A 70,509-nucleotide genomic window follows, 5' to 3' on the forward strand; every position below is an offset into this window, starting at 1 on the left:
GTGTCAGATGCACCCGGATTTGGGACAACTGAAGACATTTGCACCTTCGCCTCCTCCCTGCTGAAAGCCAAACATTTGCCTTTTTTCCTTCCTAATTTTATTTTATTTTACTTTTTAAAACATAATTTATGAATGAGAGAGAGAGTGGGGGGAGGAGCAGATTCTATACTGAGCAAGGAGCCTGATCCCCCGACACTGAAATCTTGATCTGAGCTGAAACCAAGAGTCAGACACAACCAAGACAACCAGACACCCCTTTACTTACTAATTTTAAGTACAAAAAATTGGGGTATGGGATGCCTCAGTCTGCCTTCGGCTCAGGTCATGATCCCAGGGTCCTGGAATCAAGCCCCATTTAGGGCTCCCTGCTCAGTAGGAAGCCTGCTTCTCCCTCTCCTTGTGCCTCTCCCCTGGCTCAGGCTCTCTCTCTCTCTTGCTCTCTCTCAAATAAGTAACCTTTAAAAAAAATTGGGTATCAGTTGGAGTTATTAGTTTTTTTCAATCATCAAATATTATCTGTAAAACTCATAAGAAAGAAAATATTGCTGTGTTTTTTGTTGTTTCTCCTTCCTTTGGTATTCTTCAAAATTCTTTGTTAGCATTTTCTGTTTGAATAAGTTCCTTTAGCCTTACTCTAAGAGTAAGACTGTTGGTAATAAGTTCTTTCAGTTCTCTTTCACCAAAGAATAATTTAGCTACAATATACAATTTGCAATTCATGCCACTTGTTTCTTCTATTATTTCATATTATAACCCACTGTCATTTGAGTTGATGATCCCTTATGATAATGTGTTGTATCTCTCCAGCTTTTACCAAGATTTAACCTTTATCTTTAGTTTTCAAAAGTTTAATTACACTATGCTTGATGTTGATTTCTCTGATCTATGGTATTTGTAATTCACTCAGCTCCTTGGATCTTTGTGGTCTTTGTCAAACTTGGGGAATTTTCAGCCATGCTTTCTTCAAATGATCTTTCAACCCATCTTTCTTTTTCATATTCTGATGATTTAAAAAAGTTGTCTTTTTGTTATTTCTGTCATGTACCTAAGATTTTTTTCACTTTTTTTCAGGATATTTTGTTTTTCTGAGTGAATTGTTTTTTGTTTCTTTTTTTTAAGATTTTATTTATTTGTTTGACAGAGAGACACAGCGAGAGAGGGAACACAAGCAGGGGGAGTGGAGAGGGAGAAGCAGGCTCCCCACTGAGCAGGAAGCCCGATGTGGGGCCAATCCCAGGACCCTGGGATCATGACCTGAGCCGAAGGCAGACACTTAACACCTGAGCCACCCAGACACCCCGTGAATTGTATTTTTTTCTTTGTTTCCAAGTTTACTAATGCTATCTTCAATCATTGTCCTCTACTAAGCTAAGTCCTTCATACACCTGTATTTTTTGGTTATTATATTTTTTGGTTTTATAACATCCATTTATTTTTTTACATCTTCTCTTTGTTGAGATTTTGTCTTTCACTTGTTTCATAAGAATTTGCAATTGATATTAAAATATTTTAATGATGCCTTCTTTAAAAATCTTGCCAAGTAATTTCCATCTCCGTGCTGGTATCAGTTGATTATCCCTTTTCATGCTAGGTGTGATTTTCTTTGATCTTGACATGGTGATTTTTAATTATATTCTGGATATTTTGATAATTATGTTAGGAGTCTTTGTGTCTTGTTTAATTTTTTTTTTTCATTTTAGCAGACAATGTCCATGTTTATGTTTAACACATAGGTGTTGGGCTATCTTGTCAGCTACAGTTCCAACGTCAGTTTGATATTCAGAGTCTTTGTTGTAATTGATTTATATAATGTATCTCAGGCTCCATTGGTCCCTAACACTGCTGCCTGAGGATATGCCTCAATGAAAGAGGTTGGTTCCTCCTAGATGCTCCGGTGTCTTTGACCAAGAAGGCAGCAGAAACAAAGATGTTCATCTACCTCTGTAAGATGCATTTATTTTGCCAGCTCTGCTCCAGGCCATACTGAAAAGAGTAGGAGAATGGATATGTGGTCATGAACCAAACCCTCAGTGAGACTAATCACAATAGGAGGAACACCAAAAGCACAGAGGAGAGACTCTGTATCTGGCACCACAGGCATGGAGGACCTGCAGTGGGAAGATGAGTCCCCATAATATTTTACTTTGAAAAAGAGTGTAGCTTAATTTCATGAGTTTTTACAATCACTAGGGCTTAACTCTGGGTATTTTAAAAATTAGTGGTGCTAGATCCTGAAGTTCTAGAGAGTGATAGGAAACTGAATTCCACCCTTAAAAAGACATCATTACAAATAACCCACCAAGATATAGCATAGAAGCAGAATTTGAAATGTGCCTGAGATAGACGTTAAGATTTATTTCCTAATCTTACACTGTGTGCTGGAGGGCGCAGGGACTTTAAGTGACTTCTTCAAGGATGAAAGCAGCTGGCAGCTATAATTTCTCTGTATCACCTCTGACCTAAATAGCAGGACACTTGCTAGAATCACTGTGAACCCGCCAAACTAGCTTGCTAACATCACATGTCCTATCAACTGTGTTCTCCTGAACATCCACACATTCAACCTGCCCCACTCCCAAGGCATCCCCCAAAGTGGCTCCTTCTGTGACACACCCTTCAAGCAACTCCAACAGTCAGTCATGCCCTAAATACAGGAAATATAGTCATACATACCAGTTCAACTGTAGCACCTTAGTCAAATATTACAGCTGGCAGTGCAGAGAAAGTGCCCTTCTGTTCAGTGCAATTGCAGCCCCAACAGACAGATTAAGAGCAGACATGTAATCTGTCAGCCCCACCCACCAACAAGAAACTCAAAAGGAAACACAGGGAGAGAATCCTGCATGTCAGTGCAACTCTAGCCTGGCAAATTGGCTGAAGGCAAGGATCTAGTCTTACTGCTTACAGCACCTTTTTTTAAATTCAAGTTTTATTTAAATTCAAGTTAGTTAACATATACAGTAAAATTGGTTTCAGGTGTAGAATTTAGTGAATCATCACTTACATATAATACCCAGTGTTAATCATAACAAGTGCCCTCCTTTTGTGGTGCATACAAATTTAAGGATTGTTTGTTCTAGCTCTATGAGAAATGCTGGTCAATCTCAATTTTGATAGAGATCAAATTAAAGCTGTACGTTACTTTGGGTAGTATAGGCATTTTAACAATACTTGTTCTTCCAATCCATGAGCATGTTTATAGCAGCATTATCAACAATAACAAAACTATGGAGAGAGCTCAAATGTCCATTGACTAATGAATGGATACAAAAGATGTAGTATGTATCTATAATGTAACATTACTCAGCCATCACCATCAAAAATGAACTCTTGCCATTTGCAATGACATGGATGGAGCTAGAGGGTATTATGCTAAGTGAAATAAGTCAGAGAGAGACAAATACCACATGATTTCACTCCTATGGCATTTATGAAAGAAAACAGGTGAACAAATGGGAACGGGGGTAGGGGGAGGGAAGGAGAGAGAGCAACAAACCATAAGAGACTCTTAACAAGTGTAGGTTGATGGAGGGAGGTGGGTAGGAGACAGGCTAGATGGGTGATGAGTATTAAAGAGGGCACTTGTGATGAGCACTGGGTGTTGTATGTAAGTCATTAATCACTGACTTTATTCCTGGAGTCAATACTTCACTATATGTTCACTAAGTGAAAACAAAACAAAAAACACACATCCTGCTTCTGCCTTGGCCTTTTAGACGTCTCATTCTGGGGAAAGAAAATTATGCTAAAGGAAATTGAAAAAACTTAAGGAAAGAGCTGGACATCTTGATTATAATTTCATGAAAGACTAGCTAAGCTCCTCTGAAACTCTTGAACTACAGAAACTATAAGAAGCAAAATGTTTATTTTTGTTTTAAGACAGTAACTTTGGGGTAATTTGTAATACAAAAACAGAATTAACACACAGCTTGGTATAGATTATCTAAAAATATGTAAGAGTAGCTTTGGAACAGACATTGGAAAGATGATGGAAAAGACTTGATGAGTGACAGTGAAAGCTTAAAGGAACTTAAAAAGGTTTTTAGAGACCTAATGATCTTTAAGGAGATTATGAAATCTTAAAGAGTGAGGACATGTTATTTTTTTATTTAAATTCAAATTAGTTAACATATAGTATATTATTAGTTTCAGGGGTAGAATTTAGTGATTCATCACTTGCATATAACACCCAGTGCTCATTACATTAAGTGCCTGCTTAATGGCATCACCCAATTACCCCATCCATCCACCCACCTTCCTTCCAGCAACACTGTTTCCTACAGTTAAGAGTCTCTTATTGGGACGCCTGGGTAGCTCAGTCAGTTAAGCGGCTGCCTTCGGCTCAGGTCATGATCCCAGGGTCCTGGGATCGAGCCCTGAGTCAGGCTCCCTGCTCAGCGGGGAGTCTGTTTCTCCCTCTTCCTCTCCCCCTGGCTTGTGCTCTCTAATAAATAAAATCTTTTTTAAAAAAAGAGAGTCTCGGGGCGCCTGGGTGGCTCAGTCGTTAAGCGACTGCCTTCAGCTCAGGTCATGATCCCAGGGTCTTGGGATCGAGCCCCGCATCAGGCTGTCTGCTCCGCGGGAGGTCTGCTTCTCCCTCTCCCACTCCCTCCTACTTGTGTTCCCTCTCTCGCTGTGTCTCTCTCTGTCAAATAAATAAAATCTTAAAAAAAAAAAAAGAGAGAGTCTCTTATGTTTTGCCTCCTTCTCTATTTTCATCTTAATTTTTTTTCCTTCCCTTCTCCAATGTTCATCTCTTTTGTTTCTTAAATTCCACATATGGGTGAAATCATATGGTATTGGACAACTTTGTCTGACTTATTTCACCTAGCATACATAAACTACTTCCATCCACATTGTTGCAAATGGCAAGATGTCATTCTTCTTGATGGCTGAGTAAAATTCCATTGTCCATGTATATTATAATATACACATACCACATCTTCTTTGCCCATTCATCTGTTGATGGACATTCGGGCTATTTCCATATTGTGGCTATTGTGGACATTGCTACATAAACATTGGGGTGCATATGCCCCTTCAAACCAGTATTTTTGTATCCTTTGGATAAATACCTGGTAGTACAATTGCTGGTTTGAGAGGTAGCTTTATTTTTAACTTTCTGAGGAACCTCTATACTGTTTTCTGGTGTGGCCACACCACTTCGCATTCCCACCAAAAGTGTAAGAGGACTCCTCTTTTTCCACCTCCTCACCAATATCTGTTGTTTCCTGAGTTGTTAATTTGAGCCATTCTGATTGGTGTGAGGTGGTATCTCATTGTGGTTTTGATTTGTATTTCCCTAATGCAGGAAATGGTATTCTAAAAAAAAAAAAAAAAGGGTAAATTTTTTGATATGATGCCTGAAAATTTATCATTACTCCCTGAAATATTGTGAAAAGTACAAAATGTGCTAAATAAATTGAATGATGTAAATAATTTCCATGCTGAATAGTGAAGATGCTGCATGAGTCTTTCACTGTTGCTTATACTACAAGTAAAAGGATAAAGGAGAGACATAACTAAAAGACTATACACAAAATGGAACCAGAACGTCCTGGCTTTAAAAATTCTCAGGCTTCTGGAGGGAGGAGGCAAGATGGCAGAAGAGTAGAGGACCCCCTTTCAACTAGTCCTGAGACTTTAGTTGGCTATCTATCAAACCATTTTGAACACCTACAAATTCAGCCTGAGCTATAAGAATACATATCTGGATCTCTACAAGCAAAAAAGCGACTGCTTTTTGCAAGTTAGGATGTGAAGAGTTGTGAATCTGCGGGGAGATACTGGTAGATAAAGAGAAGGGGGAGGGAGCCTCCATAGCTGGCTCCTGGATAGTGATATAACACTGGAGTGCAAAATGAGAACCCTGGAAATCTGCTCTACTGAGAGCCATCCCTCTTTGAAAGGGGCTCTGAAAATGAAAAAGCAGAATTCCAGGTAGAGCATTGTGGTCTCAGGTCACATGGGACCACAGAACAAAAGGAGATTCTTGAAATGGTAGAGGGCCTGAGCATTGGAGCCAGGAAGCAGGTTATGGTCAGCGAGCCCAGGAGGGGACTCTCAGCTCAGAACACCATAAACCATAAGCCAGGCGAGTGGACACCCACTCTTTCCTTGAACAGCCTGAAAAAAATCTGGAATCTCGATATGCTGTCTATAAGAGACTCATTTTAGACCTAAAGACGCCTCCAGACTGGAAGTTTTTAGGGGGTGGAGAACATTTTACCATGCTAATGGACCTAAAAAGATAGCTGGGGTAGCAATCCTCCTATCAAACAAATTAGATTTTAAACCAAAGACTGTAGTAAGAAATGTAGAGCGAGACTATATCATACATAAAGGGTCTATCCAACAAGATCTAACAATTGTAAATATCTATGCCCCCAACATGGGAGCAGCCAATTATATAAACCAATTAATTAACAAAATAAAGAGTCATATTGATAACAATACATTAATTGTAGGAGACCTCAATACTCCACTCTCAGCAATGGACAGCTCATCTAGGAGAAGATCAAAAAAGAAACAAGAACTTTGAATTACACACTGGACCAGATGGACCTCATAGATATTTACAGAACATTCCACCCTAAAACAACAGAATACTCATTCTTCTCAAATGCACATGGAACTTCTCCAGAATAGGCCACATACTGGGTCACAAATCAGGTCTCAACCGATACCAAAAGATTGAGATTATTCCCTGCATATCTTCAAACCACAATGCTTTGAAACTGGAACTCAATCACAAGAGGAAATTTGGAAGGAATTCAAACATCGGGAAGCTAAAGTGCATCCTGCTAGAGACTGATTGGGTCAGCCAGAAATTAGAGATGAATTTTAAAAATTCATGGAAATTAATGAGAATGAAAACACAACTGTTCAAACCTTTGGGATACAGCAAAGACAGTCCTAAGAGGGAAGTACATTGCAGTACAAGCCTCTCTCAAAAATTAGAAAAATCTCAAATACACAAGCAAACCTTACACCTAAAGGACTTGGAGAAAGAACAAATAAGGCCTAAACCAAGCAAGAGGAGAGAAATAATAAAGATGAGAGCAGAAAAAAATGAAATAGAAACTAGGAAACAGTAGAAACACCAGTGGAACTAGAAGCTGGTTTTTTGAAAAAATTAGTAAGATCGACAAACCTCTGGTCAGACTTATCCAGATGAAAAGGGAAAGGATCCAAATTAATAAAATCATGAATGAAAGGGGAGAGATCATGACTAACACCAAGGAAACAGAAAAAATTATTGGAAATTATTACCAGCAACTATATGCCAACAAATTAAGCAGTCTAGAAGAAATGAGTACATTCCTGGAAACTTATAAACTACCAAGACTGAAACACGAAGAAATAGACAATCTGAACAGACCAGTAACTGGTAAGGAAATTGATGCAGTAATCAAAAACCTCCCAAAAAACAAGAGTCCAGGGCCTGATGGATTCCCAGAGGAATTCTACCAAACATTTAAAGAAGAAGTAATACCTATTCTACTGAAGCTGTTTCAAAAAATAGACATGGAAGAAAACCTTCCAGACCCATTCTATGAACATTACCCTGATCCCAAAACCAGGCAAAGACCCCATCATAAAGGAGAATTACAGAACAATATCCCTGATAAACATGGATGCCAAAATACTCAACAAGATCCTAGCCAATAGGATCCAACAGTACACTGAAAGGATTACTCACCATGACCAGGTGGGATTTATTCCTGGTCTACAAGGGTGGTTCAACATTTGCAAATCAATCAGTGTGATACACCACATTATTAATAAAGGAAAAGACAAGAACCATATGATCCTTTCAATTGATGCAGAAAGGCATTTGACAAAATACAGCATCCTTTCCTGATTAAAACTCTTCAGAGTGTAAGGATAAGGGGCACATACCTCAATATCATAAAAGCCATCTATGAAAAGCCCACAGCCAATATCATTCTCAATGGGGAAAAATTGAGAGCTTTTCTCTTAAGGTCAGGAACACAACAGGGATGCCTACTCTCGCCACTATTGTTCAACATAGTACTAGAAGTCCTAGCAACAGCAATCAGACAACAAAAAGAAATAAAACATATTCAAATTGGCAAAGAAGTCAAACTCTCTCTCTTTGCAGACGACATGATACTTTATGTGGAAAACCCAAAAGACTCCACCCCCAAATTACTAGAACTCATCCAGCAATTCAGTCATGTGGCAGGATATAAAATCAATGCACAGAAATCAGTTGCCTTTCTAGACACTAACAATGTTAACTGAACAGAGAGAAATTAAGGAATTGATTACATTTACAATAGAACCCAAAACCATAAGATACCTCAGAATAAACCTACCCAATGAGGTAAAGAACCTATACTCTAGAAACTACAGAACACTCATGAAAGAAATGCAGGAAAACACAAAGAGATGGAAAAACATCCAGGCTCTTGGACTGTTAAGTACAGAATATGAAATCTGATTATTTTATATTACAAAGTCCTGCATATCAAAATGTGGAAATTTATAACATACTTTTAAACAACAAATGGATCAAAGAAGGACTCACAAGAAAACCAGAAAATACTTAGAAACAAATGAAAATGAAAACCCAACAGTCTATAGCAAAAGCAGTAAATGGGGGGAAATTTATTTATAGGGCTTACACTACAAAAAAAGAAAGGTTTCAAATCAACAACCTGATTTTATAATAAACTAGAAATTAAAAATATCCCAAAGCTAGAAAGAATAAAGATTAGAGCAGAAATAAATGAAATAGGGAAAAAAAAAAAAAAGTGAAAATCACTGAAATGAAGAGTTGGTTTTTCAAAAGATCAATAACACTGAATAACCTTTAGCTATATGGGCTAAAAAGAGGTAAGACTCAAATTCCTAAAATCAGAAATTAAAATGGGGAATACTACAGATTCTGCAAAAAGTATTATGAGAGTCTTATATATATTTGCATGTCAACAGCTTGGAGGAGCTCGATGAAGCAGGTTCATAGAAACACAAAACCTACCAAAAATGAATCACAAAAATAGAAAATCTAAAGAGACCTATAATTAGGGAGGTGATTGATTCAATAATCAAAAATCTTCCAAAGAAAATCCTTGTATTTGAATTTACCAAACATTAAAAGATGAGCTAATACCAATCCTTCTCAAACTTTTCCCCCAAAATGAATAGGAAATGTTTCCTAACCCATTCTGAGAGACCACCATTACCTTGCTACCAAACCCAGACAAAGGCAAAAGAAGAAAACTACACAACATTCATCCTCATGAACACTGGGGACAAAATCCTCAAGAACATAAAAGCAAAGCAAATTCAGTAGCATATTAAAAGGATTATAAACCATGAGCAAGGAATTTAGACATGGAATGCAAGGATGGTTCAACAGACAAAAAAAAAAAAAATCAATGAACTGCACATTAACAGAATGAAGGAAAAAAATCTATTACCTCTATGCAGAAAAAGCATGACAAAATTCATGCCCTTTCATGATAAAAACACACAACAAAGTAGGCATATAAGAACACTGACTCAACATAATAACAGCCATAATTAAAAGCCCACAGCAAACACACTCAATAGTGAAGAATCAAAAATCTTTCTTCTATGATCAGGAACATGGGAAGGATGCCTGCTTTCACCATTCCTGTTGAACACAGCACTGGAAGTTCTAGCCAGAGCAATTAAGGAACAAACAGAAATAAAAGGCATCCAAACTGAAAAGGAAGAAGAAAATTACCTCTGTCTTGTAGATGATGTGATATTTTATATAGAAAACCCTAAAGATTCTAATCACACACAAACATTACAGTAAGTGAATTCATCAAGATAGCAGGATACAAAGTCAACACATAGGAAGCAGCTGCATTTCTATACACAATGAACAATCTGAAAAGGAAATTACAAAAACAATTTTATTTGTAACAGCATCAAAAAAGAACAAGATACTAATTACCCTGATCAAGGAGAGAAGAGACCTGTACAGTAAAACTATAAAATATTCCTGGAAGAAATTACATAACACATAAAGAAATTAAAACACATTTACATTTGTGGATTGGAAGACAATATTTTTAAGTATGAGTTTTAATACTGAAAGTTATCTACAGATTCAAAAGCATCCCTATCAAAGTCCCAATAATTTTTGTTGTTGTTGCAGAAATAGAAAAACCCACCTTAAAATTTGTATGGAATCTCAAGGGATCCTAAATCCCTAGAACAATCTTGAAAAAAACAGAACTGGAGCACTCATACTTCCTGACTTCAAACTTACAATACAGCTAGTGTAATAAAAAACAGTGTGGTACTGGCATAAAGACACATACAGACCAATGCATTAGAGAGCACAGAATAAACCGTTACATATAAAGTCAAATGATTTCTGACAAAGGTACCAATGCCATTCAAAGCAGAAAGAACAGGCTTTTCAACATCTGTAATAACTACTACTCAACCAAACACAAACAGCCCAATTCAAAAATGGGTACAGGACCTGAACAGACATTTCTCCAAGATATAATAGTGGCAAATAAACATATGCAAAGACGCTTACCACAATAATTAGATAAATGCAAATCAAAATGAGATACCACTTCACATCCGGGATGGCTAATATATATTTAAAAACAAAACATAGCAAAAGTTGGAGAGGATGTGGAGAAACTGGAACACTTGTGCACTGTTGATGTGAATGTAAAATTGTGCGGCTGCTCTGGAAAAGTTATGGAGATTCCTCAAGAAAACAAACCAACCAACCAACAAAAAAAACTGTGGTATGATCCAGCAATTTGGATACTGAACATAGTCTCAAAGACCCCACCCATATATCAATGTTTATAGTAGCATTATTCACAATAGCTAAAATGTGGACACAATCCAAGTATCCTGACACATAAACGGATAAGAAAAATGTAGTATACACATTCAAGGGAGCATATACTCAGCCTGTAAACTGTGACATAAACTGCAAAATGGATTAACCTTGAGGACATTATGCTAAGTGAAATAAAGTAGGCACAAAGGACATATACTGTATATTCTATTTCTATGAGGTATTTAAAATAGTCAAAATCATAAGGATAGTATAACGATGGTTGACACCAGGACTATGGATGAGAATGGTGAATTATCGTTTAATGGGTAAAATATCAGTTTTACAAGATGAAAAGAGTTAGATGGGCATTGATAGTGGTAATGGTTGTTTGGCAATGTAACTCTATTTAATACCACTGAACTGTACATTTAAAAATGAGTATGATGGCATATTTTATGTTATGTATATTTAGTACATTTAAAAAAAGAGAAAAAACTTTTTTCATTTTGTTAGGTTAACCAAGACGAAAAGTCATTAAAATCTGTATAAAATACAGATAAAGGTATGAAGAATAAATATAAGTATTTCATTCAAAATATGTTTACCTATTTGTGAATACTGACAGCATGAACACTACTTACTCAAAACAGGTGGAATTATACCACCAATTACATTTTGTAAGTAATTATATTTTTAGCTTGATCTTAAGAAAACCAATGGTCATTCGTTAATAAAGTACAAAACTGTCCATCATAATGCATAGTTTACAGAATCCTTAAGAGAATTTTATAGTTTGGATGTTTAAAAAAAAAGTCAACAGTCAGCTGTCACCAGTCTTTCTACACAAACAATTACTAGCCACCCTAAACATACAACATATTTATACTCTAACTACAAGTGGAATAAACAGTGCATAAAATGCAACCCTACCAAAATCATTGTATATCCTCTTAGCAAAAGTTAATCAGTAAGTGCCACATCTCATGTTTTTCTTCTTGGCTTTCAGTATTTTGATTTCCTTTCCAGACACAGCTTATACCATGGTGTTGTGGAAATCAGAGAATGTAACAGATTTTCATTTCTTTTTGACTACTTTCATTCCTTATTTGAAATATAATCATATACCTACAAAATTACTACATGAAATTTATCAAAATAACTCTTCCATGCAAGGCTATACCTGACTACAACTTTAATACAACTAATAATTTAATTCTGATTTTGTATCTTCCAAGATGAAACATTTTGCTGGACTGTTCCTGACTAGCAAGGAAAAAATATGTTATCAGTATCTTAGTCTATTCAGGCTGTAACAAAATACTACAGACTGAGTGGCTTATAAACAACAGAAATTTATTTCTCACAGCTTTAAACTGGAAGTCCACGATGAGTGTGCCAGTATGGTTTGGGTTCTGTTGTAGGTACCTACCCCTTAAGTGTCTATTATAGCACTAACCCTAAAACTTCTAATACCATCATCATCATTAGAGGTTGGGGTTTCAACAAATGAATTTTAGGGAGGGCACAATCAGACCGTAACAACTAGCAAACACAAACTGGCAGTGTAATTGTACTTAAAGAAATTCTTTAGGTAAACTATATTTGATAGAGGAAGTATGCAGGGAAAAAGATGTTTTGAGTGGCTCTCTATCTAACATGAACTGTGTCATATACGGAACTTCTGACATTCTTGGCCAAATGTTGGGAGAATATGTAAACTCAATATACTTTTATTTACAAAAAGCTACATATTTTAACATATTTCAACAAGTTTTGATTACCTATGAGGACAATCCCTAAATCAATTCTTCAAAGCTAGTTTCTTAGATTATAAACTAGTCCTCAGTCTCAGACACATTCCACCTAGATAAATGTTCAGGAGCTTCACAGAATAAAAACCATGAACTACATTTATGCACTCATTTCTTATTTTGAGATTTAATTATGTATGTATTCTGGCATTGGAACTGGCTCAAGATGCAACACTTATGAAATAAAATTATGGCAAAGTGAGATGAAACCATGTGGAACCTCCTTTATATTTCTTGTTATTTATCATTTTGTAACTAGGTGAAAGTATATTTTCTTTTTTTTTTTTTAAAGATTTTATTTATTTATTTGAGAGAGAGAGAATGAGAGACAGAGAGCATGAGAGGGAAGAGGGCAGAGGGAGAAGCAGACCCCCTGCTGAGCAGGGAGCCCGATGTGGGACTCGATCCCGGGACTCCAGGATCATGACCTGAGCTGAAGGCAGTCGCTTAACCAACTGAGCCACCCAGGCGCCCGAAAGTATATTTTCTTTACATTAATTCTCACTGCTGAAAAATCCTCAGGAAAAGAGCTATGCTTTACAAACTACTTAATGAATCTTTTCCATTGAAGTTGTGTTAAAGTTTAACTGTAGGTACTAGCCCCACCCTTAATTTTACCTTATTGATAACTTTAAAATAAACAAAATGTCAAACAGAAGGGTTATAATCTAAATTCCTAGTAAAATATACACAAAAGTTGGTACATACAATAAAATACACCAATAACACAAAGTAAGGACAAAATATACTCAACAACATATTTTATTATATTTCTCAGTGGTGGTTCCTTTCTTCCCCTTTTATAAAACCCAGCTAAGGCTTTAAGAAAGGCTTAGTTTAACAGAACTTACTATACAATTAGTTTTTCATTTATACATTGTAATTTAATTGTTCATAAAGCCCAAAAATATGGGTTACAATGCATATTACTTTTGACAATAAATGACATATTTAACACAACCTATTCTGTATAATAAAAAATACTGTACTTATTTTACCATCAAAAGCTATCTTGAGAAATTTTCTATACACATTAAGTAAAATACTAAACTAATATGTCAATGCTTCCAGTGTAAAAATAACTGGGTTACCTAGCACTAATTTTTGCAACTACTAATCTTACATATTGAAAATTGCTTTTTAAACCCATGTTCTAAAAACTGCATTTTGGAAATGCCTTTTTTTTTTTTTATGATGGTGGCAACACATAATGATGAAAAGAATATTTAAGTTATCAAACAGTATAAAAATACATATGACTTCATAAATATGAAAACAGCCCCATTTCTTGACTTTAAGTGTAGACTTATACCTTTCTTAAATTACATCAAAAATCTTAGAAAACATTTAGTTAACTAGAATATACAGAAAGACTGTAAACAGACTAGCTGGAACAAGGCTTTATCAAAACCTATAATGATAAGGCCAATTTATTCAAAACACCTATTAACCAGAATAAAGTAGAGTGGGAATGACTTGTTTCTATTATTTAACAGCAGATATTGTAGTCTTTTATTCCTAAATTCCTAAATTCAATTACATCAAAAGTTATTAAAATTTCACTTAAAGTAATTCAGTTTCATCAGTTTTTAGAGAAATATAATACTTCAAAACAATGAAAATAAATCAGTGTGTCTTAACAAACTAAATTCATAAATGAAGTTTTACTCTTCTTAACAGGTGTTGGCCAAAACTGAAATTGTAGAATAATCCTCACAAACTCTGAGTTCAATTTAGATCTGTAAGTGAAAAAAAACATGAAATCCATGGAAAAAAATAATTCTTAAAATACAAAAAAAAGTCTATTACATAAATAACAACCCCTTTACACTATCTGGAAAATACTTATATTCTTCTGAATGAAAAATTCTGTATGCTATTTTTCTCAATTCCTGTCTGCTGCCAGTCTTTACGAACCCTTTGAGAATGTTATATGTTATATAAGCTGTTAATACAGTTTAGAATCACCTTCTTTCTTTTCACGCTAGTGATTACAGATCTTGAATTTTGAAAGTAGGAACAGACATGTGGCAGTATAAATTACCTTAAAAATGGAAACTGCAGTACTAAACCAAAATCTCCTCTTCATATTCACATATATACTGTAGTTCAGCTCCTACCTAGCCTTCAATCCCACTGCAGGTTTCAAAATATTCAAATGTCCTTAGTGTACAACACAACTGTTAAGTTTTGGCACAGAAAATAATCATTCTACTGTCAAAAAAAATTAATTTAGTCATAGGAATCCTCTGGCTCAGGGTCCCCAAAGGAGGTACATGAAGAAAATACCAGAACAATATTTTTTCCTCATCCTTTTTCATTTCCTACTTCTGGGTATGCTTTAAAATGTATGCAACATTTATAGAGTAGTACTTCATGTTTAAAAATGCATATAAATACATGGTAAAAAAAAAAGAAATCTGGTAAAAATCTACACTGGAGGTATGTAGTCAGTATTTCTTTAACTCATGGAGTAATCTAAATGATTTGAAAATATACTAAAAAATAATATGGATCTCTAAATGAATAAAAGGTCTGATGTGATAGATCAAGTATAGAAAAATGGAAATTGTCTAATTTTGGTGGTACGTAAGTGTTCATTGACTTTAGAAACTCTCAACTTCTGTGAATGTCTGAAAATGCTCTTAATAAAGGTGTTTGTTGGTGATTAAAAGATATGGAGATCCCTGCTGCAGATTAGTGGACTATCAATGTGGCATGAGCATCAACACTGCTTGTGGTGCTCAACTTTTAGACATCGTAAAGACTGGCTTTCTATTTTTGAACAACTTTGCTAATTCCACTTTGTCAGAAACAAATACGCTACATATTTTTAAATTCTAAGTATCAAATCAAACACTAACTTGTGGCTTCTGAACTACCTTTTTATTACAGAGGTATTAAAAAAAAAAAAAAAACCTAAACCTAATAAAATGTAGGACATACCACCATCCTAATTATTTCATATATACATTCCAAGAAAAATCAAGATGAATTTTATTTAAATACAGTTAACAGCAGAACAATGAGACATTTATTACTTTTGTTACACTTACTGCTTTATTACTAAGAAAGCAACCATTTCCCAGAAAATAAACAATGATATCTGACAAAATAATGTAATCCCAATATATAACTTGACAACAGACCTCCTGGAGTATATTGCAATTTCAATCCTTGAGCAAGCTGGTTCAAACAAGATTCTTCTTTTAACCTACTAATATTTCATTGAGGAGAAGGCACATTCTCAAAACTACTACATTTCTTAATAGCTGTCTCTACAGACACTCTCACTTAAGCAAGTTTTCATTATGGAGTAAACCACTGTTAGAGCTAATAATATTGCTCTTTTCAGAAAGAAATGTTTCAAAGGATTGTAAGGTTTCTCAAAGCATAAAACATCTAACTAGAGGGTCTCTGAATATTAATGAATATTCAAACTCATGCAGTGGTCTTAATATACTTAAAGTGTTCAGCATTCCTAGATTAAAGAAAGCTGGGGAAAAGACCTTGTTTCTTTGTAGATAATTCATAAGCAAAAGAAACAAAAAATACAAGGTTTTGTCTACTACTTACATCATCAATGTCTTCGTCATCATCTCCAATATCATCAAACTGGATTTCATCATCATCTCCAGGACCAAATGTATCTGTTTCATTGATTTTAGCTAAAGACATAATAAATATACTCATACATATATATTCAAGATATTATTAGATAAATTGACTACAAAAACAAGTCTGGTATAAAATACCTAACTATACAAAACACTCTTAGAAGTACCATTTCAATTTAACCAATGTTTCATTATAAGAAAAATGTTACTGGGGCACCTGCGTGGCTCAGTTGTTAAGCATCTGCCTTCGGCTCAGGTCATGATCCCAGGGTCCTGGGATCGAGCCCCGCATCCGGCTCCCTGCTCGGCGGGAAGCCTCCTGCTCCCTCTCCCACTCCCTCTGCTTGTGTTCCCTCTCTTGCTGTGTATCTCTCTCTCAAATAAATAAAATCTTTTAAAAAAAATGTAGTGTAAATAAAGCAGGCAGGTTCTAATTATACTAACTTAGTAGCTATACATTTCCCAAGTATGCTTCAAAGAGTTTAAAAATATGCTAACAACTTATCATCAGCCTACATAATGTTCTGAACAGAAGAAGAGCTAGCTTGCCAACTATTAGACTTACCAAATCAGTCAAAATGAGTTGGTCAAATCATGTTTATCCTCAACTAATAAAAGTAAAATATGAAGTACTGGTCTGACTCTCACATATTTTAACACTTCTTTAATTGTCAACAATTTCATAAGAAATTTCATGCTTATGTAAAAACCTTGTATTTTCATAATAAAATGCAATGCAATAAGATACATGTAAAATAAAGTAGCTACCAAGTGAAAAGTATGAGCCTTAGGATATAGCACACTTCTTTGATGTTACAAAGGACTTGTGTTAATATCCTCAAGTTTACTACAATGAAAATGCAATACTTTTGCCATTAGATAGAAATGTCAATTAAAATATACACAACTCTATAGGAGACTATTATGCTAAGAGAAACTGACCATCGTTTTCTACAAAAATCAGTACCAGTATCATAACTGTTTTCCTTGCTTAGCTGAAAACTAACAATTTCTTGAAAATCATTAAAAACACTGTAATAATGTATTCTTTTAACAGGTACTACATAGAAGGGATTATAAGGTGTTAAACTTTCCACCAAAAGAACATTTTTTAGGAATAGAATTCCAGTTTATTATTGAAGTATTAATACCATAAGGTATCATAAAATATTAATATTCAGTATGACAAGCATACTAAAAACTAATTTTATAAGTACATAAACAATACATAAACAAGAGTCTATCAAAATGGCTTCATCTAAACACCAACAAATAATATCGTAAGACAAGAAAATATAATAACTTTGATATTACCATGTTCTGGAAGCTCGCCATATGCCTTCAGACTTCTAGCTTCATCAGCATTGTACTTTAAAATTACATCAGCTTTGTTATCCTTAGAAATAAACAAATAACTTTCAAGCTGATAGGCCAAAATAACAGTTGTCCCACAAATTACTTTTGAATTAACATATTAAGAAAAAGCTCATTTACTGTTCTGTTACAAATTCTCCTGTTTTTCTTCACCTACTCTCTACTTTCTTAAAGAAAAGAATTCTTGGGTTTAAACAATTAGAAAGTTTACATGCATGACTAAATAAAGATTTAACCTAGAAAAATTACTTACACTATTCACTTTAATAAGATAAATAAAAGAAAAAATCAAGAAAAAAGTAAAAAAACAACAAACAAAAAAAAAGGTGTAATGGGATCCCGTTAAGGTTAAACACTGCAACTCAAAGCCAAAAATGGAATGATAACCCAAGAAAATTAACATACCTTTCTATATTCAGTGGTTCTTAGGACAGTTTACCTATCAGAATCACTTGCAGAGCTTTAAAAAGATACCTATGAGTCCTGTAGATTGACAGACCTGAGGTGATGTCCAAAATTCTGTATTTAAAAAGCTCTTTTATTAAAAAAAAAAAAGTTCTTTTGGTTGTTTCTGATGCAAATATCCCTGATAATTTTACTGCGTTTTTTTAATGTTCATACTTCACCACTTTAAAGAATCTGATTCATTTAGAGTTTGAAGACTTAAAATTAACCTAAAAAAGACCCTAAGAAAGGCAATTAAAAAAGATCACAGTGCTGCAACTGCAATGTGCTATAAACCAACACTCCACAAACTGCAAAGGGCATACAAAACACAGAAATTTTGTTAAAATTCCAATTTAGAGTCAGCAGATATGAGACCGGGCTAGTATTCCGCATTTCTAATATGCTGGCACATGGTGGTTATGTTGTTGTAATGGTTGGATGACAGCAAATAGTAACATTACAAAATCATTCACAAAACATTAAGATCAGAACAGCCAGTCACCCAAGACCTTGGCTATTACTTTCTCACTAGAGTATTAATCCTTTAAGAATTCTGGTTTCATTGTCCATAAAATATATTTTATTCTTTCACCACTTTTGAGGTTTATATGAAGTTAAAATAAGATAATGGGTACAAAAATGATTTTTTTAACAAGCGATCCGTTTTTATTAGAGAATATTTTTTAAAAAAGAAAAAATGTATGATCACATTCAGTGTATAGAAGTTGACACAAAAAATGAATTCAGTAGGTATCAGGATACAAACTCAAAATACAAAGATCACTGCGTCTCTACAAACTAGCAATAAACTATCTGATAAAGTATACAAGAAAACAATCCCATTTACAATAGTATCAAAAACAAAATACTTAAGAATAATTTTAAAGATTTTATTTGTAAGTAATCTCAACACCCAACATAAGGCTTAAGCTCACAAGGCTGAGACCAAGAGTCACATGCTCTACCAAGCAAGCCAACCAAGTGACCCCTAAGAATACATTTAGCCAAGGGTGCAACATAGTTCAATATTTGCAAATTAATCAATATGATACACCACATTAATACAAGAAAGAATAAGAGCCATATCATCATTTCAACAGATGAAGAAAAAGCATGTGGCAAAATACAGCATCCATTCTTGATAAAAACCCTCAACAAAGTAAATTTGGAGAGAACATACCTCAACATCACAAAAGCCACCCAAGAAAGACCCACAGCCAGTATCTTTCTCAATGGGGAAAAAACTGAAAGCTTTTCCTCTGTGGTCAGGAACAAGACAAGATGTCCACTCTCACCATTACTACTTAACACAGTACTGGAAGTCCTAGCCTCAGGAATCAGATAAAAAGAAATAAAAGGCATCCAAGTCAGCAAGAAAGAAGTCAAATTTTCACTATTTGCAGATGACATGGTACTCTATGTACAAAACCCAAAAGCCTCCACCAAAAACCTAGGCTAGAACTGACACACAAATTCAGTGAAGTCAGCGAATACAAAACCAATATAGAGAAGTCTGTTGCCTTTCTATACACCGATAATAATGCAGCAGAAAGAGAAATAAGGAATTGATCCCATTTACAACTGCACCAAAACTCAATATACCTAGCGATAAACCTAACCAAAGGGGTAAAAGATCTGTACTCTGAAACTATGAAACACTGATCAAAGAAAGTGATGTGGACACAAAGAAATAGAAAGACATTCCATGCTCATGGCTTGCAAGAACAAATATTGGTCAAATGTCTATCCTACCAAAAGGCATCTACACATATAACGCAATCTGTATAAAAATACCAACAGCACTTTTCACTGAGATAGAACAAATGATCCTAAAATTTGCATGGAACCATAAATGACTCCAAATACCCAAAGCAACCTTGAAACAGAAGAGCAAAGCTAAAGCGGGAAGCATCACAAATAGAGCTGGGCTTCAAGCTATATTACAAAGTGGTGATCATCAAGACAGAATGGTACTAACCCAAAAGACTCCACCCCAAAACTGCTAGAACTCATACAGGAATTCAGTAAAGTGGCAGGATATAAAATGAATGCACAAAAATCAGTGGCATTCCTATACACCAACAACAAGACAGAAGAATTAGAAAAATTAAGGAGTCAACCCCATTTACAATTGCACCCAAAACCATAAGATACCTAGGAATAAATCTAACCAAAGAGGCAAACGATCTGTACTCAGAAAACTACAGAACATTCATGAAAGAAATGGGGGAAGACACAAAGAAATGGAAAAACGTTCCATGCTCATGGACTGGAAGAACAAATATTGTGAAGATGTCAATGCTACCTAGAGTAATCTACACACTCAATGTAATCCCCATCAAAACACCGCCACTTTTTTCAAAGAAACGGAACAAATAATCCTAAAATTTGTATGGAACCAGAAAAGACCCCACATAGCCAGATGAATGTTGAAAAAGAAAAGCAAAGCTGGCAGCATCACAATTCCGGACTTCCAGCTCTATTACAAAGCTGTCATCATCAAGACAGTATGGTACTGGCACAGAAACAGACACATAGATCAATGGAACAGAATAGAGAGCCCAGAAATGGACCCTCAACTCTATGGTCAACTAATCTTTGACAAAGCAAGAAAGAATGTCCAAGGGAAAAAAGTCTCCTCAACAAATGGTGTTGGGAAAATTGGACAGCCACATGCAGAAGAATGAAACTGGACAATTTCCTTACATCCCACACAAAAATAGACTCAAGGACGCCTGGGTGGCTCAGATGATTAAGCGTCTGCCTAAGACTCAGGTCATGATCCCAGAGTCCTGGGATCAAGTCCCGCATCAGGCTCCCTGCTATGCGGGGAGCCTGCTTCTCCCTCTGCCTCTGCCTGTCTCTCTGACTCTCAAGAATAAATAAACAAAAAATTTAAAAAAAACAGACTCAAAATGGTTGAAAGACCTAAATGTGAGACAGAAGTCCATCAACATCCTAAAGGAGAACACAGGTAGCAACCTCTTCGACCTCAGCAGCAGCAACTTCCTCCTAGAAACATCGCCAAAGGCAAGGGAAGCAAGGGCAAAATTAACTATTGGGACTTCATCAAGATAAAAAGCTTTTGCACAGCAAAGGAAACAGTCAACAAACCCAAAAGACAACTGACAGAATGGGAGAAGATATTTGCAAATGACATCTCAGATAAAGGGCTAGTATCCAAAATCTAAAAAGAACTTAAACTCAACACCCAAAGAACAAATGATCCAATCAAGAAATGGGCAGAAGACATGAACAGACATTTTTCCAAAGAAGACATCCAAATGACCAACAGACACATGAAAAGGTGCTCAACACTGCTTGGCATCAGGGAAATCCAAATCGAAACCTCAGTGAGGTATCACCTCACACCAGTCAGAATGGCTAAAATTAACAAGTCAGGAAACAACAGATGTTGGTGGGGATTCGGAGAAAGGGGAACCCTCCTCCACTGTTGGTGGGAATGCAGGCTGGTGCAGCCACTCTGGAAAACAGTATGGAGGTTCCTCAAAAAGTTGAAAATAGAGCTACCCTACGATCCAGCAATTGCACTACCGGGTATTTACCCCAAAGATACAAATGTAGGGACCCGAAGGGGTATGTGCACCCTGATGTTTATAGCAGCAATGTCCACAATAGCCAAACTGTGGAAAGAGCCAAGATGTCCATCGACAGATGAATGGATAAAGAAGATGTGGTATATATACACAATGGAATATTATGCAGCCATCAAAAGGAATGAGATCTTGCCATTTGCAACGACGTGGATGGAACTGGAGGGTATTATGTTGAGCGAAATAAGTCAAACAGAGAAAGACATGTATCATATGATCTCACTGATATGAGGAATTCTTAATCGCAGGAAACAAACTGAGGGTTGCTGGAGTGGGGGGTGGGGTGGGAGGGATGGGGTGACTGGGTGATAGACACTGGGGAGGGTATGTGCTCTGGTAAGCGCTGTGAATTGTGCAAGACTGTTGAATCACAGATCTGTACCTCTGAAGCAAATAATACATTATATGTTAAAAAAAAAAAAGAAGAACTAGAAGACAGCAGGAGGGGAAGAATAAGGGGGGGAAGCAGAGGGGGAGACAAACCATGAGGGACTATGGACTCTGAAAAACAAACTGAGGGTTCTAGAGGGGAGGGGGGTGGGAGGTTGGGTTAGCCTGGTGATGGGTATTAAAGAGGGCACGTTCTGCCTGGAGCACTGGGTGTTATATGCAAACAATGAATCATGGACCACTACATCAAAAACTAATGATGTAATGTATGGTGATTAACATAACATAAAAAAAAAAAGAGTTCAATACTCCCCATAAAAAAAAAAAAAAAGACACTATGGTAATGGCACAAAAACAGACACATAGATCAATGAAACAGAATAGAGAGCCCAGAAATGGATCCTCAACTCTACTGTCAACTAATCGTCGACAAAGCAGGAAAGAATACCCAATGGAAAAGAACAGTCTCTTCAACAAATGGTGTTGGGAAAATTGGATAGCCACATGAAAAAGAATGAAACTGGACCACTTTCTTCCAACACACAGAAAAATACATTCAAATGGATTAATAACTTAAATATGAGACCTGAAGCCATAAATATCCTAGAAAATAGCATAGCCAGTAATGTCTTTGACATCAGCCACAGGAACTTCTTACTAGCTATGTCTCTTGATTCAAGGGAAACAAAAAGCAAAAATAAACTACCAGGACTACAGAAAAATAAAAAGCTTCTGCACAGCACAGGAAATAATCAACAAAACTAAAAGGTGACCTTGGTAATGGGAAAAAGCATCTGTAAAGAACATTTTTGATAAAAGGTTATATCCAGAATATATAAAGAACTTATAAATTAGGGGGGAAAGATGGCAGAGGAGTAGGGGACCCTATTTCAACTGGTCCCTGGAATTGAGCTGGATAACTACCAAACCACTCTGAGCACCCACGAAACCAGCCTGAGATGTAAGAAGATCTGGAACTCTACAAACAGAATATCGCAGGCGGTTGGTTTTGGGGTACGAAGCGGAGAGCCATGATTCTGCGGGCAGATATCGGAGGATAAACAGCAGTGGGAGGGTGCCTGGACGTGGGGATCCTACACCACCGGTGAGTGACAGCCTCACGCGCTGCGGACGGGGCACAGACTCACAGACCAGTAGCATCGGGAAAGGACTTTAGGGCAGCCCAGGGTGGAGGACCACACCGGCGGGGTCGTGCGCACGCGAACCGCAGCTGCCCAGACAGAAACCCGGAGCAATGGTCGCGTGCACGCGAATTGCAGCCTCTGAGAGGGAAACCCAGTGCGCCGGGGTCAGGCCAGTGAACTGCAACCCTCAGGGTGGAAATCTCCAGCAGCGGAGTCATGCACGTGCGCGCGCGCTAAGTGGGAGCAGCTGGCAGTTTTAGAAGCACAAAGGGCAGAGATGTGCCCAACCTGGAGGCAGGACTGGGAGCGCTGAGGAGGGGCACACAACCCAGGAGGCTGCAATTTATAGCAGCACGAACAGAATGGGAGACAGTGTGGTCTGGAGAGCTCACTGAAGAACAGACTGAGGTCCCTCTGCTCTGAGGCAGAGGTTGGAAACGGTCTCTTCTGCTCTGATTCACGGAAGAGACGCAGCAAGCTGCCAGGGAAAGGCACCAGAGAACAAAAGCCCCAAAGACTGATTCCCACTGAGCCCATCCCCCACCACAAGGGCGCAGGGCAACTCTGCCCAAACAGGGTTGCCTGAGTAACAGCGCAGCAGGCCCCTCCCACAGAAGACAGGCTGGGAAAACAAGAGGCCAGCAACCCTAAGGTCCCAAGAAAACAGGTGCATCTTGCTTGGGTTCTGGTCAATAATTTGGACTCTATACATTCCCTCAAACACCCATCAACAGAATGACTAGGAGGAGGAGCCCCCCAAACAGAAAAGACTCAGAGATTATGACTTACGTTGCAGATTTACAAATGGAGGCAGATATAACCAAGATGTCAGAGATGGAATTCAGGCTAGCAATTGTGAAGACAATGGCTAGAATGGAGAAATCAATAAATGGCAACATAGAGTCTCTAAGGGCAGAAATAAAAGGTGAATTGGGAGAACTTAAAAATGCTATCAATGAGATCCAATCCATCTGGATAATCTAACAGCTAGAGTAACTGAGACAGAAGAGCAAATAAGTGACCTGGAAGACAATATAATAGATAAAAAGGGAAAAGAGAAGGCCAGGGAAAAACAACTCAGAATCCATGAAAATAGAATCAGAGAAATAAGTGACACCATGAGGCGTTCCAATGTCAGAATAATTGGAATCCTGGAGGGAGTGGAGAGACAGAGAGGACTTGAAGATGTATTCGAGCAAATCGTAGGTGAGAACTTCCCTAATCTGGGGAATGAAACAAACGTTCGAGTCCTAGAGGCAGAGAGGACCCCTCCTAAGATCAAGGAAAACAGGCCAATACCCCGGCATGTAATAGTAAAACTTACAAATCTTAGAACCAAGGAAACCATCTTGAGGGCAGTTAGGGGGAAGAGATTCCTTACATACAGAGGGAGGAACATCAGAATAACATCAGACCTATCCACAGAGACCTGGCAAGCCAGAAAGGCCTGGCAAGACATATTCAGGGTACTAAACATGAAGAACATGCAGCCAAGAATACTTGATGCAGCAAGGCTTTCATTTAGAATGGATGGAGAGATGCAGAGCTTCCCCGACTTGAAGAAACTGAAAGAATATGTGACCACTAAGCCGGCCCTGAAGAAATATTAAGCGGGGGGTGCTATAAAAGGAGAAAGACCCCAAGAGTGATATACAACAGAAATTTACAGGGACAATCTATAAAAACAACGTCTTCACAGGTAACATGATGACAATTAATTCATATCTTTCAATAATCACTCTCAACGTGAATGGCCTAAACGCTCCCATAAAACGGCACAGGGTTGCAGATTGGATAAAAAGACAGGACCCATCCATATGCTGTCTACAAGACACTCATTTTGAACCTAAAGATACATCCACACTGAAAGTGAAGGGATGGAGATCTATCTTCCATGCCAGGGGACCTCAAAAGAAAGCTGGGGTAGCAATTCTTAGACAAATTAGATTTTAAACTAAAGTCTGTAATAAGAGACACAGAAGGACACTATAACATTCTGAAAGAGTCTATCCAACAAGAAAATCTAACAAGTGTAAATATCTATGCCCCAACATGGGAGCAGCCATCTACATAAGCCAACTGTTAACCAAAATAAAGAGTCATATTGATAACAATACGTTAATTGTAGGAGACCTCAATACCCCACTCTCAGCAATGGACAGATCATCTAAGCAGAAAATCAACAAGGAAACAAGAGCTTTGAATGATACATTGGACCAGATGGACCTCATAGGTATTTACAGACATTCCATCCTAAAACAACAGAATACTCATTCTTCTTGAGTGCACATGTAACTTTCTCCAGAATAGACCATATACTGGGACAAATCAGTCTCAAACGATACCAAAAGACTGAGATTATTCCCTGCATATTCTCAGACCACAATGCTCTAAAACTGGAACTCAATCACAAGAAAGAATCTGGCAGAAATTCAAACACTTGGAAGCTAAAGACCACTCTCCTCAAGAATGTTTGGGTCAACCTGGAAATCAAAGAAGAACTGAATCAATTCATGGAAATCAATGAGAACAAAGACACATTGGTCCAAAACCTATGGGATACTGCAAAGGTGTTCCTAAGGGGTAATACATAGCCATCCAAGCCTCACTCAAAAAAATAGAAAAATCCGAATTCAACAACTCTACACCTTAAAGAACTAGAGAAAAAGCAACAAACGACGCCTAAGCCACGCATTAGAAGAAAAATAATTAAAATTAGAGCAGAGATCAATGAATTAGAAACCAGAAACACAGTAGATCAGATCAATGAAACTAGAAGTTGGTCCTTTGAAAGAATTAATAAAATTGATAAACCACTGGCCAGACTTATCCAAAAGGAGAAAGGACCCAAATTAATAAAATTATGAATGAAAGGGGAGAGATCACTACTAACACCAAGGAAATAGAAACAATTATTAGAAATTATTATCAACAACTATATGCCAATAAACTGAGCAATCTGGATAAAATGGAGGCCTTCCTGGAAACCTATAAGCTGCCAAGACTGAAACAGGAAGAAACTGACAACCTGAATAGGCCAATAACCAGTAACGAGATTGAAGCAGTGATCAAAAACCTCCCAAAAAACAAGAGTCCAGGGCCTGATGGATTCCCTGGGGAATTCTACCAAACATTCAAAGAAGAAATAATACCTCTTCTACTGAAGGTGTTCCAAAAAATAAAAACAGAAGGAAAACTTCCAAACTCATTCTATGAGGCCAGCATTACCTTAGTCCCCAAACCAGGCAAAGACCCCATCATAAAGGAGAATTTCAGATGGATATCCCTGATGAATATGGATTCCAAAATCCTCAACAAAACCCTAACTAATAGGAGCCAACAATACAATAAAAGGATCATCCACCACGACCAAGTGGGATTTAGCCCCAGGATGCAAGGGTGGTTCAACATTCGCAAATCAATCAATGTGACAGAACACATTAATAAGAGGAGGGAGAAGAACCATATAGTCCTCTCAATTGATGCAGAAAAAGCATTTGACAAAATACAACATCCTTTCCTGATTAAAACTCTCCAGAGTAGAGGGATAGAGGGAACACTCCTCAAGCTCATAAAATCCATCTATGACAAACCCACAGCGACTATCATCCTCAATGGGGAAAAGCTGAGAGCCTTTCCCTTAAGATCGGGAACACGTCAAGGGTGCCCACTCTCACCACTGTTGTTCAACATAGTACTAGAAGTCCTAGCAACAGCAATCAGACAACAAAAAGAAATAAAAGGTATTCAAATTGGCAAAGAAGAAGTCAACTCTCTCTTTTCGCAGATGACATGATACTTTACGTGGAAAACCCAAAAGACTCCACCCCCAAATTACTAGAACTCATCCAGCAATTCAGTCATGTGGCAAGATACAAAATCAATGCACAGAAATCAGTTGCTTTCTTACACACTAACAACGCAACTGCAGAAAGAGAAATTAAAGAAACAATTCCATTTACAATAGCACCAAAAACCATAAGATACCTCGGAATGAACCTAACCAAAGAGGTAAAGGATCTATCGTCTAGGAACTACAACACACTCATGAAAGAAATTGAAGAAAACACAAAAAGATGGAAAAATATTCCATGTTCATGGATCGGAAGAATAAACATTGTTAAAATGTCTATGCTAGCCAGAGCAATCTATACCTTCAATGCCATCCCGATCAAAATTCCCATGACATTTTTCAAAGTGCTGGAACAAACAATCCTAAAATTTGTATGGAATCAGAAAAGACCCCGATTGCCAAGGAAATGTTGAAAAAGAGAAACAAAGCTGGGGTCATCACGTTGCCCGATTTCAAGCTATATTACAAAGCAGTGACCACCAAGACAGCATGGTACTGGCACAAAAACAGACATACAGACCAATGGAACAGAATAGAGAGCCCAGATATGGACCCTCAACTCTATGCTCAAATAATCTTTGACAACGCAGGAAAAAACATGCAATGGAAAAAAGACAGCCTCTTCAATAAATGGTGCTGGGAAAATTGGACAGCCACATGCAGAAGAATGAAACTCAACCATTCTCTAACACCATTCACCAAGATAAACTCAAAGTGGATGAAAGACCTCAATGTGAGACAGGAATGCATCAAAATCCTAGAGGAGAACATAGGCAGTAACCTCTTTGACATAGCCCACAGCAACTTCTTTCAAGACTCATCTCCAAAAGCTAGTGAAACAAAAGGAAAAATGAACTTTTCAGACTTCATCAAGATAAAAAGCTTCTGCACAGCAAAGGAAATAGTCAACAAAACAAAGAGGCAACCCACAGCATGGGAGAAGATATTTGCAAATGACACTACAGATAAAGGGCTGGTATCCAAAATCTATAAAGAAGTTCTCAAACTCAACACCCAAAAAACAAATAATCAAGTCAAAAAGTGGGCAGAAGAGATGAACAGACACTTCTCTGAAGAAGACATACAAATGGCTAACAGACACATGAAAAAAATGTTCATCATCATTAGCCATCAGGGAAATCCAAATCAAAACCACACTGAGATACCACCTTACACCACTCAGAATGGCAAAAATGGACAGGGAAAGAAACAACAAATGTTGGAGAGGTTGTGGAGAAAGGGGAACCCTCTTACAGTGTTGGTGGGAATGCAAGTTGGTACAGCCACTTTGGAAAAGTGTGGAAGTTCCTCAAAAATTTAAAAATAGAGCTACCCTATGACCCAGCAATTGCACTCCTGGGTGTTTATCCCAAAGACACAGATGTAGTGAAAAGAAGGGCCATATGCACCCCAATGTTCATAGCAGCAATGTCCGCAATAGCCAAGCTGTTGAAGGAGCTGAGATGCCCTTCAACAGATGAATGGATAAAGAAGATGTGGTCCATATATACAATGGAATATTACTCAGCCATCAGAAAGGATGAATACCCAACTTTTACATCAACATGGATGGGATGGAGGAGATTATGCTAAGTGAAATTAGTCAAGCAGAGAACGTCAATTGTCATATGGTTTCACTTATTTGTGGAACATAAGGAATAGCATGGAGGACATTAGGAGAAAGAAGGGAAAAATGGGCGGGGGAACTGGAGGGAGAGATGAACCATGAGAGACTATGGACCTGAGAAACAAACAGGGTTTTGGGGGGGGGTGAAGGGGGATTGGTTAGACCGGTGATGGGTATTAAGGAGGGCACGTGCTGCATGGAGCACTGGGTGTTATACGAAAACAATGGATCGTGGATCACTACACTAAAAACTAATGATGTATTGTATGGTGACTAACATAACAATTTACAAAAAATAAAATAACAGCAAAAAACAGCAATACTTTTGCTCACAATTTGGTTAAATATATAGTTATGACTTCCAATAGGTAGAAAGCTCATGGATTACAGAGTTAGTGTATAATCTGAAGGATGACATTATAGAGACTAAATATTATTTTCTTTTATAAGTGCTTATATCAAATTTATACCGCATATATAGAAGTTTGCACTGTAACTACTGAGTTCATGTCTTATCGCTCCACCATGTTACTGTAAACCTTTTGGAGAATGAAGGTTTAACTTATTCAGCTGCTTTCCCCAAAATAGGGTTTCTTAGACATGGATTTCAAAACCTTAAGCTTAAAAATAAAAAACAGTAATTGATGATGAGACCCCAACATAACATTATTAAATTTTTTGTTTTGATAAGAACCCTAATAAAAATCACTATCTTACAGACTACCACTCTCATTTCAGAAAAAGTAATTTTAAAAATATTTTTAAAAAAGAAAATTAAAAAACTTACAATTAGCTTCATAAGAAAAACCATTCAACACCTGCATATTGTCTCATTTCACCACAGAAGAGTGAAGATGTCAGTCCACATCAATATTTCACAGACTGAGGGGGCGCCTGGATATCTCAGTTGGTTAAGTGTCTGCCTTTGGCTCAGATCATGATCCCAGGGTCCTGGGATTGAACCCTGAGTTGGCCTCCCTGCTCAGTGGGGAGGCTGCTTCTCCTCTCCCTGCTTCATGCTCTCTCTTGCTCTCTCTCAAATAAATAAACAAAATCTTTAAGAAAAATGTATTTCACAGACTGGCATTTAGGAACCATAATCCTTGGAATAATGCCCAGAATATAACTGGTCTTAAACGAATGAAAACACACTAATCCTTGGTATTTTTCCAACCTTATAAGAGTATATACTGCATATTATATTTAAAAGAAAAATTATACATAAAGAACAATATTGAATCAGCCAGTCTTCTCATAACATACATGTATCATTAACCTCTGTGGGAATGATTCTGAATTATGAAAATACTATAGTCTTGAACAAAACTGGGCCTTAATATATTTTGAAAATAGAATGGTGAGAAGGCATAAATGCCTCGAACCTATCAAACATGTCTATATTGTATCTTCTAAGCATTAATGACTTATTAAATACAAGGACACAATGTAATTTTAAGTATATTTATTACCTGGTAGTCTCGAAGACCAACCAATATAATGTCGGAGGTATTTATCCAAACCTATAAAAGAAAATTTACTGCATACTGTATTTAATCAAAAAACAAGTAAAAAAAAAAAGAATGTTAAACCATTCTTCCCACAAAAAAATTCACCCAGTGTGGAAAAAAGTTTCTATGAATTAGGGAAAAGTAACGACATATATATACTAACTTCATGTATGTATGTATACATAAACATATACAATAGAAGTAAAATTAGTCCAGTTATATGTAGTTCTAGCATACTAGGAAAAAAACTATACTACATAGTTGAGTTAGTTTCAAATTTTCTAATTTAGGATGTTAAAATAGTAGTAATTTTAAAAATCACAAAAGAAGGATCATTTGTGTCATGGACATTAGAGGTTTTTAATCACAATCCACTCAAATGATATTCAATTATTCAAAATATATGAAAATCAGCCACCTACATTAACAGCCACTCTGTTACCAGTCTACAAAAATATAGGCTCTAAACCCACCATTTATTTGGAAAACATACGAACAGAAGAAAAAAATTTTTTAAGATGAACCATGAGAGACGATGGACTCTGAGAAACAAACTGAGGGTTCTAGAGGGGAGGGGCGTGGAGGGATGGGTTAGCCCGGTGATGGGTATTAAGGAGGGCACGTATTGCATGGAGCACTGGGTGTTATACACAGTGAATCATGGAACACTACATCAAAAACTAATGATGTATGGTGATTAACATAACATAATAATAATAAAAAAAAGAAGAAAAAAATTTTTTAATTATAAAATCAGAAATGAAGAAACTTTTAACCAACATGAGTAATAAATCTGTCTGAACTACTCTAATGAGAAATTAAATAATATTACTTAACATAATCCAATTTCAAATTTCCCTAACACACTTTTCACAAACCAAAATCTTGTCAAGGAACATGCACTATAATTAGCAGTCTCTTTAGTCTTATTTAATGTTAATTCTCTAGCTTTTTTCTTTCTTTCCTGACATTAACACATTTTTAAAAGTACAGGCCATTTGTTTTGTAGACTGGATTTGTCTATTTCCTCAATATTATAAACAGAGTAAACATTTGTGGCAGAAATATAATATTGATGAAACAGGTAATTCTTTGTAAATATAACATTCTATTATATAAATTATCAAAGATTTTCTTAATTACAATGTCATCTAAAAAACTATTCTTTGAAATCTTGGGGAACTTACAAAAATAAGTTCTTTGGCCCTTATGTACCTAAAGTAGAGCGATTTTTTTAAAAAAGCAAATTTTGTATGAAAGTGAGACAAATCTCAACACCTACCTTTTTTCTCAATTTTCCTCTGATATGACATAATCTCTTTACACCATCAAAACACATAGCTTCTAATCGTCCATTTCCCAACATTTTAATTACCTGAGCATACTCTGAGGGGTTGAGGGGGAAGAATATGAAATACTGTTCAATATTTGTTAAAAGGTAACAACGAAATTAGCCTACAATTAATAGCCTCATTCTTACTGCCAAATTTAGATCAAACCATAATTTTTTTAAAAAGGGATAAGGCTTCATCAACAAAAAAGCTTAAATATTCTACCGAGAAAGCGTTTTCAAGGTGATATCCTAATATATTGAAAATATATTACTCTAAAATATCTGATATATTCTCATTATACCCAAACAAACTAGAGCACTCATTTGTCAAACAATTTCTATAGACTCTTCCAGCTATACTTATTTACTTTACCACCTATTTTTAGAGTAAGTAAAAGCCTACAGAAGAATTTGTCTAAGGTCACAAATGCCATTTCCATGACATGCTATCTCTGTTAATTCAAACATTTTAATTATCTACCCATTTTGAGTAAATCAGTTTACTTTTATCTTCATGACTGATGCTCTACCTTTAGACACCAAATTTGCTCACTCTAAAATGTAAACTGTAATCTTGGCTTAACAATTTCTCACATTTGGCTAGAAGCCCAATCTTGGCTCTTCTTTCCTTCAGAAACTTTAGTAGTAAAAAAGAGTAATTATTAATAAACTTTTATTTACTTTAGAATAACTTGGTGATTATTCTAAAGTTCTTTAACAAGAATAATGTTCCAAGACAAAATGCCAAATGTTTAAAATATTTCCAAAAGCAAGCTTCTTCTGGAAGCCACCTTATTCTACTGCCACTAGAAAATATTGGTAAGATACGAGCATTAGTCACATGGAGCAGTCTCTTCTAGACTTAAAACAACAGAAGCAGAAGTGAGAGTGAGGAGAAAGAAACAATTACTACAAAATCTTCACATTACTAAAGTTTATACTAAGAACTAACCCCAAGGAGAGCCTGCACTAATTTATAATTATACAGAAAGATAAACTGGAATACACTGTTGGGGTTTACCCATTGAGCTTCCACTTCTTCCACATGGGAAAAATAAGATAGCAAAGAAGAAAACATGAAAAAAAATTATAAAACTGGCTTGAAAATAAACTTCTAATGGAAGTGAGAAAGACAAAGGTTAAGTAACTGTCTTTACACAGAAAACATGTTTTATATATACAATAAAAATGCTGACTTTCTAGTGGCTTGCATGTATACCATGACTACAAGGTTTCATTACAAGGTGCTGGAAATTACTGACAACTGAAGAAAGGTGAATATATATTATAACAGTAAATCAGAACCATCCAACAGAACTTTTCTCTGTTGATGGTAACATATATATAAACTGCATAATATGGTAATTCAAAATTTGAATTTCACTTCATTTAAATAGCCACATATAGTCAGTGGCTAATATAGTGGACAGCACCACACAGTACGAGGTAAGACATAATTTTTTTTGTTTTGTTTCTATTGATTATAACCCTGTTGTACTTTTCATTTTAATGACTTATTTTATAAGTGGAAGTTTGTTTTATAATGGCATGTTAAATTTCTTGTAATAATTCTGTCATTATGAAAGAAAAAGCCCTTGTTCTTAGGAGATAATGTTGAGGTATTATCTCCAACTGAAGTCTCTAAATATGGAATCAGATGTCTGTAAAAAAGTTTAAAACTTTAGGAAAAAGATGTAAACACATATGGAAATTATAAAAAGAAAATGTTAAAAACTAGAGAATGTAGGTAAAGAATAGATGGGAGTCTTTATACCCATATCCAATTTTTCTGAAGAGTTTAAATTTTTTTTTTAATGGGGAAAATAACTTCCAGTCTTTTTTTTAAACTCATTTTCTGTATATTTGGCCCTCCTTAATCCAATAGGGTTAATCAGTAATTCATTTTTATTACATTTTATGATTATGTGTTAGCATCACTGGAGAACGGAGGGCCCAAAACTTAGCATATATTCCTCAAAAATATCCATGATTTACTGAATAAAGTATGGTATTTTTAATGATGCTATTCTGGGCTCAGTTTGCTCTAAACCATAGAATTCTCTCAGTTGTAACTTGCTCTTCTTCACAAAACAATTAAAACTATACTTACAAAAATGCCAGCAATTAATCCTCTTTCCAGAGCTAGTATAGAATTGGTTATTTAATAGATAAATTCTGGAAAAGTGGGGTAAGGGATTATAAATGAGGAATGGCAAAATGCTCAGCATTATGACTAAGATCCTTTTTCAGGTTAAACAATGAAATTCACATTAGTTAAAAAAAGATGTTAGTAAGTTAAAAAATTTTACCTTGTCCATCCTCTTTAAACACCAATTCTCTTTTTTCAGATTCATTTTCATTCTTACCCCTACGCCTGTTTTTACCTCCTTTACCTAGGTGATTTAAGAAGTAAATAAAAAATTAAGTGTAATGGTCTATATTTTATACAGTAAATTATGAAACAAGATAAAATAAGGCTTATAAATTTTATAAAATCAGAGAAAAATATTATCATTTAAATAGCACCACAACACTAACAGAATTCTAAGATTTTTAAAAATTTATATAATTTGGTTATCTACTTGGTTACACTTACAATTTTTCAATGGTTCACTTCTAGTCATTTACTAGGTTAGCATATTATAAACCCGCACCCTTCTTTGACATTTGTTTTTGGATTTTTCCTGACATGAAAGTACATAGAACAAAAATTTCATTACTAGAGATGACTATTAGTATTTTATTGTCTTTGCTTTCCAAATAAAAATAGCATTGCAAACATTCTCTTCTATAACCTATTTTAATCACAGTTCAATAAATTATCCCTTTCATATCAATAATCACAAACTTAGAGAACATTTTAATGTATGATTATTTCCTTAATTTGATAATTTCTGTATCAATTATTAAATTATGTTAAATTGAAGATTATCCTACTAATTCCACAGGATAAATGTATGCATTTCCTTAGTCTGCTTATGAACTGCACTAATCTATATTTGCATTAGCAAACAGGAGTATTATGTAGTTCCTTTCCACAACCATACCATGTTAAAAATTTAAAACCACAGTTAACTTAAATTTTTCAATTTTTGCTTTTAGGTGGAATGTATTTGAACACAGTATTAACTTTCTTTCAGGCTTCCTATTAAATAATGAAGGTGTACATCATAGCGTTTTATTCCCTTTCCATAACCTAAACAGCAAGAGCAGTCATTTCCAATAGTATGGAGAAAGGCTGTAAGTAGTAGTAATAAAGGACCCATGGGAATAGTGTGAAACAAAAATTCACTTTCCAAATTTAAAAATGTTTACTTAACCACTGTGCAAATATGAATCTTTTTCAGCGCACCCTGCCCTCTTAGGGCAATCTGCCATTGTTCTGTTATAGTAAAAGGTAGGTGGTCCTGAACAATTTCTTAATTCATGTGGCTTTACTATGTTACGCATTCTTTACGGCATTAAAAGCAATTTCCTAGAAAAGGAAAGATGTTGTATGCCTCAAATGTTGTGGTTAGTACTCCCACTTGGCAGTTCAAGGTATACTTATTAAATCTGATAATTTGTGAACTGTTTGTCTCAGAATACGGGAGATAGAAACCTTTACTTCCAGTATATGTTATAGGAAACGAAGTCTGAAAACTTTGGTAAATATGTAAAACGTCTTCCGGAAAAGAATGTTAAACTGTGAAGGGCTGGATAAAGTCAACCAACAACACACGAAGTCATATCGGTATCAAGGTTTCATCTACTGTTTACAAGGAAGAGACAGTATCTTCAATAATAATGAACTGCCGGGCACCTGGGTGGCTCAGTCCTTAAGCGTCTGCCTTCGGCTCAGGTCATGATCTCAGGGTCCTGGGATGGAGCCCGTGTTGGACTCCCTGCTCTGCGGGAAGGCTGCTTCTCCCTCTACCATTGCCCTTGCTTGTGTTCCCTCTCTCTCTGTCAAATAAATAAAATCTTTAAAAACAAAACAAAACAAAGGGCGCCTGGGTGGTTCAGTCCTTAAGCGTCTGCCTTCAGCTCAGGTCATGATCCCAGGGTCCTAGGATCAAGTCCCGCGTCGGGCTCCCTGCTCCGCGGGAAGCCTGCTTCTCCCTCTCCCACTCCCCTGCTTGTGTCCCCTCTCTCACTGTGTCTCTCTCTGTCAAATATATAAACCTTAAAAAAAAATAAAATAAAATAATGAACTGTCCTTAGAGAAAGATTACATCTGATTGTCCTAAAAGCAGGAAACACCCTTTAAAGTTAAGAACCGCTCAAGAACAGTGCGAGGATATACAGAAGTGCCACACTTAGGAAACTCTGACCGCCTCAAGATCTCCCCTACAGTTCCATAAAGCGCCCCGGTCAGTCTGGCGCGAATCCGGAGCAAAAGCCCACATTCTCCCGCAGGACCCTACAAAAATGGCGTCGGCTCCACCACAATGTGGCCAAACTGGAAGACGGGAGTAACGTCCCAGCTCTTCTCCCGAGCGCGGTCTCGTGGGAAGAAAGAATAATCACTGGGGCCTGGTCTCAGGTCTGAGCCGAAGGCTGGGCGGGGGAGAACCATGGGTTGGCTAGCCGCTCATTACCTTTATTCTTAGGCATGGTGATGACTGCTATCTCCCGGCACTTTCGACTTCTTTCCCGTGGAGGCGGCGCAATTGCAGCCTGAGTATGACTGACGGTTAATTTGAACCAACCTCCACAAAGTCGCCCAGGAAGTGCGGCTGCGCAGAAAGGAAACGGCGTTCGGGCCGCTGACGTCGCTTTCCCGTGCCAGACTAGATCTACGCCCCCGCCGTACTGCTTCTACTGCGCATGTGCAGTCTGCTAACGGATGATTCTTGGAACGAGAGAGAAGCGCTGACAGTTCAAAACAAAGGGTAAAAATCCTGCGAAGGCAGGGACAGTGAGCTGAAAAGAAGCGGAATCAAGGATGGAGAACCATAAGTGCTGGTTAAAGATGCTTTAAAGGAAGCCCCCCCCACTGCTAGCTGAATCCAGAAGTCTGCTGCCTTGTCATGTTTTCCAGTTTCACAAGTTATTGACACATTAACTTTTTTTTTTAAAGGTTTTATTTATTTATTTATTTGACACAGAAAGAGCGCGCGCGGCAGAGAGACAAGTGGGGGAAACAGCAGAGGAGGATGGAGAAACAGACCCCTGCTGAGCAAGGAGCCTGATGCGGGGCTTGATCCCAGGACCCTGAGATCATGACCTAAGCCAAAGGCACGTGCTTAAGCGACTGAGCCACCCAGGTGCCCCTTGACACATTAACACTTACCTCTTCCCTAAATTTTAACAGGTCATATTCCCATGCTCAGCCACTTCGTAGTACTTGCTTGGGAAAGGCAAGACACCATATTTACAATATTCTTGTTACTACTTGTTCTCTTTTATCATTTAAAATTGAAATATAATTGTACAGTAACATTGTGTAAGTTTAACATTGTGTAATGTGTTAGATATTTATGTATTGAAATATGATTACCACCACAACTTTACCTAACTCTTTCTATTACTTCACATAATTATCATAGCTGGCTAGAACACTTAATATCTAGACCCTTAGTAACTTGAACTATGTAATACAGTACTTTTGACATAAACACTATGCTGTGCATTAAAGAACTTTTTTTTTTTGATGTAGTGTTCCACGATTCATTATTTTTGTATAACACCCAGTGCTCTATGCAATACATGTCTCCTTAATACCCATCATCGGGCTAACCCATCCTTTCACCCCCTTCCCTCTAAAACTTTTTCAAAATTTGTCTTCCTTACCTCACTGTAAACCTTAATAGGACAGACACTTTAGCTATTCCTCACCTTTACCAACACTCAGCAGAATATCTAAGAGGTACTAAAATTAGGTAAAATAGGAAAGAAGAAAGGGAGATTAAACAGAGGAAAACTTAAACCCAGCTTTTGAATTTTACGATAAATATGCGTTTAACCAAGTGCCTAAGATATCTATGCCACAAATTATCCTAGGAGAAATTCCACTTGATTATAATACATAATCATTTAATATTTTGCTGCTATTTTGTTAGAATATCTGTATCTGTGTTAATAACAGATATTACACTAAATTTTTTGTAATGTCTTATCTGGCTTTGGAATCAGGAAAATGCTGACTTCATTGAATGATGTCATGTTTCCTCTTCCACTTTTTCATAAGTTCTTTTTTCAGTGACTGATAGAATTCACCAATCAGCAAAGCTAGATTCACCAATTTTGTGGAAGTTTTTCATTATTGATTCAGTTTTACATTATACATTTGGTTAGATTTTCTATTCTTGACACATTTTTGGTCATTTATATTTTTCAGGAATTCATTTATTTTACATATGTTTTGAATTTGTGGGTATACAGTTATTCAGGTATTCTTTCATAATCCTTTTTATTTTATTTTAAAATAGAAATAAAATAATTCTACTTAATTTATGAAGGACAATAGTAATACCCCAGCTTTTGTTGCTGATTATAATTTTAGTCTTCTGTCTTGTTTTTCTCTCAATCTAGTGTTAGGAAATTGCAATTCAAAACAAAATCTTATCCTAACCCAGAAATCCTCTCCACTGTGAAAATAAAGGGAAACCCCAGTAATATGGATTTGGGAGGCCAGAAAGGAAGCTCCTATGCTCTATGATTCACCATCAACTGCAATAAGCACCCAACACAGACCTTGCAAGTAAATACTACTTTAGTTACCAAAACAAACAAACAGATGATACTGAAGCACAGCCAAAGGGCCATTGATAACTTTATACAGAAAATAACCCTAGCCTAATCCATCCTACTGTAAGGTTTCCCATTGTCAATTTTCTCTGGGATTGTCAAGCACCAGTGATCATTGTTACTTTTTATCCTAATCCTATCTATATGGGTAACGTAGATTGCATATCATCACTCCAGTAACCCAATTAAAATAAATAAATAAAGTGAGTCTTTAAAAGAACTTTCTTTCTTCATACAAGCTATGAGTTATTGTCCACTGTCTTGTCTTTTCACCTGCTAGGATTCCCTTAAACAGTCTCCACAGGGCAGGTTAGTGCTAAAAAAGTCCTTCAGCTTTTGTTTAGATGGGAGTGTTAATATCTTTTTCACTTTTATTTTGCTAATATAGAGGGGTTGTTTAACATCTTTTTCAGTTAGTTAGTTAATTATTTATTTATTTATATTTATTTAGTAGCATTTTGAATTTATCAGTGCCCTGGCTTCTGGCTTTTGAAGTTTCTGATGAAAAATCTGCTGATAATCTTATTGAGGATCACTTGTATGTGATGAGTCACTTCTAAGTGGTTTCAAGATTTTCTCTTTCTCTTTTGCTTCAAAAGTTTGATTTTAAAATTTTAATATTGATCTCTGAGTTAATTTCATTTGGAGTTAATTGAGCTCCTTTTCTGTTTACATATGTGTTTTATCAAATTTGGAAGTTTTCAAACATTATATCTTCATATACTGTATTTGCCTTCTTTTTGTCTTCCTTCTGGAACTCCCTCAATGCCTATGTCAATCTAGTTGATGGTCCTTTAAGTTTGGTTCACTTTTCTTCAATCTTTTTTTTTTCCTTTTATTTCTCAGATTCAATAATTTCCATTGTCATCAAGTTTGCTGATTCTTTCTTCTTCCTCCTCTTTCTTCTTCCTTCCTTCCTAAAGTTTTTGAATCCTTCCAAAGTTTTGGCTTAAGAGCACTTTGAATGCTGGGGTTTTTTTGTTTTTTTTTGTTTTTTGAATCTTTCTTTCTATCCTTTTTATTGTTGTCATGACTCTATTGCAAGGATTAGCCTGAAGTATAAACTTAAGGAATTATGAGGTCTTTTCTGACACTGCACCTTTTCCTGCATCCATGGTTACTTTCTAATTTTTCCTGTATATGCAGTTGTTTTTGTCCAGTCAATGTCTGGTTTCTAAATGAAACAAAAAAAAGGAGAATATGAAAGACAGAAAGAAAATAAAGGCCACCAACTCTTGAAATCCCCTGAAAGTCACTTCAGGGAAAGACTTTAGGGCTACAACAAAGAGGAGAGGTACAACAAAAATGGCTGCCTGACTCCTTGTCTGCACCTCTGTGATCATTAACAACAATCAGTAAGCAGAGCATGTTATTTGGAGGCCAGGATCCTTTTGCCTGCCCTAGCCCCTGTAAGCTGTATATAAATTGTACCAGTAATGCATGCACAGCTGCTTACTAAGGAATGCATGGATAGCTGCTAGTTTGCTAAAGCTGAAATTGACCAAAATTAACCACAAATTGTCATCCAAGCCTTCTCCTAGAAGTTGTAAGCTTTCAACAGATTCCAGAGTTCCAGCATGGTTACATCAAACAATTTCTGTTTAGTTGGGGAGACAGATTCTTGGTGACTCCTATTTTGGGCATCTTTCTATAATCCTTTCTCCTTCATATTTGAAAGATAGTTTTATCATATATGGAGTTTTATATTAACAATTTTTTCTCTTTCATCACTGTGACATGTCATCCCATGCTTTATGGCCTCCATGCTTCTGAAATTTTATGCCTCTGACCATTTCCAACTTGAAGTTCATTGAGCTTATTAGATGTGCTGATATCTGTAATTAAGTTCTATAGTATTTTTTAATTTAATTTTATTTCATTTTCCATTTTTACTTTTCAAATCCACCATTTCTATTGGCTCTTTTAAAAAATATACATAATTTAATTTCCTCCTGGGTATTCTCTGTGGTGGTGAAGTATTTTTCTTCTGATTTCTATTAATTTGTTGTTTATGGTGTCTTTTTATCTTTGTGCATATTTGACAGTTGATTTAAAGCCTTAGTCTAAATAAAAATAATATATTATGCCAAAACTTATACAGTGCAGGAAAAGCATACTAAAAGCACACTAAAAGGGAATTTTGTAGTGATAAACACCTACAATAAAAAAAGGGAGAGCCACCTGGGTGGCTCAGTTGTTAAGTGTCTGCCTTCGGCTCAGGTCATGATCCCAGGGTCCTGGGATCGAGTCCCGCATCGGACTCCATGCTCAGTGGAGAGGCTGCTTCTCCCTTTCCATCTCCCCTGTGCTTGTGTCCCCTCTCTTGCTCTCTCTCTCTGTTGAATAAATAAATAAAATCTTTTAAAAAAAAAAGAAAGAGAGACTACATTAAAAAAAATAAACAACTTTATACTTCTCATAACTAAGAAAAGGGGAAAAAACTAAGCCCAAATAGCAGAAGGAAATAAACAATAGACTCTAGACCACAAATAAATGAGATACAGAATCAGAAAAACAATAAAACAGATAATTTATTGAAAAGATAAACAAAATTGACAAACCCATAACTAAACTACATAAGAAAGCAAGAAAGAAGACAAAGCCAAATACTACAAGATCGCATTTATATGTAGAATGTAAAACAGTAAAACTTAGAAACAGAATGTGGAATGGTGATTGTCAGGGGCTTGGGGCAGAGGAAAGTGGGATGATGATGGTCAAAAGGTACAAAGTTCCAATTATGCAATGGTGACTACAGTTAACGGTATTATATTATATAGTTGAAATTTGCTAAGTGGGAAGATGTTAACCTGTTCTCACCAAACACACTCATAGAAAATAGTAACCATGAGCAGTGATAGATATGTGGATTTTGATTGTGATGATCATTGCATAACAAGACCAAGTTGTACATCTAAATATATACAATATTTATTTGTGTCGTTTATATATTTATTTAAATAAATTTATATAAATAAGTTATTTTAAATTCATTATTAGTAAAACTCAAAAATAGCAAAGTATTTATGTAATTAGTCCAATATTTAGTTTCCTTAGGGACAGTCTGCTAATTTCTTCTTTTTCAGTAAATTTGTTTCTTTGCAGACCTCATTTTTTTGTTAATAAATGGATATGTTGAGATTATAATCTAGTAACACTTGAAGTAAGTCTTTTCCTCTCAGAAATTTTTGTTGCTTGATATAGATTAGAGTGTTTCATTTAATGACTTTTTTTTTTACAGACTATTTTCCTTGCCATATGTAGTCAAGGAAATTTTTTGTTCTTATAGTTTAGTAGTTTGACAGTGATTTCCTTAAAACACCTGGGTTAAAAAAAACAAAACAAAACATACTCTTCCAGTCTGCAGAACTGTATCTGTGCAGGTGGGATACTCTTTCAACATGGAGCAAGCCTTTTATCTTATTTATTTATTTTTAAATATTTTATTTATTGGGCGCCTGGGTGGCTCAGTTGGTTAAGCCACTGCCTTCAGCTCAGGTCATGATCCTGGAGTCCCGGGATTGAGTCCCACATCAGGCTCCCTGCTCAGCGGGGTGTCTGCTTCTCCCTCTGACCCTCTTCCCTCTCGTGCTGTCTCTCATTCTCTCTCTCAAATAAATAAATAAAATCTTAAAAATAAATAAATAAATAAATAAAATATTTATTTTAGACAGAGAGAGAGAAGGAGAAGGAGGATCCTAGCGGAGCAGGGAGCCCAATGTGGGGCCCAATGTGGGGCTCAATCCCAAGACCCTGGGATCATGACCTGAGCCGAAGGCAGACACTTAACTGACTGAGCCACCCAGGCATCCTAGAGCAAGCCTTTTAAACTCTGCCTCAGGCTTCATTTTATTTGTGCTGAGTTTAAAGGTCAGTCAGAGGTCAAATCTGTGTCTTCAAAGGTCTTTTTTTTTTTTTAAGCATGCTTCCTGCCTCAGCTATATGCATGGTTTTGTAGGGTCTTTGAAATATACAGACTTTTTGAAAGCTCTTACTCATCACTATTTTTCCTCCCACATTTCAGCATGTCTATTGCTTCCCTTAACTTTTTCTCTATTTTTTTAGATCAAGCAATAGAAGTCTCTTCCCTATCAATTCAATATTTTGAAGGAAGAAACTCTGTGTAATAACTTCCCTGTCCTGATATAATTCAAGTTCGGTGGAATAAGGGAAAGCCTCATATAGCTGTTCTTTGCTCTGTCTTTTCCAGAACCTAGTACCTATACTGGGGATGCATACTGCTATATTGAAGACTATTGCTAAATAGGAGAAGGGAATGGAAGACGTCAGATTAAACTGCCGCAAGAATTTTCTTATGTTTGTCCTCATAAGATACCCAATTGGTTGCATGTTTCTCCTGGCTAAAACTTTTGGTTGCCTTAACTCTTTTAGAGTTGAGTTAAAGTTGATTCTGACAAATTTTTCCGCTTTTAAGTGTTTTAAGTTTTCAAACATTTAAGACGTGTATACAGTGAGAACAATAATGTCCTGATGCAAAAAAGTTGAGGCATAATCGCTAGAGTGAATTACTTAAGTAGATAAAATGGAATTGATCTTGTACTTGAGCTGAAGTGTTGACCTAGAATACAGCGAGTAGATTTTAACTTTGTAAAAATGAAGAAGTTAGAATAGATGATGATAGATGCTAGGAGTAGACAGATATGGTGAAAATAGATGGCAAATTCTCTGGTTAGTACTTTCTTTGTACAATAAAATGGAAAGCAAGATTATCACCTGGGTATTAGAAGGAGCAGAAAATGTTGGCAGTTGGGGAAAATAAAACGAAATACAAAATATCCTTCTAAAATTTTGAAAGGAAGAGACTACAGAAAAGGAAAAAGAAGAGAGTGCTTGTGAATATGGAAAAAATATTGAATATTTTTATAAGTCAAGAGGGAAAAAAACTCATATCCCAGAATAAAATTACATAGGTGCCAAGATCCACAAATAGATGGTAGAGGAAGAAACCAAACGTTGTTTATGAAATAATGAAATAAGAATAATACCATCATTTTTAGGATCTCATTAATATTACCCTAAGTAAATAATAAAGAAACACATTTTTAAAAATAAATAAACCCAGGGGAGGATATAACAGACAGTGGAAGTAAGAGAGAAGTTAAAAACAAATGAGTTTATTGAAAGTTTCTCTACAAAACAGCACAGGTGACTCTCTCTATATTCCCTCTCATAGTTGCCTTGGGAGGGGAAAACAAAATCTGCTGTGGTTAATGTTAATTAACATGGATTTTTAAAAAGATATTTATAGGTAGTTCACAGAATTGATTAAGTCAGAAAAAAGAGACAAGCAGTACTGGAGTCTCGGAAACAGGAAATGGAGTTACTATCTTATAGTAAGAACAAGAGATTGAGGAGACTGCAGTAAGAATAAATGCAATCCAGCCATTGATTTTGTGTTTCTATCCCTCTCTCAATATTGAAAGTTCTAGAAGAGAATACCTGATTACCTGAGGTACTTCACAGGAAACCCTATCATCTCAAACTGTACATGGCAGAAAGAAAAAAGATCAAAATTACCAGTTTCCAATTTAGGAAGAATGCACTTAGATTTGCATCCTGCCCTAATTCCCAAATTTTGACATATAAGCCAGTACCTTGCATGTAATTCCTTAAGTACACCTAATTGAGTGGAGTTCATTTTGGTCTGAAAACCAGTCAACTAAAGGGACAAGCTATCTGCCACTCCAAAACCCCAAGATATTATAATAGGACTCATACATGATAACCTCTGTAGATGTTTGTTCAAAAATGTCAATATGGGAATTATGTGAATATGATAGTAATCTTGAGCTCATTTAATGCCATAAACACACTGACATACAAGCTATCTATACACAACTAATTCTGAAAATGATCTGAAGACTGGCAGAATAGACCTTCCCAAATAATAATAGAGAGGAAACCATATTGACATGGGTAGGAGCAGCAGAGATGCACTTGGGAATCAAATTTCCAGCAAGACTAACTACAAACAGGGGCAACACCATAAGAACAGAAAAGTGATCAAACCATATATCAGGAGTTACCACCACATGGGGCCTGGACTAGGAAGGACAGTTCCTATAGTATCTAGCTTTGAAAACCAGAAGGACTTAACTTCAGGATCCCTAAATTTTTACTCCCTTTTGCATGTTATATATATACATATGACATATATATACATGACATATATATTTAAATATATAATATTTATATATTTGTATAATTTCCTATATAAGACTTTATATTTTAAAATGTTTTTATTTTGTGTGTCCCCCAATATAACTGATTTTATTACTTTTATTTTTTAACTTCCATACTGGCTTTATATGTGATTAATCTACTACCTTTACTCTATGTTCATTTTTACTTATGGAATTATTTACTTTCATAATTTTCTTATTCATGAGTAAGAAAACCTTTTTTTTCCACTTAAAGAATTCCATTTTTAATGTTTCTTGTAAGGCTAGTTTAGTGATGACAAACTCTATAAGTTTTGTTTGTCTAGGAAACTCTTTCTCTCTCCTTCTATTCTGAATAATAGCCTTGCTGGATAGAGTATTCTTGGCTGCAGATATTTTACTTTCAGCACTTTGAATAAGCATGACACTCCCTTCTGGCTTGCAAAGTTTCCACTGAACAATCAGCTGATAGCCTTATGGGGTTTCTCTTGTTTCCCATTTTCTTTTCTCTTGCTGCTTTAAAAATTCTCTCATTATCAATACCTTTTGCATTTTGATTATTACATGTCTTAGTATGGAACTCCTTGAATTAATCTTTTTATGGTCTTTCTCTTCTTCCTGGACCTGGATATTCACAGATTAGGGAAATTTTTAGGTATTATTCATCCAATAAATTTTCTATACCCTTTTCTCTCTAACTTCTGAGATCCCTATAATATGAATTATTATGCTTGATGATGTCTCTGGAGTTTCCTTAACCTATTCTCATTTATTATTATTATTGTTATTATTATTATTATTTGCTGTGTTGAAGGCCATATATGAAAAACTCACAGCTAACTACATTCAGTGGGGAAAAACTGAGGACTTTTCCTCTAAGATCAAAAACAAAACAAGTGGTTTAAAAACATTAAAACCACACCAAAAAAAAAAAAAACTATTAGAAGTGATGAATGAATTTAATAAACTTGCAGGATACAAAAGGAACATACACAAACTTGTTGCATTTTTATCCTAATAATGAAATAGCAGAAAGAGCAATTAAGAAAACAAATCCCAGGATGCCTGGGTGGCTCAGTCATTAAGCATCTGCCTTCAGCTCCAGTCATGATCCCAGGGTCCTGGGATCAAGCCCCTTATCAGGCTCCTGCTCAGCGGGAAGCCTGCTTCTCCCTCTCCCACTCCCCCTGCTTGGTTCCTGCTCTCACTATCTCTCTGTCAAATAAATAAATGAAATCTTAAAAAAGAGAGAAGGAAAGAAAACAAATCCCATCTACAACTGTACATCCACTTATTTAAAAAAAAAAAAACACCTGCAAATAAATGTATCCAAAGAGGTGAAAAAACTATATCTGAAAACTATAAGGCATTGATGAAAAATTAAAGACAACACAAATAAATGGAAATGTATACCAGGCTTATGGACTTGAAGAATTATTGTTGATAAATGTCCATATGACCCAAAGAAATCTACAGATTCAATATAATTCCTGTCAAAATACCAGTAGCTTTTTCCAAAACTAGAATAGTCCTAAAACTTTCATGAATCCAAAAAAACAAAAAAACAAAAAAAACCCCTCAATTAGCTAAAGCTATCTTAAGAGAAAAGAACAAAACTAGAGGTATCACAGGCCCAGATTTCAAGAAATACTACAAACTGCAGTAACCAAAGCAGTATCGTACTGCAAAAATACATGCATAGATCAATCAATAGAGAGCCCAGAAATAAACCCATACGTATCTGATCAAATAAGCTACAACAAAGGAGGCAAGAATATGCAAGGGGGGGAAATACAGACTTTTCAATAAATGGTGTTGGGAAAAGTAGACAGCAACATGCAAAAGGATGTAACTAGACCAATTCCTCACACCATGCACAAAAATAAACTCAAAATGGACTTAAAACCTAAATGTGACATCTGAAACCATAAAAATCCTATGAGAAAACAGTTAATAATGTCTTTGACATTGGCTGTCATTTTTCTAGGTAAGTCTCCTCAGTCAAGGGAAACAAAAACAAAAGTAAACTGTTGGGACTACAGCAAAATAAAAAGCTTTTACACAGCAAAGGAAACCATTAGAAAAAAGCCTATGAATGGAAGAAGATATTTGCAAATGATACATCTGATAAAATGTTTATGTCCAAAATATATAAAGAACTTATACAATTCAAACCAGAAGAAAAAATCCAGTGAAAAAAATTAACCAAGGAACTGAAGAGACACTTTCCTGAAGAAGACATATAGATGACCAAAGAATAGACATTTTTCTGAAGAAGGTATATAGATGGCCAAAGATACAAAATGATGACCAACATCACACATCAAAACCACAGTGAACTCTCACCTCACACCAGTCAGAAATTCTAGTATCAAAAGAAAAGGAATAAGTGTTGGTGAGCATGTGGAGAAAAGCCAATCATCATGCACCACTGGTAGAAAGGTAAATTTTCACAAGTATTGTGTAAAAAATTATGAAGTTTCTCCAAAAAATTAAAAATACAAATACCATATAAACAAATTATTCCACTTCTGAGTATTTACACAAAGAAAACAAAAAAATTAATTTGAAAAGATACAATGTAGTTCTATGTTTATTGTAGCATTATTTACAATAATGAAGATAAGGAAGCAATAAAGCAATAAAGGGTTTTTTTACTAGGGAATAGATAAAGACAATATAGCATATTGAAAATAGAATTGCTCTAAAATCCAGTAATCCAGTAAAAAAAGACCAGATATTTATTCCCAATATACAAAAACATTAATTCATACACCCCTATAGACATACACCCCTATGTCTATAGCAGCATTATTTATAATAGCCAAATATGGAAGCAGCCATTGTGTCCATAGATAGAGGAATAGATAAGAAGATGTGGTATACCGGGGAGGGTATGTGCTATGGTGAGTGCTGTGAATTGTGCGGGACTGTTGAGTCGCAGATCTGTACCTCTGAAACAAATAATTCAATATATGTTAAAAAGAAGAAGAAGAAAAGAAGGAGAAGAAGGAGAAGAAGAAGGAGAAGGAGGAGGAGGAGAGAGGAGAAGAAGAAAGAAGAAAGAAAAAAGAAGAAAGAAGAAGGAGGTAGCAGGAGGGGAAGAATGAAGGGAGAAATTGGAGGGAGAGATGAACCATTAATAAGTCACAAAGATAAAAAGAGCAGCATCTGGTATACAGAATATTATAATAAGGTTGTATGGTGACAGACGATAACTACATTAATTGTGTTGAACATTGAGTAATGTATGTAATGTAATTGTCCAGTAAATGTCTTGTACATCTAAACCTATTTAACATTGTGTTAATTAAACTTCAGTTATAAAATGAAATAAAAAATAACAAAAGGAAGTTATATAAGTTCTTTATATATTTTGGATATTAACCCCTTATTGGATATGTCATTTGCAAATGTCTTCTCTCACTCACTAAGTTACCTTGTAGTTTTGTTGTTTCCTTCTCTGTGCAAACATTTTTTACCTCGGTATAGTCCTAATAGTTGAATTTTGTGCTTGTGTCCCTTGCCAAAACTGACATACTTTGAAACCTTTTTCTAAGGCCAAGGTTAATCAAATTACCATCTATACTTTCTTGTAGGAATAGTGTGGTTTCAGGTTCCACATTTATGTCTTTGATCCATTTTGAGGTTTTATGTGTGTATGGTGTAAGAAACTGGTCCAGTTTCATTCTTTTGCATGTTGCCCTCCAGTTTTCCTAACACCATTTGTCAAACAGATTGTCTTTTCCAATTGTATATTCTTGCCTCCTTCATCATAATATTACTTGACCATATGTGGAATTTAAGAAACAAAACAAATGAACAAACAAAAAATATACAAAAAAAAACTGACAAGAAGGTAGATGGGCGCGAGATGGATGAAATAGATAAAGAATTAGGAGTATAATTATCTTGATGAGCACTGAGAAATGTATAGAATTGTTGAATTACTATATTGTACATCTAAAACTAATATAACACTGTATGTTAACTTGGTTTGAATAGAAAATAACAAAAAGAAGAAAATGGGGGGTATACAAGAATTTCTGGCACATAGTAATTCTGAAATCAAGCCAGGTACATTTTGGCAGTGCCATGATTAGTACTCAAGGCCTGGGAATATTGTGCATGATTTTTTTTTATCCTTTCTATGAGTTCTTGTTTCCATTTTCCAATTCTCCTTACTAGCCTGTGTTTGAAGCAAGTAGCTTTCTTTTGCTGCTTCCCAACTATAGAAATTTGAGGCTTCTTAGGCTTCTTTTCATTTGAATGACTCACTCACCTTTTGTCCAAAATGACAATGTTTCCACTAATATAATTCTCTGAAAATTTATTTCTTTTCTATAAGTTATTTGGAGATCTACTATTTGAGGCATCAGGCAAAATCACCTATCTCTTTGGGCAAGACATTTTATACTTTGGGTGTTGCCAAGGCTGCTGCTGAGCGGCAACATTGACTTATTATAAGTTCTACTATTGATTTGAAAGGTACTTTGATGTGTTCTTTAAGATTTCTCTGAATTCTTTCTTTTATAATTTTTTGTTATGTTATGTTAGTCGCCATACAGTTAGTTTTTTATTTTATTTTATTTTATTTTATTTTATTATTTTATGTTAATCACCATACAATACATAATTAGTTGTTGATGTAGTGATCCATGATTGATTGTTTTCATATAACACCCAATGCTCCATGCAGTACATGCCCTCCTTAATACCCATCACTGGGCTAACACATCCCCTCACCCCCATCCCCTCTAAAGCCCTCACTTTGTTTCTCTGAGTCCATAGTCTCTCATGATTCATCTCCCTCTCTGATTCCTGCCCCCCCTTCATTTTTCCCATCCTTCTCCTAATGTCCTCCATGCTGTTCTTTATGTTCCACAAATAAGTGAAACCATATGATAATTTACTTTCTCAGCTTGACTTCTTTCACTTAGCATAATCTCCTCCAGTCCCATCCATGTTGATGTAAAAGTTGGGTATTCATCATTTCTGATGGCTGAGTCATATTCCATTGTATACATGGGCCACATCTCCTTTATTCATTCATCTGTTGAAGGGCACCTCAGCTCTTTCCACAGTTTGGCTATTGCGGACATTGCTGCTATGAACATTGGGGTGCATATGGCCCTTCTTTTCACTACATCTGTCTTTGGGGTAAATACCCAGGAGTGCAATTGCTGGGTAATAGGGTAGCTCTATTTTTGAGGCACCTCCACACTGTTTTCCAAAGTGGCTGTACCAACTTGCATTCCCACCAACAGTGTAAGAGCGTTCCCCTTTCTCCACGACCTCTCCAACATTTGTTGGTTTTTACCTTGTCAATTTTTGCCATTCTAACTGGTGTAAGGTAGTATTTCAATATGGTTTTGATTTGAATTTCCCTGATGGCTAATGATGATGAACAATTTATTCATGTGTCTGTTAGCCATTTGTATGTCTGCTTTTAAGAAGTGTCTGTTCATGTCTTCTGCCCACTTTTTGACTTGATTATTTGTTTGTTGGGTCTTGAGTTTGAGAAGTTCTTTATAGATCTTGGATATCAGCTCCTTGTCTGTAGTGTCATTTGCGAATATATTCTCCCATTCTGTGGGTTGCCTCTTTGTTTTGTTGATTGTTTCCTTTGCTGTGCAGAAGATTTTTATCTTGATGAAGTCCCAAAAGTACATTTTTGCTTTGTTTCAATTGCCTTTGGAGATGTATCTTGAAAGAACTTCCTGTGGCCGATGTCAAAGAGTTTATTGCCCCTGTTCTCCTCTACGATTTTGTTGGATTCCTGTCTCACATTGAGGTCTTTAATCCATTTTGAGTTTATCTTTGTGCATGATGTAAGAGAATGGTCCAGTTTCATTCTTCTGTATATACCTGTCCAGATTTCCCAGCACCATTTATTGAAGAGACTGCCATTTTTCCATTACACATTTTTTCCTGCTTTGTTGAAGATTATTTGACCACAGAGTTGAGGGTCCATATCTGGGCTCTCTATTCTGTTCCATCTGTCTATGTCTGGTTTTGTGCCAGTACCATTCTGTCTTGGTGATCACTGCTTTGTAACATAGCTTGAAATCAAGCAACGTGATGTCCCCAGCTCTGTTTTTCTTTTTCAACATTTCCTTGGCAATTGGGGGTCTTTTCTGATTCCATACAAATTTTAGGATTGTTTTTTCCAGCACTTTGAAAAACGTCATTGGAATTTTGATCAGAATGGCGTTGAAGGTACAGATTGCTCTGGGTAAGCATAGACATTTTAATAATGTTTATTCTTCCAATCCATAAGCGTTGAATGTTTTTCCATCTTTTTGTGTCTTCTTCAATTTCTTTCATGAGTGTTCTGTAGTTCCAAGAGTATAGATCCTTTGCCTCTTTGGTTAGGTTTATTCTGAGGTATCTTATGATTTTTGGTGCTATTGTAAATGGAATCGTTTCTTTAATTTCTCTTTCTACAGTTGCGTTGTTAGTGTATAAGAAAGCAACTGATTTCTATGCATTGAGTTTGTATCCTGCCACATGACTGAATTGCTGGATGAGTTCTAGTAATTTGGGGGTGGATCTTCTGGATTTTCCACATAAAGTACCATGTCATCTGTGAAGAGAGAGAGAGTTTGACCTCTTCTTTGCCAATTTGAATACTTTTATTTCTTTTTGTTGTCTGATTGCTGTTGCTAGGACTTCTGATACTATGTTGAACAATAGTGGTGAGAGTGGGCATCCTTGATGTGTTCCTGATCTTAAGGGAAAGGCTCTCAGCTTCTCCCCATTGAGGATGATATTCGCTGTGGGTTTTTCATAGATGGATTTTATGAACTTGAGGAATATTCCCTCTATCCGTATACTCTGAAGAGTTTTAATCAGGAAGGGATGTTGTATTTTGTCAAATGCTTTCCTGCATCAATTGAGAGGACCATATGGTTCTTCTCCCTCCTCTTATTAATGTGTTCTATCACATCGATTGATTTGCAAATGTTGTACCACCCTTGCCTCCCAGGGATAAATCACACCTGGTAGTGGTGGATGATCCTTTTAAAGTATTGTTGGATCCTATTAGCTAGGATTTTGTGGAGGATTTTGGAATCCATATTCATCTGGGATATCAGTCTGAAATTCTACTTTTTTGGGGGTCTTTGACTGGTTTGGGGATCAAGGTAATTCTGGGCTCATAGAATGAGTTTGGAAGCTTTCCTTCTGTTTCTACTTTTTGAAACAGCTTCAGTAGATTAGGTATTATTTCTTCTTTGACTGTTTGGTAGAATTCCTCTGGGAATCCATCAGGCCCTGGACTCTTGTTTTTTGGGAGGTTTTTGATCACTGCTTCAATCTTCTTACTGGTTATTGACCTATTCATGTTGACAATTTCTTCCTGTTTCAGTCTTGGCAGCTTATAGGTTTCCAGGAAGGCCTCCATTTCTTCCAGGTTGCTTAATTTATTGGCATATAGTTGTTGATAATAAATTCTAATATTTTTTTATATTTCCTTGGTGTTAGTAGTGATATCTCCCCTTTCATTCATAAATTTATTAATTTGGGTCCTTTCTCTCTTCTTTTGGGTAAGTCTGGCCAATGGTTTATCAATCTTATTAATTCTTTCAAAGAACCAGCTTCTAGTTTCTTTGATCTGATCTACTGTGTTTCTGGTTTCTAATTCACTGATCTCTGCTCTAATCTTATTTCTCTTCTAATGCGTGGCTTAGGCATTGTTTGTTGCTTTTTCTCCATGTCTTTAAGGTGTAAAGTTAGTTGGTGAATTCGGGACTTTTCTCTTTTTTAAGTGAGGCTTGGATGGCTATGTATTTCCCCCTTAGGACCGCCTTTGCACTATCCCATAGGTTTTGGACCAATGTGTCTTTGTTCTCATTGATTTCCATGAATTGTTTCAGTTCTTCTTTGATTTCCAGGTTGACCCAAACATTCTTGAGCAGAGTGGTCTTTAGCTTCCAACCGTTTGAATTTCTGCCAAATTTTTCTTATGATTGAGTTCCAGTTTTAGAGCACTATGGCCTGAGAATATGCACAGAATAATCTTAATCTTTTGATATTGGTTGAGACCTGATTTGTGACCCAGTATGTGGTCTCTCTGGAGAAACTTCCAAGTGTGCTCAAGAAGAATGAGTATTCTATTGTTTTAGGATAGAATGTTCTGTATATATGTATGAGGTCCATCTGTTCCAGTGTGTCATTCAAGGCTCTTGTTTCTTTATTGATTTTCTGCTTAGATAATCTGTCTATTGCTGAGAGTGGTGTATTGAGGTCTCCTACAATTAACGTATTGTTATCGATATCAATATAACATATTATTGTCAATATTTATTTCGGTTAACAGTTGGCTTATGTAGATGGCTGCTCCCATGTTGGGGGCATAGATATTTACAATTGTTAGATCTTCTTGTTGGATAGACACTTTAAGAATGATTTCGTGTCTTCTGTGTCTCTAACTACAGTTTTTAGCTTAAAATCTAATTTGTTTGATATAAGAATTGCTACCCAAGCTTTCTTTTGAAGTCCGTTGGCATGGAAGATGGATCTCCAACCCTTCAATTTCAGTCTGGATGTATCTTAGGTTCAAAATGAGTCTCTTGTGGGCAGCATATGGATTGGTCCTCTCTTTTTATCCAATCTGCAACCCTGTGCCAATTTATGGGAGCATTTAGGCCGATCACATTGAGAGTGATTATTGAAAGATATGAATTAATTGTCATCATGTTGCCTGTGATGACCTTGTTTTTATAAATTGTCCCTGCAAATTTCTGTTATATATCACTCTTGCCATCTTTCTCCTTTTATAGAAGCCCTTTAATATTTCTTGCAGGGCCAGCTTAGTGGTCACATATTCTTTCAGTTTCTGCTGCTCTTGGAAGCTCTGCAACTCTCCAACCATTCTACATGACAGCCTTGCTGGATAAAGTATTCTTGGCTGCATGTTCTTCTCATTTAGTACCCTCAATATGTCTTGCCAGGCCTTTCTGGCTTGCTAGGCCTCTGTGGATAGGTCTAATGTTATTCTGATATTCCTCCCTTTGTACGTCAGGAATCTCTTCCCCCTAACTGCCCTTAAGATGGTTTCCTTGGTTCTAAGATTTGCAAGTTTTACTATTACATACCAGGGTGTTGGCCTGTTTTCCTTGGGATCTTGGGAGGGGTCCTCTCTGCCTCTAGGTCATGAATGTTTGTTTCATTCCCCAGATTAGGGAAGTTCTCAGCTACGATTTGCTCAAATACATCTTCTAGTCCTCTCTGTCTCTCCAACCCCTCCGGGATTCCAATTATTCTGACATTGGAATGCTTCATGGTGTCACTTATTTCTCTGATTCTATTTTCATGGATTCTGAGTTGTTTTTCCCTGGCCTCCTCTTTTCCCTTTTTATCTATTAAATTGTCTTCCAGGTCACTTATTCGTTCTTCTGCCTCAGGTACCCTAACTGTTAGATTATCTAGATTGGATTGGATCTCATTGACAGCATTTTTAAGTTCTGCCAATTCAGCTTTCATTTCTCCTTAGAGACTCTATGTTGCCATTAATTGATTTCTCCATTCTAGCCATTGTCTTCACAATTGCTAGCCTGAATTCCATTTCTGACATCTTGGTTGTATCTGAATCCATTTGTAAATCTGTGGCAGAAGTCATAATCTCTGAGTCTTTCCTATTTTGGGGGTTCCTCCTCTTAGTCATCCTGCTGATGGGTGGTTGAGGGAATGTACAGAATCCAAATTATTGACCAGAACCCAAGCAAGATGCACCTGTTTTATAGGGACCTTAGGGTTGCTGGCCTCTTGTTCTCCCAGCCTATCTTCCAGGGAAAGGGCCTACCTCACTGTTACTCAGGCAACCCTGTTTGGGCACAGTTGCCCTGCCCCCTGTGGGGGGGATGAGCTCAGTGAAAACAGGTTTTTTGGGCTTTTGTTCTCTGGCAGCTTGCCCTGGTGCCTTTCCATTTCTCTTCCACGAGTCAGAGCAGAAGAGACAGTTTCCAACCCTCTGCCTCAGAGCAGAGAGATCGTAGTCTGTTCTTCAGTGAGCTCTCCAGGCCACATCATCTCCGTTTCTGTCCGTGCTGCTATAAACTGCAGCGTCCTGGTTTGTGTGCCCCTCAGCAGGGTTCCCAGTCCTCACCTCCAGGTCAGAGCTCGGGGGCACGTCTCTGCCCTCTGTGCTTCTAAAACCACCAGCCACCCCCAGTTAGCACACACAGGTATGCCAGTCTGTGCTCTGTCCCCAGCCTGGAGGCTATTGCTCACTGATGGTGTAGGATTGCCACAGCTCCCTCCCTGTTCCATTTAACCTCCAATATCTGCCCACAGAATCACAACTTCCCACGTCATACCTCAAGGTCAACCACTTGCGATATTCTATTTGTAGAGATCCAGATATATCTTCTTACATCTCAGGCTGATTTTGTGGGTGTTCAGAGTGGTCTGGAAGATATCCAGCTCAATTCCAAGAACTGTTTGGAATAGGGTCCCCTACTCCTCTGCCATCTTTTCCTCCCCACATCATTAGTTTTTGATGTAGTGTTCCATGATTCATTGTTTGCATAACACCCAGTGCTCCATGCAATACGTGCCCTCAATACCCATCACTGGGCTAACCCATCCCTCCACCCCACTCCCCTCTGAAACCCTCAGTTTAAGTCCCAGAGTCCATAGTCTCTCATGGTTCATATCCCCTCAAGATTTCTCTGAACTCTTAACATGGATTATATTACCACACTCTTAACCTGTATCTTATATCAACTATTCTTAACAGTGTCATGGATTTGATTGTTTGGTAGCCATTTCTAATTTTGGCATCACTGTCATCTGGAAGATGGAGAATTTTTTTCCCCTGTGACTTATTCATTTTTATTTATTTATTTATTATTTATTTATTTTTATTATTATGTTCAATTAGCCAACATATAATACATCATTAGTTTTTGATGTAGTGTTCAATGATTCATTACTTGCATAGAACACCCACTGCTCATTACAACACGTGCCCTCCTCAGTACTCATCACCTGGTTACCCCATCCCCCACCTCCCTCCCTTCTGAGACCCTCAGTTTGTTTCCCAGAATCCAGGGTCTCTCATGGTTTGTCTCCCTCTCTAATTTTCCCCACTTCAGTTTTCCCCTTCCTTCCCCTAATGTTCTCCATGCTATTCCTTATATTCCACACATGAGTGAAACCATATTAATTGTCTTTCTCTCCTTGACTTATTTCACTTAGCATAACCCCTCCAGTTCCATCCATGTCGATGCAAATGGTGGGCATTCATCCATTCTGATGGCTGAGTAATATTCCATTGTATATATGGACCACATCTTCTTTATTCATTCATCTATTGAAGGAAATCTTGGCTCCTTCCACAGCTTGCCTATTGTGGACATTGCTGATATGAACATTGGGGTGCAGGTGCCCCTTCTTTTCAGTACATCTGTATCTTTGGGATAACTACCTAGTAGTGCAAGTATTGGGTTGTGGGGTAGCTATATTTTTAATGTCTTGAGGAACCTCCATACTGTTTTCCAGAGTAGTTGCACCAGCTTGTATTCCCAACAACAGTGTAAGAACATTCCTTCCCCCTTCTTCACATTGTCACCAACACTTGTTTGCTATCTTGTTAATTTTTACCATTCTAACTAATGTAAGGTGAGATCTCATTGTGGTTTTGATTTGTATTTTCCTGATGGCTAGTGATGTTGAACATTTGTTCATGTGTCTGTTATCCATTTGTATGTTTTCTTTGGAGAAGTGTCTGTTTGTGTCTTCTGCCCAGTTGTTGACTGGATTAATTGTTTTTGGGGGTGTTGAGTTTGGGAAGTTCTTTATAGATCTTGGATACCAGCCCTTTATCTGAAATGTCATTTCAAATATCTTCTCCCATTCATGGGTTGCCTTTTTGTATTGTTGACTGTTTCCTTTACTGTGCAGAAGCTTTTTATCTTGATAAAATCCCAATAGTTCATTTTCACCTTTGTTTCCCTTGCCTTTACAGATGCATCTTGAATGAAATTGCTGTGGCCAATGTAGAAGAGGTCAATGCCTATGTTCTCCTCTAGGATTTTAATGGATTTCCTGGCTCACACTGAGGTCTTTCATTCATTTTGAGTTTATTTTTGTGTATGGTGTAAGAGATTGATCCAGTGTCATTCCTCTGCATGTGGCTGTCCAAGTTTCCCAGCACCATTTATTGAAGACACTGTGTTTTTCCATTGGATATTCTTCCCCAATTTGTTGAAGATTAGTTGACCATAGAGTTGAGGATCCATTACTAGGGTCTCTATTCTGTTCCATTGATCTATGTGCCAGTTTTTATGCCAATACCATACTGTCTTGATGACCAAAGCTTTGTAATATAACTTGGAGTCAGGCATCATGAAGCCCCCAGCTTTGGTTTTCTTTTTCAACATTCTTCTGGAGATTTGGGGTCTTTTCTGGTTCCATACAAATTTGTTGGTTTGTTTCAGCTATGTGAAAAATGTCAATGGTATTTTGATAGGGATTGCATTGAATGTGTATATTCCTCGGGGCATCTTAGAGATTTTAACAATGTTTATTCTTCCAATCCAAGAGCATGGAATGTTTTTCCATCTCTTTGTGTCTTCTTCCATTTCTTTCATAAGTGTTCTGTAGTTTCTAGAGTATAGATTCTTTACCTCATTGGTTAGGTTTATTCCTAGGTATCTTATGGTTTTTGGTGCTATTGTCAATTGAATCAATTCCTTAATTTCTCTCTCTCCAGTTACATTGTTAGTGTCTAGAACAGCAAGTGATTTCTGTGAATTGATTTTGTGTCCTGCCACGTTACTGAATTGCTGTATGACTTCTAGTAATTTGGTGGTGGAGTCTTTTGGGTTTTCCGCATAAAGTATTATGTCATCTACAAAGAGAGAGAGAGAGTTTGACTTCTTCTTTGCCAATTTGAATACCTTTTATTTCTTTTTGTTGTCTGATCGCTTTTGCTAGGACTTCTACTACTATGCTGAACAATAATGGTGAGAGTAGGCATCCCTCTTGTGTTCCTGACTTTAAGAGAAAAGTGCTCAGTTTTTCCCCACTGAGAAGGCTTTTCATAGATGGCTTTTATGATATTGAGGCATGTTCCCTCTATCTCTACACTATGATGATTTTAATCAGGAAAGGATGCTGTATTTTGTCAAATGCTTTTCTGCATCAATTGAGAGGATCATATGGTTCTTGTCTTTTCCTTTATTAATAATGTAGTGTATCACACTGATTGATTTGCAAATGTTGAACCACCCTTGTAGACCAGGAATAAATCCCACCTGATCGGGGTGAGTAATCCTTTTAAAGTACTGTTGGATCCTGTTGGCTAGGATCTTGTTGAGCATTTTGGCATCCATGTTCATCAGGGATATTGTTCTGTAATTCTCCTTTATGATGGGGTCTTTGCCTGGTTTTGGGATCAGGGTAATGTTCATAGAATGGGTCTGGAAGGTTTTCTTCCATGTCTATTTTTTGAAACAGCTTCAGTAGAATAGGTATTACTTCTTCTTTAAATGTTTGGTAGAATTCCTCTGGGAATCCATCAGGCCCTGGACTCTTGTTTTTTGGGAGGTTTTTGATTACTGCATCAATTTCCTTACCAGTTACTGGTCTGTTCAGATTGTCTATTTCTTCGTGTTTCAGTCTTGGTAGTTATAAGTTTCCAGGAATGTACCCATTTCTTCTAGATTGCTTAATTTGTTGGCATATAGTTGCTGGTAATAATTTCTAGTAATTGTTTCTGTTTCCTTGGTGTTAGTCATGATCTCTCCCCTTTCATTCATGATTTTATTAATTTGGATCCTTTCCTTTTCGTCTGGATAAGTCTGGCCAGAGGTTTGTCGATCTTATTAATTTTTTCAAAAAACAGCTTCTAATTTTGTTGGTGTTTCTACTAATTTTCTGGTTTCTATTTCATTGTATTCTGCTCTCTTCTTTATTATTTCTCTTCTCCTGCTTGGGTTAGGACTTATTTGTATTGTATTATCATCTGTTTCTTTATTTGGTTATTAATTTGTTGCTATAATTGGGTGCTCCCAAATTAGGTGCATAAATATTTACAATTGTTAGATCTTCTGTTGGATAGACCCTTTAAGTATGATGTACTGTCCCTCTTCATCTGTTACTCAAGTTTTTTTAAAAAAATAATTTTTCTGATATGAGGATTTCTACCCCAGCTTTCTTTTGAGATCCATTATCATGGTAAGTGGTTCTCCATCCCCACTTTCAATCTGCAGGTGTCTTTAGGTCTAGATGAGTGTCTTGTAGACAGCATATGGATGGGTCTTGCTTTTTTTTTTTAAGGATTTTATTTATTCATTTGAGAGAGAGACAGAGAGAGCATAAGCAATGGGAGAGGCAGAGGGAAAGGGAGAAGCAGACTCCCCACTGAGCTGGGAGCTCGTCGTGGGGCTCAATCCCAGGACCTGGAGATCATGACCTGAGCCAAAGGCAGATTCTTAACTGACTGAGCCACCCAGGTGCACCTGGGTCTTGCTTTTTAATCCAATCTGAAACCCTGTGTCATTTAGCGCATTTACATTCAAATTATTGAAAGGCATAAAATTAGTACCACTGTATTCCCTGTAATGTCCCTGTTTCTGTAGGTTGTCTCTGTTTCTTTCTGGTCTATGTGACTCTGGGGCCTCTCTTCGCATACAGGATCCCCCTTAACATTTCTTACAGGGCTGGCTTGGTGTTTACATATTCTTTCAGTTTCTGCTGGTCCTGGAAGCTCTTTATCTCTCCTTCCATTCTGAATGACAGCCTTGCTGGATAAAGTATGCTTGGCTGCATGTTTTTCTCATTTAGTACCCTGAATGTGCCTTGCCAGCTCTTTCTGGCCTGCCAGGTCTCTGTGGATAGGTCTGATGTCAGTGTAATGTCCCTAACCTAACTTCTTTAGCTGCTTTTAGGATTTTTCTTTATCTCTGAAATTTGCAAGCTTCACTATTATATGTCAGTGTGTTGATCTATTATATTGATTTTAGGAGGGGTCCTCTCTAACTCTTGGACATGACTCCTTGTTTCCTTCCCCCAGTTAGGGATAGTCTCAGATATAACTTGCTCAAATACACCTTCTGACCCTCTCTGTCTCTTTTTATCCTCAGGCATCCCAATAATTCTGATGTTGTTTTGTATTTTGGCATCACTGATTTCTTGAAGCCTCTCCTCATGGCTTATAAGTTGTTTTTCTCTCTTTTCTTCAGCTTCCTTTCTTTCTATCAACTTGTCTTCTATGTCATTTACTCTCTTCTGCCTCATTTACCCCAGCTGTTCAGCATCCAATTTTGATTGCATCTCCATTAGAGCATTTTAATTTTGGCCTGATTAGATCTCATTTCTGCACTAAGGGTTTCTCTAGTGTCTGTTATGCTTTTTTCAAGTCTAGCTACTAACTTTATCATTTATATCCTGAGTTCCATATCTGACATTTTACTTATATCCATATCATTCAGATCTTGTGGCAGAGAGTATTACCACTGGTTCTTTCTTTTGTTGTGAATTCCTCTTTCTAGCCATTTTGCCCAGAGAAGAATGGATGGACAAATGAGCAGTATCAAAAATACCAACCATGACCCAAGCAAAATACACACTAGACAAATCTGAAGAGATCACAAACCAAAAAAAAAAAGCAAAAGCAAAAAAAAAAAAAAAAAAAAGCTTTGGGGGAAGAGAGACTATGACCTCACAATATGGACAACACAGGATGATATAGTTGACCCTGAGTGTTTTTTGGCTTGTGTGTTAGAAGACACTAAATCACAAAATTTTAAAGAAAATAAAACTTATATATATACACAAAAATAAAATTGAATGGAGTGAAAGGAAGCCAAAAATGAAAAATATAATTATAAAATGTAAATGTAAAAAATGAAAGTTAAAAAAAGACTTAAAAGCAAAGAGTTGGAGAGAAGGAAAGATGGCAGAGGAGTAGGGGGCCCTATTACAACTGGTCCCCGGAATTGAGCTGGATATCTAACAGACCACTCTGAGCACCCACAAACCAGCATGAGATGTAAGAAGATCTGGATCTTTACAAACAGAATATCGCAGGGGGTTGGTTTTGAGGTACAAAGTGGGGAGCCCTGATTCTGTGGGCAGATATTGGAGGATAAACAGCAGCTGGAGGGTGCCTGGCCATGGGGATCCTACACAGCCAGTGAGTGACAGCCTCGTGTGCTGGGAACAGGTCACAGACTCCCAGACCAGTAGTGGTGGGGAAAGGAATTTAGGGCAGCCCCAGGGGCAGAAACCCAAGGGGTGAGGGGTCCTGCATGCAAACTGGGAGCAGCTGGCAGTTTTAGAAGCACAAAGGACAGAGATATGCTCTGTCCTGGAGGCAGGACTGGGAGCTCTGTGGAGGGGCCCACAACCCAGGATGCTGCAGTTATAGCAGCACAGACAGAAACAGAGACAGAGTGGCCTGGAGAGCTTGTGGAAAAACAGACTGAGGTCTCTCTGCTCTGAGATGGAGGGTTGGAAACAGTCTCTTCTGCTCTGACTCATGGAAGAGACGCGGAAAGCCGCCAGGGAAAGCTGCCAGAGAACAAAAGCCAAAAAAACTGATTCCTGCTGAGCCCATCCCACACCACAGGGGGGCAGGGCAACTCTGCCCAAACAGGGTTGCCTGAGTAACAGTGAGGCAGGCCCCTCTCCCAGAACAGGCTGGGAAAACGAGAGGCCAGCAACCCTAAGGTCCCTATAAAACAGGTGCATCTCGCTTGGGTTCTGGTCAATAATTTGGATTCTGTACATTCCCTCAAACACCCACGAACAGAATGACTAGGAGGAGGAGCCCCCAAAATAGAAAAGACTCAGAGATTATGACTTATGCTGCAGATTTACAAATGGATGCAGATATAACCAAGATGTCAGAGATGGAATTCAGGCTAGCAATTGTGAAGACAATGGCTAGAATGGAGAAATCAATTAATGGCAACATAGAGTCTCTAAGGAGAAATGAAAGCTGAATTGGCAGAACTTAAAAATGCTGTCAATGAGATCCAATCCATCTAGATAATCTAACAGCTAGGGTACCTGAGGCAGAAGACTGAATAAGTGACCTGGAAGACAATTTAATAGATAAAAAGGGAAAAGAGGAGGCCAGGGAAAAACAACTCAGAATCCATGAAAATAGAATCAGAGAAATAAGTGACACCATGAAGCATTCCAATGTCAGAATTATTGGAATCCCAGAGGGGGTGGAAAGACAGAGAGGACTAGAAGATGTATTTGAGCAAATCGTAGCTGAGAACTTCCCAATCTGGGGAATGAAACAAACATTCATGACCTAGAGGCAGAGAGGACCCCTCCCCAAATCAAGGAAAACAGGCCAACACCCTGGTATGTAATAGTAAAACTTGCAAATCTTAGAACCAAGGAAACCATCTTAAGGGCAGTTAGGCAGAAGAGATTCCTGACGTACAAAGGGAGGAACATCAGAATAACATCAGACCTATCCACAGAGACCTGGCAAGCCAGAAAGGCCTGGCAAGACATATTCAGGGTACTAAATGAGAAGAACATGCAGCCAAGAATACTTTATCCAGCAAGGCTGTCATGTAGAATGGATGGATAGATCCAGAGCTTCCAAGAGCAGCAGAAACTGAAAGAATATGTGACCACTAAGCCGGCCCTGAAGAAATATTAAGGGGGGGGGGCTCTATAAAAGGAGAAAGACCACAAGAGTGATCTACAACAGAAATTTACAGGGACAATCTAAAAAAACAACGTCTTCACAGGCAACATGATGACAATTAATTCATATCTTTCAATAATCACTCTCAATGTGAATGGCCTAAATGCTCCATAAAATGACACAGGGTTGCAGATTGGATAAAAAGACAGGACCCATCCATATGCTGTCTACAAGAGACTCATTTTGAACCTAAAGATACATCCACACTGAAAGTGAAGGGATGGAGATCCATTTTCCATGCCAGGGGACCTCAAAAGAAAGCTGGGGTACCAATTCTTATTTCAGACAAATTAGATTTTAAACTAAAGTCTGTAATAAGAGACACAGAAGGACACTATATCATTCTTAAAGGGTCTATCCAACAAGAAGATCTAACAATTGTAAATATCTATGCCCCCAGCATGGGAGCAGCCATCTACATAAATCAACTGTTAACCAAAATAAAGAGTCATATGATAATGATACGTTAATTATAGGAGACCTCAATACTCCACTCTCAGTGATGGACAGATCATCTAAGCAGACAATCCACAAGAAAACAAGAGCTTTGAATGATATACTAAACCAGATAGACTTCATAGATATTTACAGAACATTCCACTCTAAAACAACAGAATACTCATTCTTCTTGAGTGCACATGGAACTTTCTCCAGAATAGACCACATACTGGGTCACACATCAGGTCTCAACCGATATCAAAAGATTGAGATTATTCTCCGCATATTCTCAGACCACAATGCTTTAAAACTGGAACTCAATCACAAGAAAAATTTGGCAGAAATTCAAACACTTTGAGCCAAAGACCATTCTGCTCAAGAATGTTTGGGTCATTACTAATATGAGGAATTCTTAATCTCAGGAAACAAACTGAGGGTTGCTGGAGTGGGGTTGGGGTGGGAAGGATGGGGTGGCTGCATGATAGACATTGGGGAGGGTATGTGCTATGGTGAGCGCTGTGAATTGTGCAAGACTGTGGAATCACAGATCTGTACCTCTGAAACAAATAATGCAATATATGTTAAGAAAGAAAAAAAAAGAAGATAACAGGAGGGGAAGAACAAAGGGGGGGATATCGGAGGTGGAGATGAACCATGAGAGATGATGGACTCTGAAAAACAAACTGAGGGTTCTAGAGGGGAGGGATTGGGAGGATGGGTTAGCTTGGTGAAGGGTATTAAAGAGGGCATGTTCTGCATGGAGCACTGGGTGTTATGCACAAACAATGAATCTTGGAACACTACATTAAACTAATGATGTAATGGAGGTGATTAACATCATAATAAAAAACAAACAAAAAAAAGAATGTTTGGGTCAACCAGAAAATCAAAGAGCTGAAAAAATTCCTGGAAATCAATGCGAACGAAAACACATCAGTCCAAAACCTGTGGGATACTGCAAAGGCGGTCCTAAGGGGGAAATACATAGCCATCCAAGCCTCACTCAAAAAAATAGAAAAATCTGAATTCACCAACTAACTCTACACCTTAAAGAACTAGAGAAAAAGCAACAAATGATGCCTAAGCCACGCATTAGAAGAAAAATAATTAAAATTAGAGCAGAGATCAATGAATTAGAAACCAGAAACACAGTAGATCAGATCAATGAAACTAGAAGTTGGTCCTTTGAAAGAATTAATAAGATTGATAAACCACTGGCCAGACTTACCCAAAAGAAAAGAGAAAGGACCCAAATTAATAAAATTATGAATGAAAGGGGAGAGATCACTACTAACACCAAGGAAATAGAAACAATTATTAGAAATTATTATCAACAACTATATGCCAATAAACTGAGCAATCTGGATGAAATGGAGGCCTTCCTGGAAACCTATAAGCTGCCAAGACTGAAACAGGAAGAAATTGACAACCTGAATAGGCCAATAACCAGTAACGAGATTGAAGCAGTGATCAAAAACCTCCCAAAAAACAAGAGTCCAGGGCCTGGTGGATTCCCTGGGGAATTCTACCAAACAGTCAAAGAAGAAATAATACCTATTCTCCTGAAGCTGTTTCAAAGAATAGAAACAGAAGGAAAACTTCCAAACTCATTCTATGAGCCCAGAATTACCTTAATCCCCAAACCAGGCAAAGACCCCATCAAAAAGGAGAACTTCAGACCAATATCCCTGATGAATATGGATTCCAAAATCCTCAACAAAATCCTAGCTAATAGGACCCAACAATACATTAAAAGAATCATCCACCATGACTAGGTGGGATTTATCCCTGGGATGCAAGGTGTTTCAATATTCGCAAATCAATCAATGTGATAGAACACATTAATAAGAGGAGGGAGAAGAATGATATGGTCCTCTCAATTGATGCTGAAAAATCATTTGACCATTACAGCATCCCTTCCTGATTAAAACTCTTCAGAGTATAGGGATAGAAGGAACATTCCTCAAGTTCATAAAATCCATCTATGAATAACCCAAGTGAATATCATCCTCAATGGGGAAAGCTGAGAGCCTTTCCCTTAAGATCAGGAACACATCAATGATGCCCACTCTCGCCACTATTTTTCAACATCGTACTAGAAGTCCTAACAACAGCAATCAGAAAACAAAAAGAAATAAAATGTATTCAAATTGGCAAAGAAGAAGTCAAACTCTCTCTTTTTGCAGATGACATGATACTTTATGTGGAAAACCCAAAAGACTCCCCACCCCCAAATTACTAGAACTCATCCAGCAATTCACTCGTGTGGCAGGATACAAAATCAATTCACAGAAATCAGTTGCTTTCTTATACACTAACAACGCAACTGTAGAAAGAGAAATTACAGAAACGATTCCATTTACAATAGCACCAAAAACCATAAGATACCTCGGAATAAACCTAACCAAAGAGGTAAAGGATGTTTACTACAAAACACTCATGAAAGAAATTGAAGAAAACACAAAAAGATAGAAAAATATTCCATGCTCATGGATCGGAAGAATAAACCTTGTTAAAATGTCTATGCTACCCAGAGCAATCTATACCTTCAATGCCATCCCAATCAAAATTCCCATGACATTTTTCAAAGTGCTGGAACAAACAATCCTAAAATTTGTATGGAATCAGAAAAGCCCCCAATCACCAAGGAGATGTTGAAAAAGAAAACCAAAGCTGGGGGCATCACGTTGCCTGATTTCAAGCTATATTACAAAGCAGTGACCACCAAGACAGCATGGTACTGGCACAAAAACAGACATACAGACCAATGGAACAGAATAGAGAACCCAGATATGGACCCTCAACTCTATGGTCAAATAATCTTTGACAAAGCAGGAAAAAACATGCAATGGAAAAAAGACAATCTCTTCAATAAATGGTGCTGGGAAAATTGGACAGCCACATGCAAAAGAATGAAACTCGACCATTCTCTAACATCATTCAAAAAGATAAACTCAAAGTGGATGAAAGACCTCGATGTGAGACAGGAATCCATCAAATCCTAGAGGAGAACATAGGCAGTAACCTCTTGGACATCGGCCACAGCAACTTCTTTCAAGATACATCTCCAAAAGCTAGTGAAACAAAAGAAAAATGAACTTTTGGGACATCATCAAGATAAAAAGTGTCTGCATGGCAAAGGAAACAGTCAACAAAACAAAAAGGCAACCCACAGAATAGGAGAAGATATTTGCAAATGACACTACAGATAAAGAGCTGGTATCCAAGATCTATAAAGAACTTCTCAATCTCAACACCCAAAAAACAAATAATCAAGTCAAAAAGTGGGCAGAAGAGATGAACAGACACTTCTCTGAAGAGACATACAAATGGCTAACAGACACATGAAAAAATGTTCATCATCATTAGCCTTCAGGGAAATTCAAATCAAAACCACATTGAGATACCACCTTACACCAGTTAGAATGGCAAAAATGGACAGGGAAAGAAACAACAAATGTTGGACAAGTTGTGGAGAAAGGGGAACCCTCTTACACTGTTGGTGGGAATGCAAGTTGGTACAGCCACTTTGGAAAACAGTGTGGAGGTTCCTCAAAAATTTAAAAATAGAGCTACCCTATGACCCAGCAATTGCACTCCTGGGTGTTTATCCCAAAGACACAGATGTAGTGAAAAGAAGGGCCATATGCACCCCAATGTTCAGAGCAGCAATGTCTGCAATAGCCAAACTGTGGAAAGAGCCGAGATGCCCTTCAACACATGAATGGATCAAGAAGATGTGGTCCATATATACAATGGAATATTACTCAGCCATCAGAAGGGATGAATACCCAAATTTTACATCAACATGGATGGAACTGGAGGAGATTATGCTAAGTGAAATAAGCCAGGCAGAGAAAGTCAATTAGCATATGGTTTCACTTATTTGTGGAATGTAAGGAGTAGCATGGAGGACACTAGGAGAAGGAAGGGAAAAATGAGGGGAGGAATTGGAGGGAGAGATGAACCGTGAGAGACTTTGGACCTGAGAAACAAACAGGGTTTTAGAGAGGAGGGGGGAGGGGGGATTGTTTAGTCCAGTGATGGGTATTAAGGAGGGCACATACTGCATGGAGCAGTGGGTGTTATACGAAAACAATGGATCGTGGATCACCACGTCAAAAACTAATGATGTATTCAACATAACATAATAAAATTTAAAAATAAATATAAATAAATAATAAAAGCAAAGAGTTGATAAAATAAGAAACCAGTTGAAAAGGGAAAAAAGAAAAAAACAGAAATGGAAAATTTTAAACTGAAAGATAAACAATTCATGAGACAAAGACCTCCTATTCTATATACTATTTTTCCACAACACTGGAGTGTTACAGTCTTGTGGGATCTGTAAACTTGCTATAAATCTGTTCTTTCAGATGGTCTTCTGGGGGAGGCCTGCTATATGCTTCTCAGGTGTCTTTTCCTGGGTAGAGTTTCACCACCCCTTGCCAGGGGACTGAGCTCAGTTTAAGCTGGTCCTTTGTGTGGCTTTTATTCCCTGAAGGCTTTGTGCACCTCTTTAGAGTGTCAAAACAAAAATGGCCACACCCCCGGTCTCCAGGCCCAGAGTCAAAAGATTGTTGTCCTCTCTCTTCAGTATACCCCCAGGGACAAACAGTCTTCACTTTTGTTTATGCCAAACTCTGTAGATTCCTGCATTATGCGCTACAGCAATCCTCCCAAGGGAAGGCGGAGGGTCCCATGTTACTGCACCTTGTAGGGTCCTGGCTTGGACAGTGGTCACCAAATTGTGTGCACCTGCTCTGCCCCTCCTGGGGGAAGGTGGAGGATCACCTGTTACTGTCCTTTACAGGGCTCCTGCCCTAAAGCTGTTGCTGGGTCATGCACGCACCCGCTCCACCCCTGCAGGGGGAGGCAGAGGGGTCCTGCGTTCCTGTGCTTTGCATGGTCCTCACCCAATCAAGTTGCAACTTGAGGTTTATGGCTATCCAAGCTAAGAGCCCCCTCCCAGGCTTGCTGGACTGTAACCAGTTTTCCTGCTCCAATACAAGGAACTCTACTGGCCCAGGAACCCCCATTATTTCTGTGACTCTGGGGATCCTGAGACCACACTCTATAATTTTGCCCCTTTTTGCCACCAGAGCACCTTTCAGGTAGGGATGTCTCTCACTGGAGCAGCTTTCTAAGGGTTCTGATTTTGTGCTCTACTGCTATATCACTTTCCAGTAGCTGGCTTACACAGGCTCCCTCCCCCCACCATTTATCTTGCTCATATTCACTCCTTTGCACCTCCTACCTTGCAGAACGGTCACTTTTCTACTTGTACAGTTTTGGATATTCTTTTCTTACATCTCAGGTTAAATTCATGAGTGCTCAGAATGATTTGATACTTATCCAGCTAAATTCAAGGGACCAGATGAAATGAGGTCCCCTACCCTCCCGCCATCTTATCTCCTCTCAAATAATTAATTTAAAAAATAAATAATAACTGAAAACATCAGTCTGTGGTGGAATACTGACAACCAAATTCTTGAAGCTCAAAAGGCTCCAACAACGTCAATTACAAAAGAGACAACACACACAAATCATTCAGTGTGCTACAATATATTAGCAATATGAAAGAAAGCATTACATAATGATTTCAATTGATACATAAAAGACTTGCAAAAAATCTAACATTTTTCATTAAAACTCTAAATAAAATAGTTGAAATTTTTTAACACAATAAAAGTCATATGTGAAGAACCCTAAGCTAATATCATAATCAATGGAGAAACAATGAAAGCTTTTCCTTTATGAGTCAGTATAAGGTAAGTGTACTGACTCTTACAAATTTTATTCAACATAGTATTGAAACTCCTACCCATTAGACAAAAAAAAAAAAAAAAGGAAATAAACTGAAGAACATGCAATTAGTTAAGAGATATTCTATGTTAATGAATAGGAATATTTTTAAAATATCTAACTATGCAAAGTGATCTGTAGATTCAGCAAATTCTTAAAATTAAAAGGAAGTTACCACAGAAACAGCAAAAATAATTTCTAAAATTTGTATGGAACCACAAAAGTCTCCCAGTAGTTAAATCAATCTTGAAAAAGAAAAATATTTCCTCATTTCAAGATATATTACAAAGCTAAAGAAATTGCAAAGTATGGTATTGACATAAAAACAGATAGTAGGCCATTGGAACAGAGAGCCCAGAAATAAATCCACTCTTCTATGATTCACTTATCTTTGACAAGGGTTACAGGAATTCACAGTAAGGAAAGGATGAAAAATAGTGTTGGACAAACTAGATAACCACATACAAAAGAATGAAATCAGACCCTTCACTTACACCATAAATAAAAATCCACTCAAAATGAATTAAAAACTTAAGTGTAATACCTAAAACTGTAATATTCCTATGAAAACATATGGGAAGGGGGAAGATGGGCTAGCCCAGTGATGGGTATTAAGGAGGGCACATTTTGCATGGAGCACTGGGTGTTATACACAAACAATCATGGAACACTACATCAAAAACTAATGATATACTGTATGGTAACGAACATAACATAAAAAAAGAAAGAAAGAAAGAAAACATATGGGAAAAATCTCCTTGAATCTTACCTCAAGCTCTTCAAAATGTAATAAATATATATTGAGAGAGAGAGAATGTTTTTCAGCTGTATAAAGAAGAAAGCTGTGCACATCTACAACCTCATGGATAAATTTGAGGGACATTAGTGATGTAAATTAGACATAGAAAGAAAAAATACTATCCTATTTCACCTATTTGTTGGATCTAAAAATTCAAACTTATACACACAGCTAGTAAAATGGTGTTTGCCAGGAACCTTGGGACATAGGCTTTTTGTAATGCAAGATGAAGAATTTCTGAGATTTAATATATAACAATATTACCTTAATTAATAATATTGTATGCAATACAAGGATGAATCTTAAGTGTTCTCAGAGAGAGACATAAGAAAGAAAATGATAACTTGTGAGGCATTGCAAATATTAATTAGCTTTACTGTAGATTATTTTACAATAAATATGTATATCAAAACATCAAGTTTTACACCCTAAACACGTACAATTTTTATTTGTCAACTCTACCTCAATAAACTTGAAAAATATTCAAGTATACTTTTCAAAAATTATAATGTCATCTGTGAACAGGTATTTTCACTTTCTCCTTTCCACTTTGGATGCATTCTTTTCCCTTTCTTGCCTAATTGCTCTGGATAGAAACTATATAGTATGTTTAATATATGTGGTAAAAGTGAACACTCTGAATATGAAAAAAATTTTTTTTTATTCTTATGTTAATCCCCATACATTACATCATTAGTTTTAGATGAAGTGTTCCATGATTCATTGTTTGTGCATAACACCCAGTGCTCCATGCCGAATGTGCCCTCCTCAATACCCACCACCAGGCTAACCCATCCTCCCACCCCCCTCCCCTCTAGAACCCTGTTTGTTTTTCAGAGTCCATTGTCTCTCATGGTTCATCTACCCCTCCGATTTCCCCCGCTTCATTCTTCCCCTCCCGCTACCTTCTCCTTCTTCTTCTTTTTTTTTTTTCTTAACATATATTGCATTATTTGTTTCAGAGGTACAGATCTGAGATTCAAAGGTCTTGCACAATTCACAGCGCTTACCAGAGCACATACCCTCCCCAGTGTCTATCACCCAGTCACCCCATCCCTCCCACCCCACCCCCCACTCCAGCAACCCTCAGTTTGTTTCCTGCGATTAAGAATTCCTCATATCAGTGAGATCATATGATACATGTCTTTCTCTGTTTGACTTATTTCACTCAACATAATACCCTCCAGTTCCCTCCACGTCGTTGAAAATGGCAAGATCTCATTCCTTTTGATGGCTGCATAATATTCCATTGTATATATATACCACATCTCCTTTATCCATTCATCTGTCTATGGACATCTTGGCTCTTTCCACAGTTTGGCTATTGTGGACATTGCT

At 37.0% G+C, this 70,509-nt stretch overlaps 1 protein-coding gene across 1 annotated transcript; it reads right to left on the reverse strand.

The window, feature by feature from the left end:
• Positions 1–14,279: 14,279 nt before the first annotated feature.
• LOC110591777 (eukaryotic translation initiation factor 1A, X-chromosomal) lies at positions 14,280–36,164 on the reverse strand. Its single transcript, XM_021702682.1, has 7 exons — positions 36,113–36,164; positions 33,842–33,925; positions 31,482–31,585; positions 30,161–30,211; positions 17,556–17,637; positions 16,201–16,292; positions 14,280–14,363 (listed from the first exon to the last, which is right to left on the reverse strand). The coding sequence occupies exons 1-7, from the start codon at positions 36,126–36,128 to the stop codon at positions 14,358–14,360; spliced, it is 435 nt and encodes a 144-aa protein (XP_021558357.1). The 5' UTR covers positions 36,129–36,164; the 3' UTR covers positions 14,280–14,357.
• Positions 36,165–70,509: the final 34,345 nt, after the last annotated feature.

The sequence above is a fragment of the Neomonachus schauinslandi genome, chromosome Y, assembly GCF_002201575.2.
Source record: "Neomonachus schauinslandi chromosome Y, ASM220157v2, whole genome shotgun sequence".
In the NCBI taxonomy this organism is placed as follows: Eukaryota; Metazoa; Chordata; class Mammalia; order Carnivora; family Phocidae; genus Neomonachus; species Neomonachus schauinslandi.

Bases quoted from the DNA above. Each gene is read 5' to 3' on its own strand.
- LOC110591777 (XM_021702682.1), bottom strand. The intron at 30,212-31,481 runs GTAGGTGTTGAG...TTTCTTTTATAG, and splicing joins GAGGAAAATTGAGAAAAAAG to GTTTGGATAAATACCTCCGA. The intron at 17,638-30,160 runs GTAATAAATATA...TTTATTTCTAAG, and splicing joins TTGGTCTTCGAGACTACCAG to GATAACAAAGCTGATGTAAT.